This window comes from Carassius auratus, chromosome 3 (assembly GCF_003368295.1).
Source record: "Carassius auratus strain Wakin chromosome 3, ASM336829v1, whole genome shotgun sequence".
NCBI classification, from domain to species: Eukaryota; Metazoa; Chordata; class Actinopteri; order Cypriniformes; family Cyprinidae; genus Carassius; species Carassius auratus.
Genome location: NC_039245.1, coordinates 16,245,921 through 16,311,985, shown reverse-complemented (window position 1 = coordinate 16,311,985; position 66,065 = coordinate 16,245,921). Strand labels below are relative to the sequence as shown.

The following is a 66,065-nucleotide window of genomic DNA, read 5'->3' as shown; positions in this document are numbered from 1 at the left end:
AAAAAACATATTACAGTAACCATATTCCTTCCGTTCGAAAAAAAAAAGTTTCACTAACTGTTCGTTACAAGCAGCATTTGCCGTCAGGCAGGTAGCTAACATAAACATATTTTTGCTAGCCTACCTGCTGAAAAATTACACCATTTGTACAAGACTAACAAGTAGAGCTATTTTATCCAGTGTAATTTATCACTTACCACTATCTTGTTTTTTCTTATCCTGCTCTTCCTTTCTCTTTTTTCTCTTCTGGCTTCCTGAAGCATAATTCCGCTTCATGACTGCCGAGGAGGTTTTGTATTTGCCAGTAGCAGAGATCACGTGGTTGGCTGGCTGCAGTCAGCAACTACTGAGAGGAGCCCCCTTGAGGGGGATCCCGATAACAGTGTCATTACACTTTACTGCATTGACAATGAAAGGGGGCGCTCACACAGTGTCGTTGCATTTTATTCTTTACCAGTCATTGTCTTGGGGCCCCAAGCAATTGCTTGGTTTGCCTGCCTTGTCGCGACGGGCCCGGTGCTCACCTTTAGCCCACCATCTGTTCGTGGGTCTGCCAGTCTCCATTGTCAGCATGGCTGGAGAATGCCTTTTTTCCACCTTCAGCCTCAGAGTCCAGGACTCCACCTCGGCCCATCAGTCCACTGGGTCCACCGGGATCCCCGGTCCCTCCTGCTCTGCCTTGGTCTCTCGTTGACCATCCATCACCTCAGGACTCCACTCCAGTTGCACCTCGTCCATCTGTTCCTCCAGCTCTATCAGGCTCCTCCTTGCCTTCGGCTCCACCTTTGTCCTCTGTTGCTCAAGCTCCACAGTGGCTTCCAGATCCCTGCCTCCACATCAGTCACCTAAGCCAGCTGTTCTGCCCTGTTTGATCCATATTAAGATGTTGTAGAAATGCATTCCAGGTTTTGATAAACATGGACATATTCTTGTGAGTGAATGTAATTTTTTCTAATGTAATGTTATTTTTTTTGAAAGAAGATAAATCCAGTGTTTAATATATCTACAACTTTTACATTTTTTGTGTAGTAGAATTATATTCATGGCAATAGTTAGAGAAATGAGAAGTGGATTTATACTTGATTGGGAGGTTATTGACTTCAATGCTGTTTCTGATTAATCAGGAGATGGGGGGGGGATTCTAAAGCCCAAGATAGCAGGAAGTTTTTCAGTCACAGATATCCAAAATGAATAAACAGGCTGACGAGTCTGGGGGAGAAGATTAAAGGTCATTGCACGCAGAGTCCGAAAATTTCACCCGGAATTTTCACTCATTAAATAATAAATACGAGCTCACACTGTGTCAATTACATTTACACACTGCCTTCGAAATTTTCACCCGTCATAAAAAATTCATTAAAAATCAAGTTTGATTTTATGCATTTTTGACATCTGTGACAAGTATTTTCAGAGGTGTTTTGACAGTTCAGAGCCACAGTAGCAGCGATCCACCTGTCACTCAAGTCAAGTTCAAGTTGAGCTTTATTATCATTGCGCTACATGTGTGGACATAGAGTGGAACGAAATGACCACAGTGTTAGATCAACATAATATAAACATACAACACTAGACATAAGAATAAATTTTAGATCTACAGATCCTAACCCTATTGACACACCTGGAGATATGCATGCGTGGATGCTATTTAGCTTTTAACACCAACATTCCCTTCAAACTTAGAAGCAATAAACAAACAAATAAATAAAGGATCCAGGGCAAACTAGTTCGGCTGGATCCTGGAATCTGACATTTGCATTAGTAGCCACATGTCTTTTTAAGGTCCTAAATACGAGGTTCTCAACTCTGGACCACGAGATCCATTCTCCTGCAGAGTTTAGCTCCAACCTTGATCAAACTCCCCTGCCTGTAACTTTCCAGTGATCCTAAAGACCATGATGAACTTGTTCAGGTGTGTTTGATTAGGACTGGAGCTGAACGGGGAAATGGAGTGGAGTACCCATGTCCTTAATGATCCAATCATAAAATCCAGCACAAATCTATCATGTTCAAAGCTTCTGTATTTAGTTTGAGACTGAAAGACGGGGATCTTACCTGACTCAGCTCCCTCTTGTAGTCGACAATCCAAAAGGGTTTCATACACCTTTTAATAAATTATAATGCAATTTTATAAGTGCAAATAGATAAACTTGACTTCTGCACGACTTTCTTGCGTGTAACTGCATCCAGCATTAGTTAGAGGGCAGCAGAAACTAAAGTAGAAGTAAATTAGAGGAATTAACTGACTGAGACATTGAATCCTCTCAAACTTGGCTGTAAGCAGACCTAATGTGTCACAAAACTCAGTAACAACTAAACATCTTTCAGTTTGTTCTGTCAAGTGCACTGAAAAGTCAATGTACGACTTATACTTAGGTGTAAAAATGACTGACTGTTTAATTGCTCTTCAGAAGATGAGAATGAAAAGAGTCATTATTATAAATACTGTTACAAATCTGTAATGACGGGTCACAGGCCTCGGGGTTGGGATGTGTCTTCAACACACACACATCTGCCCAAACCCAAACATAATCCGTACATTCAGTACAGTTCATATTTCAGTATAAAGACCTGATAAATGATTGTGTGAGAAATATCTGGGCCATCTGGGTACGTTTTCTATTCTTTCAACAATCACACGAAACATTTCACTCTGTGTTATATTCAGTGATGATATTCACATTACAAGCAGTTCAGATTGGGATAAAAACCTCATCGCTCAGATGTTGCTCTTTTGTATCTAAGGAGATTTAATGGCGATCTCATATGTTTAATTTTCCTTTAAACACTAAATGTTATTACTTTGATACTGACTGATTGAGGTTCTTTTGTTTTAAATATTTGTATTACTTTCAGTTTTATCTGCAAGGATACGTTACAAACGTGTGCAAAATACATCAAAAGTGACAGTAAAGACATCTATAATGTTACAAAATAAATGCGCAATAAAAAATTTTTTTCTAACTTTCTTAAAATCTTAAAGAATCGTAAAAAAATAAAATAATCATACTTCCTCAAAAATGGGATAAGACTGATAATCATAATATGGTGTTTCTTGAGCCTCAAATCAGAATATTAGGCCTAAATTGATTTCTGAAGGTTCATGTGACACTGAAGACTGGAGTTATGATGATGACAATTTAGCTTTGCACCAAATGAATAAATTACATTTTAAAATATATTCACATAGAAACCAAAATGTTCACTGTTTTTAATGTATTTTTGATCAAATAAATGCAGTCTTGGAGAGCAGAAAATACTTTAAAAAACACTGCAGTTTCAAAGCAATGGTTGAGAACTACTGAAGCAACACAAATAGACAGAATTGACAATCACTCAGACCACAGCTCACTCTGCAGACAGGGGTCAAACTGACCCAGGGGCGTAGCCATCTTTTCAGAAGTGAGGGGGACAGAAATTACACACACACGGATATATATATATGTGTGTGTATATATTACAATATAACATTTCTGTAATCTATATAGCCTACTAGTCTTCTTTCATGTTTTGAAAGAAGTCTCTTCTGCTCACCAAGCCTGCATTTATTTAATCCAAAGTACAGCAAAAGCAGTAATATTGTGAAATATTTATACTATATAAAACAACTGGTTTTCTATTTAAATATATTTTAAATGTAATGTATTCCTGTAATAAAAGGTGCATTTTCAACATCATTCCTCCAGTCTTCAGTGTCACATTAATCAGAAATCATTCTTAATATGTTGATTTGCTGATTATCAATATTTAAAACAGATTAGTAAAAAAATTTCAGCATTCTTTGATGAATAGAAGGATCCACAGATCAGCATTTATGTGAAATAAAAAGCTTTTGCAACATTATACACTATACCATTCAGAAACTTAGTCAGTATATATATATATATATATATATATATATATATATATATATATATATATATATATATATAGAAAGATTATATATTGTTTTGAAACATTTTAATTCATAAAAATAAATCATGAGAACATGAACTTCATCACTGTATTTGCAGGTTTTTTTCATATTAACTCATGTAGTCCCGATCTGAATCAACCGAGTCGCGAACAGGCTCCGAAGTGCCGATCTGAATCAACCGAGTCGCGAACATGCTCCGAAGTGCCGATCTGAATCAACCGAGTCGCGAACAGGCTCCGAAGTGCCGATCTGAATCAACCGAGTCGCGAACAGGCTCCGAAGTGCCGATCTGAATCAACAGAGTCGCGAAAAGGCTCCGAAGTGCCGATCTGAATCAACCGAGTCGCGAACAGGCTCCAAAGTGCCAATCTGAATCAACCGAGTTGCGGACAAAAAAAATAAAAAAATAAAATATATATATATATATATATATATATATATATATATATATATAAGTAAACAACAATAGCCCAAGTTTAGTAAACATTTTTTATTGAGACTATAAAAAATAATTCTGCATCTATTTTTAGGTCTGCCAGCTGCCACTGTGAGTGGCACAGGCACACCCTGGCACACCCGTGGCTACGCCACTGAGTGAAATGATAGAAAAGACAGATGCATTATCTGTGTAAGTCAATTCGCCTCATTTGCGCGAACTGGACGTTTATGTTACTAGTCTTTATGCTCAACTAAAGTGAAATAAAGAGCATATTTCCACTTTGAGAAACTTGTGTTGCTCTAGCCTTCCACCAATCCTTCAATGCCTCTGCAAACAGGTTAGGCACTTCAGTCAAAATTAATAAATTTTTAAAAAAGTAACGGACAATGCACCATATGGTAAGGGTAACCGAGTTAATTTATTTTAAAAAGTAATGCATTACAATATTAGTTACTATCAAAACGCGTCAAAATAACGCGTTACTGCCTAACACTGGACAAACTGACTCAAATGATTCGGGAACCCGCTTTGAACTCCCGAACTGGCTCAAATGATTCGCGAACCCGCTACGAACTCCCGAACTGATTAAAATGATTCGCGATCCCGCTCCGAGCTCCCAAACTGACTCAAATGATTCGCGAACCCGCTTTGAACTCCAGAACTGACTCAAATGATTCGCGAACCCGCTTTGAACTCCAGAACTGACTCAAATGATTCGCAAACCCGTTTTGAACTCCCAAACTGATTCAAATGATTCACGCTCCCAACTCCCGAACTGACTCAAATGATTCGCGAACCCGTTTTTCACCCAAACACCTGCCGCTCTGTGTGAAACTCCCCAGAAATGAGCTCAATCTGACTAAACCTCCGTATCCGGGAGGTTTAGTCAAAGGTTTAGAAGGAACTAAACCTCCCTTCAGCTCCTCCAGATGAACTCGTGGTGTAGCTGAAGCTGCGTCCCAAATGATGCACTATACATATGCGCTCATACACTATGTACTTTTGTACTATGTACTCAACCATATAGTCTATGAAATATAAAAGTTTATTTTGTCTTTTATAATCTGAGTCTGATAGCCCCTCCCCCTTCGTTACACAACAAAAGCTGTAACAGTTGAGTGCATGAAGAGTCCAACATCTCACACTTCGGTTATTTAAGTGCATCACCCGGGTTTTTAAAGTGCACTTTTTCTTTTTGTAATTTTCAGTGTGAATGTACACACACTACATACTACAAAACCTCATCGAATAGTGCATAAGCAAGTGATTTGGGTTTCTCACTCTGTGATTATTTCAGTGTAAAGGGTTTTTATGACTGTCACGTAATCATACGCACACATTTACAAGCTTCACGCCCACCAGTCTAGTTAAAATATCATAAACACTGAAGAAACAGCTTCATCATGTTAACTCAATACATACTGTATGAACTTCTCAACAAATGAGCTCTATACTCTAAATGGAAGGCAATTATTGACCTATTTGAGCCTGTTTTTTCTTTCTCTAGTGGGGATTCAAAGGAGAAGCATCTGAGACAATATTAGTGCTATAATAAATCATTACAGAAAAGGCTGTTAAACTGTTGAAACGTCAGTATCTGAGCAATAAAACAGTTTTGTGGATGTGCAGCTGTTCATCGATGGTGCGAGCGACGCTGTTGCAGCTGTGTTGATGTAAGGTGGAGCATGTTCATTTGCTCTTAAAGTGCTCGTGTGTGTTTGTTCAAAATAACAAATGAGGACTTCTTGGTTGTGTTTCATGTCAACTTCATCTCCAACAATGAACAAACCAAAATTAGTCAATATAGTTGTCATCCATTAAGACAAACAACAGAACCCCACTGACTTTCATTGAAAACCGTATAAACCTTTACAAACATAATAATTTTGTGTTCCACAGAAGAAAGAAAGTCTTGGAATGAAGTAAAATCACTCTTGGATGAACCAATGTTGCTTCTTAGTGTCTCATTTAAAGACATGTAGATGTTTTACTATAAAACAAGGCAAAACCCAGGACCTTTGATGGCAGACTTTTCAGTTAAGATCTCTTCTGAAACTCCAGAGGAGATTAAAACAAGCCTGTTCTGTCCAGGAGAAACAAATGAGATGTTACAGAGCTCTCGCCTGTGGTCTTTCCTGTGGGTGAGCAGCAGACGGATGCAAGAGTGTGAGAAAAAAACAAGTAAACCGAAGGGGGAAGGTGTGACTGTGAGTAAAGAGGACAACATGAGTATGTGAGCGAGAGAGAGAGAGAGAGAGAGGGAGAGGGATAAAGTGCAGCGGGTGGGAGGATCTTTTTCATTCAGCAATAACTCTTCATCAGACTCTTAAAGAGACAGAAATAAAGACCTGGCAGCAGCAGCACACACAGCTCTCTCTCTCTCTCAAGTGTTACTCAGCGAGCGTCTGGATGGAGGAAAACGGAGGTGTGGAGCTCACACAGAGCCCCGAGACGCTCACCGAGGACGATGTGTGTGTGATCCAGGACACATGGAGACCCGTCTATGAGAACCGAGAGAACGCTGGAGTCGCTGTGCTCATCAGGTACTGTCCGTCTTACACACGTCAATCATTCACAGAAACTAGCACGCTATCACTTTCAACGTTTGAACAAGCACCACAGTTTCTGCTTAGGTTGTTCCAAGTTTTTTTGGGGGGGGATGTACCATAGTATCATAATAATAATATGGTGTTTGACATTTAATATAATAATTTTTTTAAACTGTACCATGGTAGTACCATTTTGTTAACTTGGTAAGACTGTGGTTGTTTGAGCAATTACCATAATTATGCAGTAATTTTTATATATGCACCTTGGGAATACGGCTATTTTAACATGTTCAAATGTTTTTTTGGACATTTACCATAGTAATGCAACCAGATTTTTGACATATAGAATTGTGGTCATTGGTAATTTGTGCTAACATATGTCAACATAAATCATAGTTACAGTATTTAATGGTTATTTGAGCATGTACCATGATAATGCTGTGTATGTGTGTGTGTGTTTTTATGGTATTCTTTGAATGGCAATCATTCAATAGTGTGCTACGGTACTACAGTATTCCCATAATAAGACATATATAAACATGGGTAGTATTAATCACAGTTGCACTAGTGTTTCTTGAGATCCAATTAAAAAAATCCTTGTTTCTATCATGGTGGAGAATTTCCATCGATCTCTATTATTTTCTCTCTCTAAACTCGCACACAAACATTTCAGCATTTGTACATAGGCAGTATTTACTTCATCAAGTTGTTTTCCTTGGTGACGTCCACAAGTGTTGTTCAGGGCTGGTCATCTGAAGGTTGCTGGTTCGATCCCATCAAGAAGCGAGTCATGAACCGTCATCATGTATGTGATAAAAACATACAATACGTCCAAATCCAGGAGGACCCACGCTCTATGGTGACATCATGTGAAATCTGATCCCACTGGCGCTGCTTATGTGGCCAAAGACTGATATCCTGTTGTTTGGAAAGAGAAGTTGTTGAATTGGGTGAAAAGGACTGTGGGTAGAGCTGAGGTGTGACTGCTGGGATTTGGGGAACATACTGACCTTGAGAGCATGTTGGTGCAAGAACAAGGAAGTGAAGAGCTTAGTGCCAAATCAGAAAGTGTACCACACTGAGATGAAAACAAAAGGCTTTATTTTCAGATCTTTTCTCCAGCTGCTCTTTATGTTTTCAGAGATGACAGCTTAAGTGCAGAAACGTCTCACGCTTCTTCTGTGCTTCATCTGTGCTGCAAAAAATACATGACATTTGCACTGGTATGCCCTGATTTAGATACCTAGATAGATCTGTGTGTATCTACATCTAAGTTAGTGTTGCTATTTAGAACTAAATCTTATTTCAATTAACTTTAAGCTTTAATTCTCTAACCCCTGGTGACACAAACAAGGCTTAAACCTAGCCCCAGACTAAAGTGTAATTACGAGCAATTTTAACTGAAAGAAACTTGCTCTGAATGATCTTAAAATATATCAGTGTATGTGTTTTGTCTCAAAATGCAGACCAGTAATGTTTTTTTTTTTTCTAAGGCATGTTAAGACATAAGAAATACTTAAATGTCCTAATTGAACTATTGCCTAGTCCTGGCTTAGTCTAAGCCCTATCTGTGAAACCGGTTGCTGTGAATTTGCCAAGTAAGGCACGTTCCTGAATCAACATTACTGTCCAAAAATATAGACTTCACCCAATGCCTACCCCTAAACCTAACCCTACCCATAATTTATTCCTAAAATCAGCGGGAAATGAAAGCTGATTAACAAGGGTGTAGAAGCACCTAACTCTGATTGTGAGCCTTAAACAGATATAAAAAAAAAAAAAATTCCCTCGATTCTGATTGGTTGATTGGAATGTTGTTCCAGGATCAAGGATGTTGATCAAGGGACATGTTGTCCTTGGTGAAATCACGCTCACCCTCTGAAACCAGGCCTTAATGGTTTCATGAATTAATAAAAGCTCAATAACTTAAAACATAAATATTCAATAGAAAACTTCAATAAAATTTGAATCTGAAATAAGATTAAGTACTAAAATTACCAAAAGTAAAAAAATTATAGAGCTGAATTGAAATATAAAATGACAAAAGCATATAACAAAATTACTCAAATTAAACAGAAACCTAAAAACATCAAATTAAAGCTAAAATAAATTCTAAAAGCTCAAAATATTAATAAACACCATACAGTCTGATTACCCTCTTAAACCATCTGAGTGACATGTTCACTCTTAAAAATGAAGGTGCTTCAAAAGTTTCTTCAAGCGATGCCATAGAAAAAACATTTCTGGTTCCACAAAGAACCATTCAGTCAAAGGTTCTTCAAATAACCATTTCTCTAACCTTTATAATCTGAAGAACCTTCTTTTGCCACAAAGAACCTTTTATAAAAAAATATTTCAGATTTTAAAGGTTCGTTATGAATCCATTTAGATAAAAAGGTTTTTCTATGGCATCATTAAACACCTTTGTTTTTAAGAGTGTAAAGTGACCAGCTGGTTTATTATTTATTGTCAAATTCACCTGTTATTATTAATATCAATTCAGAGAGTTCAGTGAAGGAGCATACATTTGTGAGGAAAATCGAGAGATGCAGAAGTCACAAAATAAGAGAATTCAGGCCAGATATCTGAAACTGAAGCTCTTGAGTCATGATATCTGTGATTCGTTTTGAAAACAGAAATCACAAACTGATTCGATTTACTTCACTGCCAACTGTATCTCTTTTCTAGATCTACTGGCATAACCATAAAAGATTATAAAGAGCGCATGATTATATATAAACCAGCTGGGAGAAGTTAATCAAGAACATTAAATGAAATAAAGTGAATTTGATTAAATTGAATCATTATAAAACCTATTAACTTATATGACATAATTAGATCTCCTCTTGTTAAAAAAAAAAAAAAAATCATTGATGCATTATGAAGTGTTTCCACCTGAAAGCCTCACACAAGCTCAAATTTCTTCATTCCTGACCTTGCACAGCGCTTGAGGACTGTGATGGATGTTAGCAGCAGTGATTTCTCTCTAAAGATAACAGCTCACATCTTCTCTGACGATCGCACCTGAAGGGCTGCAGGAAAGATTCATAATTAAACTCTTTCAACTGGTGAAATTAGATTTATTTCTCAGAGGGGACACACGGGACGTTCACAGGAGACTATATTTCTCTCTGTGATGCTTTAATTTAGCAGCTCAGTGGATTCAAACAGATGTTATCATCCATTTTTCTCAGTTTTAATCAAACCCAAGCACACACTGAAGCTCTACAAGACATCCTTTCATGGCTGTGACTAGTTGGCGATAAAATAAAAAGCAACCAAGAAGTAGTTGTAAATGGCTAAATCAGCTCAGTAGTGAAGTGTAGTGTAGAGAGCAGCAATGAACAACCGTTAATAAAACTGAGAGACAGTGGAAGCAAGTGAAGCGCGAGACTATTGAAGTCAAAAGCCATCAAAAGAAAAAACCTCAGGCTGCTCACACCAGCGGATAATAACATAACAATAAATGCAACTATATTAACTATATCAACATCCACACCAGTGGCCGATAACTAGTGTTCACATCAATGGACAATAACTATAACTTTAAATACAACTACATCAACAGACGATAACTATATTAGCATCCACACCAGTGGATTACAACTATACCAATACATTTTAGTGTCTACATCAACAGACAGCAACTATATCTATAACTATGATGCTAATTATATTAGTGGATATGAAACTATTGTCTTAAGTTACAATGATTGTTGAAACTTTGTTTTTATAGTTTATCGTTATAGATAGAAGTGATATTTTTAATGTGCAAATTTTTGGTGTGAGCAGGCTTTTACTCAAACAGTCTTGTTGTTGTTAAGGAAAACTGTTAAAAAAAAATTTTGTTCATTCAAAATAAAGCTGAAATAAAATATCATTATTAGATAAGAAACGTAAAAATGATAAATGCTGACTCGTGATTCTTTAGCTCCGCCCACAAGTCACGCCTCCAGCCGGTCGTGTTTTTCCGGGAAAAAAACGGTACAGACTATCTTTCTCTTATAAATATAATAAAACTAAATACTTTTTGGAGTTATGAAGGATGCAGTACTACTCTATATGTACTCAGGATTAACAGGATATTGAGTGAAACATGCATTTCACCCCCCCTTTAAGCACTCAAAGTGTCTGCTTAACAGCTCTGCTTCTCTGCGCTGTGTTTGTTCTCCCCGTGATGTTTTCACGTTACACATGAATCTGGAGTCAGAGGTGAAGAGCTCCAGCACTTAGACATGAGTTATGACACATAGAGAAGACAGTGTCTCTTTATCTCCTGTTTGATTTGGACATGTGAGCACACGTCTCTTCTCTGGGCATTTACTGGATTCAGTCTCTGTTTCATGGGACGGATCTTCCTGTTGAGGTCTGACTCACGGTTCAGTCGTGAGAGGTGAAACACTAGTGAAGGATCAACATCTGGAGCTGAACGCATGAGACACGGCTGTAGTAACACAAAACAGTGCAAAATTAATAATTACTAATCATAATATAACAGGATTTAATTTCTTACAATTTCAAGCAAATTACATGCAAAAGTCTTACTTCTGAAACCAATTCCAAACCACATCAGTCTAAATAACTACTATTCATTTGGTCTTTTAATCATTTATAAATGGTGTATAATTGTTTATGAAGGATGGAAGTGGAAAACACCTTATATTCTCATGTGCAGAATTCTTTCAAGAATTAATCTTCAGGAATATGGCAACAAGTTTTGGGAGCTCATTTTCAGTCCTGTTCTGTTCTGTTTTGTGGAGATGGACTAAAATGACCTTCCTAAATTTACTGGCACATTCCTGAAGATACACTCTTGAAAGAGTGATAGAAGAGGATGTGCTGGTCCTTCAGGAGTCACTCTCTGTCTGTAAAAGCGTATTACACAACACTTGTTATAACAGCATGTGATTGGGTTTCTCTCTGAGAACCTGACACCTCGTCTTCTGGAGACTCCAGGGGGGTTCGTTTTTAAAAACGGTGGAACTGGAGACTAAAGGGCTTCTGATGGTTTCACACTTAATTTTTAATCATTTTTTCTTTTCCACCAGTTTCTTCTGAGCGACTGACCCAATGAGCATTTCGCTCTCCAATGCTCGTGCCTTAACTTTGCAATTTCCAGTATTGCATTAGTATTACATCCTTCTCATGACCATTTAATATTTGTTTTTTTACAAAAACTTTACAAGTATTACAATTGAATTAAACGGGAACATTTGAAGTAGAAAAAATGTAATTGGATATTCTTACACTAAAACAAACTCCTATAATAATTTAATAGACTACTTAGAAAAATCATGTTTTACGTTGAATTTTGTTTCTTTAAAAGTTTGTTCAACCCATAATTAAAGTCAGTTTCTTCATCTAAGCACCCTTTGGTTTTGAAACATGAGCAGCTTCTCCCATGAAATAACTTAGCGTGAACTAGTCCGCTCTTGTTCTGCTGTAGACCAAGATTAACATGCTGTTCTCTTCCCATCAAACCTTTATCCAGCAGCATGATTTAACCCCAAAACCTTGAAGGATGTTCTGATGACAGTCAACCACTTTCATTGGGAACAGGGATTCAGCCGTGTGATTTGCCGCAAGCGTCACATGAAGTTATGAAACATTAAAACGCTTTAAAGGAAATTGAGGGGATGTGCAGACAAGATGAAACAGCAATATGTTTGTTTAAAAGGACGAGGTGTACCAGAACAAATAACAAAGACTCCCTGGTGGAACCTGCTCCCTCTGGACATTTCCAATCTCACAACTGCAGGATTTACGATCAGCCTGTTATCAGAGAAATTAGACATCATTGTTGGGGCCTGGAGACAAAAATAAATGATCAGAGAGAAAGTATCAACCCTGCAGTCTTCATCAGAGCAAACACATACAGAAGCGTTCGGAGCAGAGCTCAGTTACAGCAACCCTGAGAATAGCTGCTGAATTATGTCTTTAGTTCACATATAGGGTTATTTATTGCAGGAACTACATTATCTATGCAGCAGTTCATGTTTACCCTAGCAACCGCATCCCAACATACAAACAAACAATAGCAACACCCTGGCAACCACGCACAACAGTAGCCCCTTTCCCACAGTTTTACCATTTTAACCTTTGATGTTGTTTATATATTCTAAATACAAATATAAATAATTGTGTATACATAGAGTACACACACACACACACACACACAGGGATTAACTTTCTCAACATGTGTTTAACTGCTTCTATGTCATTTTTATCACAACCAGTGGTGTAGCCACGAGTGTGCCAGGGTGTGCCTGTGCCACCCACAGTGGCAGCTGGCACACCTAAAAATAGATGCAGAATTATTTTTTATAGGTAACATATAAAAAAATATAATAAAAAATGTTTACTAAACTTGGGCTATTGTTGTTTACTTAGAATATATATATATATATATATTTTTGTTCGCGACTCGGTTGATTCAGATCGGGACTTCGTAGCATGTTTGAGATTTTTTTAAATTCAGATCTGGACATCGAAGCAGGAAGTGTTTGTCCAACAGTTAATTGGTGATAAATGAATATTTGGACTTGAGGCTTTTTTTTTACCTGTCGATTCAGCATGTACATGGACCCACACACAAAGGTGGACACACTCTAGACGGGTGTGCCAGGTAGGGTGACCACCCGTCCCGTGTAGCGCGTGCGCGCACAGCGATTGAGCCCAATACATGCTTCCCACAAATCGAGACTGTGTCACGCATAATCAATGCTTGCTCAAAAAAAGTTGGTCGCTATTTCTGGATAATCTATAATAATTTTCTTCCAAATACGATAATTTTGAACTTTAGCTATTTCATTTTGTTTATATTTCATTACAATTTATTCACTTTAAATAAATTATAATATATAATTATAGGATTAAAATGAATTGTAGTTGCTCAATATAGATCTTTTTTCATGTTTTTGTAATGTCTGGGAAGCCAGAATGCGCATGCATCAACAGAAACATTTATTAGCTGAACCCTGTTTTTTTTTACATGCCATTTATAGCAAGACATATTACAGATAATATTACAGATGCTTTGTCAGATTTAAGTTGAAGCGCGTGCAGAACCGTGTGTGGTGAACCGAACTGTTTGGTTTTTTTATTTCAGCGAACCGTGCCATCCCTATTACCTCAATAATCAATCAATTACAGGCCTAAAACAATCATGCCCGAGCAGACAGATATTAGTACATCTCATCACACCGGGACCCGCGTCTAAATCAGTTGTATGGTCTGGTTTTCAGTCTAAAACAGTTGTGTCAAGTATAAATGTCTCGTCTGTTTCGCGAGGTGCGCGCGCAGTCAGCGGAGGCTCGCAACTTTTTTTCTCAGATTTTGAAAAATCTTCGCGATCGACTTAAAATGCTTCCAAGATCGACTTGTCGACCGCGATCGACGGGTTGGTGACTCCAGATATAGCGACCAACTTTTTTTGAGCAAGCATTGATTATGCGTGACACAGTCTCAATTTGTGGGAGGCATGTATTGGGCTCAAACTGCGCGCACGCGCTACGCGGGACGGGTGGTCACCCTACCTGGCACACCCGTCTAGAGTGTGTCCACCTTTGTGTGTGGGTCCATGTACATGCTGAATCGACAGGTAAAAAAAAAGCCTCAAGTCCAAATATTCATTTATCACCAATTAACTGTTTGACAAACACTTCCTGCTTCGATGTCCAGATCTGAATTTTAAAAAATCTCAAACATGCTACGAAGTCCCGATCTGAATCAACCGAGTCACGAACAGGCTCCGAAGTCCCGATCTGAATCAACCGAGTCGCGAACAGGCTCCGAAGTGCCGATCTGAATCAACCGAGTCGCTAACAGGCTCCGAAGTCCCGATCTGAATCAACCGAGTCGCGAACAGGCTCCGAAGTCCCGATCTGAATCAACCGAGTCGCGAACAGGCTCCGAAGTGCCGATCTGAATCAACCGAGTCGCGAACAGGCTCCGAAGTGCCAATCTGAATCAACCGAGTCGCGAACAAATATATATATATATATATATATTAGGGGTGTAACGATATCACAAATCGAACCGAAAGATCGCGATACACCACCCACGATACGAATCGCGGAACTCTCGTGGTGTACCGCGGTACTTTCACGCCTCCTGCTGCCCATTGTTGATGTTAATGTCACTTATCTCTTACTAACTAATCTATTAATTTATTCAATTTTATTTCCATACATTTGATTAAATTGCATTGGTAACAACTAATACGAGCTTTTTAAACGCTGTTCTAAATATTATATTCCAAAGTTACTGTTTTCCAAGTGCATGTCATGTCACGTGACTTGGGAGTGAGCGACACACTCGGTTCCCTATCATAGGTCACTTCGATGCTGCGGTGACGTCACCACGTATGGGAACACCTCTGGTGTGACGAATGTCTGAAGCCCTATACCATCCCGCCAATCCTATTGGCCAAATGGCGCATAGCACCACCCTGCGCATGCGCACGCATGATATACCTGGGTGCAGCGCGCCATTTCGCTCAGATTTCATTCCTTCAGGAATAGCGAATCATCTGTGCCCTATCATCTCGCGTTCTCCAGCGATTTTCTTCGAGCAGTGTTAACTCCTCTTTCGCGGACGCGATGAGTCAACGAAAGGTAAGAGCCGTATATGGGTTTATCACAGGGAGGCACTCATGAGAGATTCGTTTGCAGCCTCTCTCATGTTCTCTCTGTGATAGCCTACGGCTATGGTAAAATAAGAAAGTAATCCGCGCTCTGGAGTCTATTTCTTCAGTCGCCTCGCGTCTAACCCCCACCGTTCGCTTCTGCGGTCGCCGAGGCCCCGCACGAGGTGTTGGTTAGGGGCGATATGTGCGGCTTGACTATGAGTACAGTGATGCACTGGATTTTCCACTTGCTCGCTCTCCCCTACTCGAGCGCGTTAATCAGAGCAGTTTTGCTTTATACTATGTTGTCTAAACCGCAGCTTCTACTCAGAGTAGGCTCTGACCGGCATAAGCGGTTCTCTCCCTCCGAGCGGACAGGAGAAACGCGCTTCCCCTTTCTCAGTGTGCTAATATGTGGCTATCCACGCGGTGGATAAACTACCCTTCTCACGGACCTCCACCAAGAGGTTCGAGGTCCTGGAAGCAGCCTTATCAGCGCATATCACGAACGGCGCGGGTTTTTGCCACGATTTAGTGACATGCTATTATATAGCGATGCCGTTTGACTACCTCTTTAGCCAAACGGATCGCGCCTAACTCCGCCGCGACCTAGTCTCGTCTAGACGTATCGAGTCGTGTCTATTTCGGGAAAAATTTCATTCTCTTATTACGGTTCTTTACGAGAAGCCTCTCGTTCTCCCCCACGCTCTAACATTGACTGTCTCGCAGCACAAGCACTTCGAGCGTCACTGAACTGAGCTGTTATTTGAGCGCCCCTCAGACACTGCACAATTCGTCTTCAGAGTTTGAGGGACGGCACAAGAGACTGGCGAATTTGGCCAGTTTATGACGGCTCATACAGCTGCCGCGTTCTCGCTAGCGGCGTGGCCCTATGTTTATCTTGTTGGTTTAAATCCTGCCGTGGACACGCTTCAGGATTATACACAACGAAACACAGCGAGTTGACGCATGCATTTCCTTCTATGTTTGCCGGGGTCTGTGCCCTCCACTGAAGAGTGCTGTTGGACTGCTATGCACATCCAACCCTCTCACTGCAGTCCCCACGCTCTAACATTGACTGTCTCGCAGCACAAGCACTTCGAGCGTCACTGAACTGAGCTGTTATTGGAGCGCCCCCTCAGACACTCTGCACTATTCAGCCTTCAGAGTCTGAGGGACGCCACAAGAGGCTGGTAAATATGGCCAGTTTATGACGGCTCACACAGCTGCCGCGTTCTCGCTAGCGGCGTGGCCTAATGTTTTCTTGTTGTATTAAATCCTGCCGTGAACACGCTTCAGGATTATACACAATGAAACGCAGCGAGTTTGACGCATGCGCCTTACTTCATGTTTGACAGGGTCTGTGCCCTCCACTAGAGAGTGCTGTTGGACTGCTAATGCACATCCAACCCTTTCACTGCAGTCCTCACGCTCTAACATTGACTGTCTCGCAGCAAAGGCACCTCGAGCATCATTGGATTGAGCTATCATTTGAGCGCCCCTCAGACACTCTGCACTATTCAGCCTTCAGAGTCTGAGGGACGCCACGAGAGACTGGCGAATATGGCCAGTTATGATGGCTCCCACAGCTGCCACGTTCTCGCTAGCGGCGTGGCCTACTGTCATCTTGTTGGATTAAATCCTGCCGTGAACACGCTTCAGGATTATACACAACGAAACGCGGCGAGTTTGACGCTTGCGCTTTCCTTCTATGTTTGCCAGGGTCTGTGCCCTCCACTAGAGAGTGCTGTTGGACCGCTAATGCACATCCAACCCTCTCACTGCAGTCCCCATGCTCTAACATTGACTGTCTCGCAGCAAAGGCACCTCGAGCATCATTGGATTGAGTTATTATTTGAGCGCCCCCTCAGACACTCTGCACAATCCAGCCTTCAGAGTTTGAGGGGCGGTACAAAAGGCTGGCAAAGATGGCCAGTTTATGACTGCTCATACAGCCGCCACGTTCTCGCAATGGCGACGTGGCCCGATTTTTATCTTGGTGAATTGAATCCTGCCGTGGATACGCTTCAGGATTATACACAACGAAACGCAGCGAGTTTACGCATGCGCTTTACTTCATGTTCGCCAGGGACTGTGCCCTCCACTATAGAGTGCTGTTGGACCGCTAATGCGCATCTAACACACTCACTGCAGTCCCTACGCTCTGACATTGACTGTCTCGCAGCAAACAGCGCTTCGAGCAGCATTGGATCGGGCTGTGACGCCAGGCATAAATAATAACTAATAATCCCTCAGACACTGCGCAATCCAGCTTTCAGATTTTGAGGGGTGATTCTAGGGTCTTACACAGACGACCCATTTATGACGGCTCGCACAGCCGCCGTTTTAGTTAGCGGCAGAGCGTGATGTTCAATTCGTTGGTCTAATTCCTGCCGTGGACACGTTCAGGATTATACACAACGGGACGCAATAGCTCTTATGCATACACTTCCCCTGTGCACGAATGCCGCAGGCTTTTCCGTGCACGGACATTGTGTATGACAACGTTGCAGAAAGCGGAAATTTGAGAAACTGCTAGTATCGTTTTGGGTCGCGTGTAACGCTTGCCCGGCATTTCTCAATGGGTGTTACGCACAATTGTCACGGATACACCAATTCGCTTTTTAGAGGCCCGCCTCTTTCCGCTGAATTCTTTCCACGGTGGTAGACTGATGGTAATAGCAGTGTTGTGACAGGAGATGTCAACTCTGCTGAGCAAAGGGGCTATAGAAGTCGTAGACCCCGTACTTCTCAGTGCATGGATGTAGCTCTGGCCCCGTTGCGGCTCCAGGGCCTCCATCTGTTAACCACTTGGACGATTGACAGCGGCATTCCCCGTAATTTGTCTGGGGTTACTTCACATGCGCCCCTTTTCAGTGGAAAAGTGGGCGGAAAGACGAAATATTTCACCCCGTTGTCTTCCGCATCCGACGATTTCGGTGACACGGAGTTGTGTGATGTCGTTAAAACTATGGATGCCAACCGAGTTTCTCCTACCGGGGTTCGGCTGGAGATTGAGCTTTCCCAGAGACCGTCACGACGGATGCGTCTTTGACCGGTTGGGGAGCTGTTTGTCAAGGGCTATCAGCCCATGGAGTGTGGACAGCTGCACAACGCAGTTGGTATATAAACCGGTTGGAATTACTGGCAGTTTTCTGGCTCTCCAGTAATTCGCGAATCTGCTGATTGGCCGTCTTGTGCTGCTCAGATCAGACAACACAGCGTTTGTCTCATACCTGAATCATTAGGAAGGATTACGCTCTCGCCCCCTGTGCAGGCTGGCGAGACATGTTCTTCTCTGGTCTCAGAGAAAATTTCTGTCGATCCGAGTTGTTCATGTCCCCGGACGTTTGAACTTCGGAGCGGATATGCTATCCAGACAGGCTCTGGAACAGGGAGAATGGAGATTACACCTCCAGACGGTGAATCTTTTATGGTGGGTATTCGGCAAAGCGAAAGTGGATTTATTCGCGTCTAACATGACTACGCATTGCCCGCTATGGTTCTCCCTATGCCCCCCATCGCCCCTGGGCGTGGATGCATTAGCTCACAGCTGGCCCAGGACCAGTCTGTATGCTTTCCTCCGATTCATTTGATCCCAGCGGTATTATGCAGAATACGGCGGGACAGAGTGGAACAGCTGCTGCTGGTGGCTCCGCGATGGCACACGCAGCCGTGGTTTGCGGATCTATCAGTCTGCTAGCGGGCTCTCCGTGGAGATTCCCCTCAGGCAAGATTTATTATCACAAGCACAGGGGCTGATTTGGCACCCGAGGCCGGATCTGTGGAAACTGTGGGCGTGGCCACTGAGCGGAGTGCATTAGTATGTCCCGGTCTTTCTGTTGGAACCGCTGAGACTATATTGAATTCTAGAGCAGCTTCTACGAGACGCTTATATGCTTTCAAGTGGAGACTGATTACAGCCTGGTGTGGCAATCGTAATGTGGATCCAGTTTACTGCCCAGTGGCTTCAGTGCTGGAGTTCCTCCAGGATTGTTTTTCGGATGGCGTAACACCAGCCACTTTTAAGGTTTACGTGGCAGCCATTTCAGCTTACCACGAATACTTAGGCGGTGCCTCTATGGGGCGTCATCCATTAGTTTCTCGTTGCATACAGCGTGCGCGACGGCTGAGGCCTTTCCGCCCTGTTCGAGTTCCTTCATGGGGTTTATCCTTTGTGTTGCTAGGTTTATCAGGGCATCCGTTTGAGCCCTTGGAGCCCGTATCGTATAAATTCTTGACACTAAGACATTTCTTCTCATGGCTTTATCCTCCCTCAAGAGAGTTGGGGATTTACAGGCTCTTTCTGTTTCACCCTCATGCATGGAATTTGCACCGGGCTCTGTGAAGGTGCTGCTGCGGCCCAGGCCTAACTATGTTCCTAGGTCGCATCTAACCTCTTTCGCTTTCAGTAAGTGTTCCTGGAAGCTTTTTCACCTGCTGAGGCTGGATCAAGAGATCTAAGTCTTTGCCCTGTGAGAGCTTAAAGACTTATGTGGATCGTACAGCCCCTTGGCATGAATCTGACCAGCTGTTTGTCTGTTTTGGACATAAAAGTAAGGGCCATGCGGTTACAAAGCAGCGCATGTCCCATTGGCTGGTGGAGGCAATTTCTCTGGCCTATGAGGCGCGCGGACTCGCTTCGCCCTTAGGAATTGAGGCTCATTCCACTTGAGCTGTGGCTTCTTCTCAAGCTTTTCTCAGTGGATCTTCTATGGATGATATCTGTGCTGCGGCAGGATGGTCCTCACCGAGCATTTTTATCAAGTCCTACAGTCTGGATGTGAGGATGGCTCCTGGCTCCCGGGTTCTCTCCGCTTGAGCAGATGCTTCCTCTGATCTCAGTTATCAGGTACGTCAGGCGTTTTGGTATATCGTTCCCATACGTGGTGACGTCACCGCAGCATCGAAGTGACCTATGATAGGGAACATCTCGGTTACGTATGTAACCTTGGTTCCCTGAATAGGGAACGAGATGCTGCGGTTCTGGCCGTTCCGTACCTTGATAACTCTTCATCTTCAGTCATGAAATCTGAGCGAAATGGCGCGCTGCACCCAGGTATATCATGCGTGCGCATGCGCAGGGTGGTGCTATGCGCCATTTGGCCAATAGGATTGGCGGGATGGTATAGGGCTTCAGACATTCGTCACACCAGAGGTGTTCCCATACGTGGTGACGTCACCGCAGCATCTCGTTCCCTATTCAGGGAACCAAGGTTACATACGTAACCGAGATGTTACTACTGCATACGCAGGATGGCTGCTCCGCCTGAGATTGCAGATCCCACAGACACATTTAAGTCTTTTGTGTGGGAACATTTTGGTTTTCCAGTGGAGTACAGGAATGGAATTTGTGTCGTAGACAAAGCACACACAATCTGTCGTAACTGTTTCTCAAAACTTACTTATACGACAGGAAACACGTCTAATATGCAAGCGCATCGGAGACATCACCCCAACATTAATATTAGCGACACACGTAAGAAGCCTCAAAAACAGGAAACTTTTCCCACTGCCTTCAGAATGAAGCTACAAGCTAACTCGGACCGTGCTCAAACAATTACATAGGTAATAGGTGTTTTCATGGCACTAGATATGCAGCCGTTTTCCGCTGTTTAGAATGACGGATTTTATTCATAACTCATACAAAAATGAGCCGACACTCAGTGAAAACGTAACATGCCTCACAGACATAATAAATATATCTATAGAAAGCTGTAAATGACTACTTAACGAAATAAAACAAATCTAAAACAAAAACTCATTGTAATCATAATCTGTGAAGATCTCGGCGCATCTAATGAGGAAATCGCGAGACAGGCAACTTCATCCTTGCAACACAGACTTAGAAAACACTAGTTTATTAGTAAATAATTCAAATATCACATTTATGGTAATTACTTTTGCCGGTGCTTTGCGGCAAGCTTGAGCCTATTGCGTGTATTTGAACGCAGAACTGTTCAGCTGCGCTGCTGCTGCGGGACACTAAACTCCGTCGAGTCGCTCTTCACAGTCGCAGTAGCGCGGTCTCGCGTTGTTTCCACCAGCGCGGCAATTTTGTTTTGTCACTTATTAATGGATGTCTAAAATATAAAAGTAAGGAGAAGTATAAAACAGGCGGTAGGCCTGGCCCGCGTCTGAACTTTGACGTGAAAATTGGTCTCAGAGGAGCAGTTAGATGTGGCATCCAGCAGTGATGATCCTCCAGCAAAACAGGCACCAATCTCTGAACTGTTTGGAAAGTTAGTTCCAGTGGAGCCAGGCACTCCTGCACCTTGTAATGTTTGTCATATCAAATGTCTCCATATCAATGGTGAAAGATATACATTTTATTTATAATATATTTAATTTTAGTTTACTCGGATAAGCTGACTGCACTACAGAGATAAATGTTTTATTCTAACTAGTCTACATTGGAAGTATTTATTTAAATTTTGTTTACTCAGGTATGCTGACTGCACTAAAAATGTGAAGCCATTAAGCCAAAGTTCATAAAGAAAAAGACAAGTTATTTTGTTGCTATAATTAAGTTAAGTGAATCTATTGTCCTTTTACCAGCAATGCTAAAGAACATGAACCCTGCCACCACAGCAAACCGAACCGAACCGGACCGAACCGTGGCTCCAAAATCGTAAACCGAACCGAACCGTGCCATTGGTGTATCGTTACACCCCTAATATATATATATATATATATATATATATATATATATATATATATATATATATATATATATATATATATATATATATATATATATTCTAAGTAAACAACAATAGCCCAAGTTTAGTAAACATTTTTTATTGAAACTATAAAAAATAATCAGGCTCCGAAGTGCCGATCTGAATCAACCGAGTCGCGAACAGGCTCCGAAGTGCCGATCTGAATCAACCGAGTCGCGGACAGGCTCCGAAGTGCCGATCTGAATCAACCGAGTCGCGAACAGGCTCCGAAGTGCCGATCTGAATCAACCGAGCATTTTAAATCGATCGCGAAGATTTTTCAAAATCTGAGAAAAAAGGTGCGAGCCTCCGCTGACTGCGCGCGCACCTCCCGAAACAGACGAGACATTTATACTTGACACAACTGTTTTAGACTGAAAACCAGACCATACAACTGATTTAGACGCGGGTGCCGGTGTGATGAGATGTACTAATATCCGTCTGCTCGGGCATGATTGTTTTAGGCCTGTAATTGATTGATTATTGAGGTAATAGGGATGGCACGGTTCGCTGAAATAAAAAACCCAAACCGTTCGGTTCACCACACACGGTTCTGCACGCGCTTCAACTTAAATCTGACAAAGCATCTGTAATATTATCTGTAATATGTCTTGCTATAAATGGCACGTAAAAAAAAACAGGGTTCAGCTAATAAATGTTTCTGTTGATGCATGCGCATTCTGGCTTCCCAGACAAAAACATGAAAAAAGATCTATATTGAGCAACTACAATTCATTTTAATCCTATAATTATATATTATAATTTATTTAAAGTGAATAAATTGTAATGAAAAATAAACAAAATGAAATAGCTAAAGTTCAAAATTATCGTATTTGGAAGAAAATTATTACATTTAACAATTAACTACATTTTGACACGACCTGCCAATTAACACTAGGAGTATGGTTGGACGGAAGCAGTGTGACAAAAATACTATCCCATAATTTTGCACAGTAATCTGACAATAAATGTGGCACACCCAGATTTTCATATGCACACCCAGAGTCGCTTTTCTGGCTACACTACTGATCACAACGTTGCGTTTAAAAAGACTTTCCCTGCGTTGTATTGCTGTATATTTTTTGTGAATGGAGCAGAATTTCAACAATGCTGGGTCAATATTAGATTAGTGTTATCTCAGGAGCTGGGCTCAGATAGTCTTTCTCACACGCAACACTACTCACTTTCACATGTTCATCTTTAGGATTCTCGTGAAATAGTTATTCAGTGCTGTTCCTATTTAAAGAGGAAGTTTGCAGCCTCGATCTACCTACCACAATCTACCTACCACAATGGATTATTTTTGTAAACGATCATATATGAAGGGTATCTTTACTCTGATTATGTGATGAGGATCTTCTGTTCCAGTCCAATTCATAATGCATCTGTGTGCAGCTCACTTGTGCTTGTCTGTAAAAATCGATTTAACATCACAAAAACAATCACATTTCAATGTAACAGTTGAACATTTTTAAATAATTTTTCAGTTTTCAATGTCATTCCAAGCCTGTATGATTTTCTTTCTTCTGTGGAACATAAAGGTGACATCTGTACAAATATTGGGAACCAAGTACTTTTGGCACAAATGTCTCAAAATATCACCTCCTGTGTTTCACAGAAGAAAGAAAGTCATATGGCTTTAAAGAAATAGTCCACACAAAAATGAAAATTGCCTGAAAATCTACTAACTCTCTGGAGATGAGTTTGTTTCTTCATCAGATTTGGAGGAATGTAGCATTATATCACATACTCACCAATGGTTGCTCTGCAGTGAATGGGTGCCGTCAGAATGAGAGTCCAAACAGCTGATAAAAACATCACAATAACACACAAGTAACCCACACCACTCCAGACCATCAGTTAATGTCTGGAGAAGTGAAAAGCTGCGTGTTTGTATGCAACAAATCCATCATTAAGATGTTTTTAACATCAAAGCGGTTGCTTCTGGCTAAAAAAAATACCCATGATAAAGCTTCCTCCAGTGAGAAAGTTGTCTCATCTGAATCAGGAGAGAAATCTGCACAGATTAAACAAGCCAAAAACAGTCCAAAACAGCTCTAACAAATATGTGGCTGGATTTTGACGGGGAAATAAAACATAAAATGAATTTATGTTTTGAAAATAACTAAATGTCTGTTTCTCCAGGTTCTTCTCCAACTTCCCGTCGGCGAAGCAGTACTTCGATCAATTCCGTGACATGCAGGATCCTGAGGAGCTGAAGCAAAGCGTCCAGCTGAAGAAACACGCCATGCGGGTCATGACCGCCCTCAACACGATGGTGGAGAACCTGCGCGACGGAGACAAACTCAACACCATCTTCCAGCAGATGGGCAAATCACACGCACTCAAACACAAGGTGGACCCGCTTTACTTCAAAGTGAGTAAGAGCAACTAACCCAAGTCTCTTCTGCACCCAGCCTGCACTTGATTGAGAAATGGAAAAAAATTATATAATTTTACAATTGATGTTTTCTGTATGCATGTATTTTCAAATAAACATTACTCCAGTCTTCAGTGTGACACGATCCTTCAGAAATCATTCTGATGTTGAAAACAGTCGTGCGGCTTCAATTTTTGTGAAAACGGTGATATTCCATTTTTCTGGATTCTTTGATGAATAGAAAGTTCGAAAATAGAAATCTTTTGTAAGATTATAAATGTCTTTCCTGTCACTTGTGATGAGTTTAATGCACCCTCGCTGAATGAAAGCATCCATGTTTCACTGCAGATTCTGGCTGGAGTGATTCTGGAGGTGCTGGTGGAGGCTTTCCCACAATGCTTCAGTGCAGCGTCGGTGCAGAGCGCCTGGTCTAAACTCCTGGGCGTCCTGTACTGGCAGATGAACAAAGTCTACGCTGAAGTCGGCTGGGACTCCATCAAAAACACCTCAGAGTGAACAGAGAATTAATGCAGAATTATAAGAATTAAACCAAAGATTATGACAGTGATGTCAAGTATATTGCATTCATTTCTAAGTGAAAGAAAAATATGTAGCAGAAAATAATGATGTTGTTAAATTGAGAAGATGTTTTATAAATGTTAATGGACCCTACATGATATTGAATCTGGACTTCTCGATGTCAGATCCCTAGCAGCTGTTATTCAGCTCAGATCAGAAACACACTTATCAATCCGTGTAGACATCACAAGACCTCTGCAGTCCATCTCCCATTCAATATTTACACATTAAAAATGTGCAAAAATGAAAGATTTGTGTCTCTGCTGGAGCTTCAGTTAAATCTCCAGCTCCTCTGAAGCGGATGTCTGTGAAACAGATGAGTGCTTTCGTAGCAGTCTCTTCCCCTGCGTGCTGTGAGCCACTGTTCGGTGCTACTGAAGCAGATAAACTCAGCTCTTTTTGTACTTATTCAAATGTTTTGTACGTGTAAAATAATGACTGATTCAGAAATAAACACTCTGCAACATTAAGAGTCTTGCACTTTTCCATAGACATTAATACTATACATATATTCAGATTTTTTAGTTTTTTCATCTTCAGAGTCACATGATCTTCAGAAATCATTCTTATATAAAAACAGCTTTTTTGATTATTATCAATGTTAGTCACAGTTGTGCTGTAATGTCAATGTTAGTAATGCATTATGCTTTCACAGGAATAACATTACCTGTAGTAAACATGGTATTTAGACTGACACTATGGTTATCATGTTACAGTTATGGAAGCAAACACTGTTTACTGTGAGCTAGACGTGATTAAATCTCTATTAAATCAGTCGTTTTATCCGTGGGTTCACGTGGAGTCTGTCTGTGTGTGATAATCTATAGCGAGCCAGAGATATTCAGCCTCTGACCTGATCAAACTTTACAAAGGCACGGAGAAAACTTCATTATTGTGGGCTGCGTGACATAAGATGAGTGTTGAAGAGAAAGATAGAGCAAGAATGGAGTGTATGAATGGAACTCAGCAGGAGAAATGTGATTATTAAAGCTCTGCGTGTGTGTGTGTGTGTGTGTGTGTGTGTGTGTTTACACAGATGTTGAAGCGGCCTGCAGCATCAGACACATCTGACCACACATCGCTCACAGACTCGATCGGAAACAGACCTGCGCTTCAGACACGCCACATTCTCTCCACGTTTTACCACCACAGGGATTTTCAATAGAACACCAGCTCCTAGTTTTGTCATTTTGAACTAAAATTACAACGATCAAAATATATTTTTTGGTTTTGAAAAGAAGCTGAAACAGAAATGTTGCTTTGGCACCAAACTGAAATAAAATAAGCTGAAGTTGAAGAGGTAAAATGACTCAAATTAAAACTAAAATAATGTTTGCTCGAGTGTTTTGGAGTGCCAGGGGGTTGCTAGGGTTTTCTGGGTGTTGCTAGGACGATGCAATGATATTTTACTACAAATAGAAAAATGACTACGCTCCCCTAGCAATTAACTGGACCAATAGCAGTAATCAAATGTGACCCTGGAGCACAAAACCTTAAAGGGGGGGGTGAAATGCTATTTCATGCATACTGAGTTTTTTACACTGTTAAAGAGTTGGATTCCCATGCTAAACATGTTCAAAGTTTCAAAAATTAAGTTGTACGTTTGAAGGAGTATTTTTTTTTATCCCAAAAATACTCCTTCCAGTTTGTCACAAGTTTCTGAAAGTTTTTTTCGAGTATGGCTCTGTGTGACTTTAGATGGAGCGGAATTTCCTTATATGGGTCCTGAGGCACTTCTGCCGGAAGAGCGCGCGCTCCCCGCTCCCGTATAGCAGAGCACTGAGAGCACAACAGACTTCACTGATCAGAGCGAGAGCGTCGCGAAATGTCACAAAAGAAGTGTGTTTTTGGTTGCCAGGGCAAGACAACCCTGCACAGATTACCAAAAAAACAGCATTAAGGGACCAGTGGATGGAGTTTATTTTTACAGAGCATCAACGGAGTTGTGCAAGTGTTTGTGTTTGTTCCCTGCATTTCGAAGATGCTTGTTTTACAAACAAGGCCCAGTTTGACGCTGGATTTGCGTATCGTTTATTTCTTAAGGATAATGCAGTCCCAACGAAAAAGGGTCACGATCGTGTGTTGGAACCGCAGGCGGTGAGTAAAACTGCTTCAAATATCTCTGTGTTGTTAACTTAGCTATCAGCACGTAAGCACATCAAGTAAACAACATGCGATGTTGTCATCAAACTGCACTTTCCACATGTACAGCTTAAAAAAAAAAAAAAAAAACGACAAAGTGGAACTTAGTCATTTTCCAAAACCGCTAAGCAAATATATACAGTTTCAGTACATACCACATAGAGACGTTGTTGCTGATGCTGCTCTTGTTAAATTTCAGCCTCTGGATCTGATTCTGGATCATAAATATACGCTGAATCTGACTGTTAGCCATGGTTTGTTTTGGATGTTTTTATCCTCACGGTAATGCTCTAATCGCAAAATCCTACTGGCGCTCGTGATTCTTTAGCTCCGCCCACACATCACGCCTCCAGCCGGTCAAAAATCGGAAAAATCGGTACAGACTATCTTTCTCTTATAAATATAATAAAACTAAAGACTTTTTGGAGATATGGAGGATGCAGTACTACTCTATAGGTACTCAAGATTAACAGGAGATTGAGTGAAAATGAGCATTTCACCCCCCCCCTTTAAGTCTCTGGGGTATATTTGTAGCTATAGCCAAAAATAGATTGCATGGTTCAAAATTATAGATTTTTTTAATGCCAAAAATCATTAGAATCATGTTCCATGAAAATATTTTGTAAATTTCCTACTGTAAATATATTCAAACTTAAATTTTGATTAGTAATGTGCATTGATCATAACAAACCATACATCAATGGAAAGCAGTTTTCAGAAAAATTGACCCTTATGATGCACACATAGCAAATGTCTTCTGGCCCAGATCCGGGACACATAATGACTTTTCCCTCGGCCCAAGTACCGCAAAGAATGACGGCCCAGAAGTGGCCCAGAACTGTATTAAAGACTCGGGTCACACATGGGCCATAACCGGCCCGAATATCAGCCAGTTAATCAGCCTTAGCTGACCCTGATCTGGGCCAAAACAGGTTTTATTATTGGTGCCAATTCTCAGCCTTAAGTAAACCAGAATCCCCAGATCTGAACCACACCTGAGCCTTATAGCCTAGACCCAACCCAGACAGCAAGCAGTGTCAGCCCAGATCCGGTGTTCTGAAATATTCGGTTTCTGAGATTTTCGGTGACGCTGGGCGGCGCATACGTGAATATTCATGAGTTTCCTGTTTCGCGTTAAAGCGACTCATCATCACCGAAAATCTCCGAAAATTCACCGAAAATCTCAGAAACCGAATATTTCAGAACACCGGCCAGATATGGGCCAAATGTGGGCCGGATCTGGGCCAACACAATATTGCTGTGTGGGAATTTTAATATTTCATATTATTACCTTGCATATTACTATGATCGCAATTACTCATTTTGTGACATTCTTTAATGTAGACACAAACTACGCCAATAAAGTACATTAAACTGAATAGAAAATCAGACCCACATCATGTAACTGTGCAATAAAAAAAACGTATTGCATTGGTTTTTCTATTTATTTTTATAAAGAACAAATCAACCAATAAAGATTGAGTGTATAAAGTATAACGTTACCGTCTATAAGAGAAACGTAACAGATAGACACATGAAACTTAATTACAGAGGTGACAAAGAGCAGTACCACAGTGATCCAAATGACGATGCATTGCAGTTGCAGTCCATTCTGGCAGAATATAATGGTAGTGTGAGGTGCAGGGCATAATTTAAGTTGTTAATCGCTGAAAATACTATCCCGATCCACTCCGTCAAGGCGCGCGTTTCTCATTCAAAACACACATCACCGGAAACACGGCATGTCGCAATCTCTGACGAAACCGACGAGATCCAATGAGCGTTTGATATCGCTGCCGTAAAACTTGTTGTAAAACTTCTTAACGGCACATTTTTAAATAGTTACTACAATAGCTACAGAGAAAGGAGATACATCTCGCTGATGGATGCGATTTGAATTTGGAGCATCAATTGGATACAGGATTTAAATAAAATACTTTCATGATCATTTTATTTAATGCTTGTGCATGAGAACATACTAATAAAATGATATGCCCCCACTCTCTATTAGAAAAACTGACGTGACATTCAGCCAAGTATGGTGACCCATACTCAGAATTCAGCTTTGCATTTAACCCAACCAAAGTGCACACACACACACACACACACACACTGTGTGTCCCATAGTAAACCAAATAAATATTACATGTTAACAGTTAAATACTCTCTCTCTCTTTCTTTTCATGTAATGATTCTAAGATTATTTGTACCAAGAATAACAATATAAAATGTAATAAAATTATAATTAAGTGCAGTTTAATGCTCTTGACTGATTTGCTTAATTTTTTAAATGATATGTTTCATTCTGTTTTGACTTACCATTTCAAAGACTACATTTTAACAATAAAATGTACGAGATCATTTAACAATTATCATGCAATATTGTATTTATCTTGCTTATCATGGGTCACATAATATGTTGCAACACCTCCCACCAACAGTCGGCCCTCATGTTGTTTGCCGGATCCCCGCCGTGCTGTCATTGCCACACGTGGCCCAGCTCTGGCTGAAAGGGTACATGCCATTACCGACAGGAGGCCAGCAGTGCCAGCTTGAGGCCACATGTGGGCCAAGTCCGTTTGTATGTGAGTGGTTTAGTGGTCACAAATCATTTGATGATAAATGTTTGATGTTCATATTGAGATCTCTGAGTTTGGATTGGTTGACAAATCTGATCGCAGTCTGAGACATTGCTGAGACATCTTCTAAAACCCTATGAGACAAAAACACCTGACAAGTGGCAATGTTCAGCAAAAGTCTCCAGCTACACAAGAGAAGCAGTTGAGATATCACAGAGATCTTGTTTGTGATTTTCTCTCTTGCAGGGTCTGAAGGGTCTCTGGTTTAAAGGTTAGTCAAAGTTCAGATGAAGGTTTGCAGCACAGCAGATAAATGACTGACACAGACACACGTTCCTTATCAGTTTCAGCTGTGATCATGTGATGCTTCACGAGAGTCACAGTGACTCATCATAATCACATCGCAGTGACTTTCCACTGGGTTTGATGGATGTGCAGTTCACTTTAACACACTCATCATCCCTGTTCCCATGATATCAATCAGTCATGTAACACAATAAACATCAGCTGAATATTTGAGAACAACAGAGTGATTCAATCCTAATTCCCACAATGCTAGGCTGTTGTGATTTGTTGCTTGTGGTTGCTACACATCTGCCAAGACATTCAGTAGTGTCTGCATAGCTAAAGAAATATATATCAATTCTAGCAGCCAAGGAAAACCCCCAACCATCCTAAAACACCATATCAACCAATTAGCAACCCAAAACATCCTAGCTACCTCCTAGCGACATTCTTCAGAACAAATCCTCAAAGCTCCCAGGACACAGGGTATGTTTTCTGGCCCGTGTCGAGTATTTTGGGCTCAGTTCTGATCTGGTGGACTGCTGTGTCAGCAGGTGTTGACAGCTCAGACCCTTCACACGACTCACGCTGACTGAGATTAGCACTAATCCAGACACATAATCTGACTCACATGCAGCTGAAAGAGGCTTGTGTTTGCTCGCAGAGTTTCACTGTACTACAGCAGTCATGTGCACCACAATCATGGTCCTGAGCACCATTGCTCTCCTGCTGAGACGGATGTTCATCAATCGAGTCAAACCGTGAGTCCACAGCATTCTCTGTCAAATCTGAGCACAATATGACATAGATTGTGATGTTAAACTGGAAAAATGTGTTGTTGTTGTTGTTGTTGTTGTGTAACAGAAGCCATTTCTAACTGAACTGATTCTAGTGTCATACCTAATGTGTCAAATTACATATTATTCTTGACATAGTCTTCAATTAAACAGTTAATTTCATGCAACAATGTTTTAATATAAGTGAAAAAAATATGATTCAAACTTTCAGTCAAAAATGTGGGCTTTAAAAAGAGATAATTAAAACAGAAAGAACAGATTTATAAATATTACAATTTATTTTAATATATGATTATATAATTTTCATACTTATATGGTAATAAATAAGCAATATTAATATTCAAATATTTATTTTAATTATTTATATATTAAAATAACTTATTAACAATGTAACATTTGGTAACACTTTAGAATAAGGTTCCATTAGTTAATGTTAGTTAATGTATTAATTAACATGAACAAACAATGAATAATACATTTATTACTGTATTTATTCATCTTCGTTAATGTTAGTTAATGAAAATACAGTTATTCATTGTTAGTTCATGGTAATTCACAGTGCATTAACTAATGTTACCAAGCACAACTTTTGATTTAAATAATGCATTAGTAAATGTTGAAATTAACATGAACTAAGACTTATAAATGCTGTAGAAGGATTGTTCTTGCTTAGTTCATGTTAACGAAAGTAGTTAACTAACATTAACTAATGGAACCTTATTCTAAAGTGTTACCTAACATTTTTTTTTATATAATCATTCATAATTTTTATTTTATCATATATAAAAATATTAATAATATAATTATGCTAGCTATGTTTTTAAAGATATTTCAACATTTAAATAAAAATAATATAATACAATAATATTATAATTTCTACACAAGCAGCAACTCAAGATTTGATTTACAAATAAATTCAACTAAACCTATGTTACTAAGAATACAAATAAACAGCACCATCCTGAATAACTTTTTTAATTTTTTTGCATCAAGCTCAGTGCTTTCTGGGATTGCCGTCACTATGAAGAACACATGTGAAGCTGCTTTAGGGTTTGGCTACAGGAACAGATCTTATAAAGCAATGTAACGTGTCTGCAATCGTTTAAGAGCAGTTTCTCCTGATCCTATGATTGAAGCGTGTGCTGTATTTTTGAGAGTTATTGCAGGTTTATTTTTCTTTCCATATCCCCAGACAACCAGATGTGAATGGGACAAAGGAAAAGCCGCATGAGAACGATGCAACATCTTCAAAAGACGACTGATAAGAGACATCACTCATCCATCTGAGATTGTGAGGATAAAAAGAAACTCAGTTCATCCTGTGAGGATCTTCCAGGGGACATTTCACAAAGTAAATGGTCATCCTGAAATATTGAAGAGCACTGTCAGATTGAATACAAGACGACACGAGCAAAAGGGTCTCATGCGAATCCACTGGATGCCTCCATTCCCAACACAGCGAGGATGGTTTGAACTGGACACAGGAGAAAAATAACATATTTATTAGAGGACAGTGAAAAGAAAAGTGCTTTCAAGAGCTATGAACTAGCCTGCTCCATTTTAGACTGAAAGTGCTGTGAGCGGATGAACACAGATGCAGTGTCCTATAAATCATTCATACACAACAACCAGCCATCAGCTGCATGCAGGACTGGACCAGCAGAGCCCTTCATCATCATCATCATCATCATCATCATCCGGACGTGTTATTAACTGACACAGGAGAAGGAAAGAGTGTGCTGCTGAAAGAGATTTAAATGAGTAACAGAGGCTCGTCTGATGAGCGTCTCACTGGAGGAGGCAGTTTAGAGCATGAAACATTGATGTCTTCACATGTCAGCTCTTTCTGTGGATGTGTGTGTGTGTTTCCCACGCTTCACTGATCTCACACACACACCTGCTCCACAGCACTCAGTTCTTCAGCTCAGCACACTCTAGACTGTTGTAATGGCCAATCAAAATTAATTATTGATCAATTTCAACAGAGATCTCTTTAATATCTCAATAGTCTCTCTCAGTAATGACATTAAATGAAGATCAAACTTCATTTCTCCTTATTATTCTCCTGAGGCCCTCAGTAAGCCCATCTTCACCACACTAAAAATAAATGCTTTGGTAAATCATAATTATGAGATAAAATGTCGAAATTATGAGATACAAAGCCATAATAATGAGACCAGAAGTCAAAATTATGAGATTAAAAACTGAATTATGAAAAATCGAAATGATGAGATAAGTAGCAATTATGAGACAAAAATTCATGAGATAGAAAGCCAAAATTGAAATAAAAACCTCAAACTATGACAGTCAAAATTATGAGACAAAAACCTGAATTTATGACAGTCACAATTATGAGATTAAAAGTTAAATGAAATACTAAGCCATACTAATTAGGGATGTCCAGATCCGATCACGTGGTTTCAGACTCGATCGGAATCAGACGTTACCTCCCGATCAGGACTCGGATATATATAATAAAGGTGTGAATAAATATAGATTTAAACTCAAAGAGACAGGATAGTGTGCGCAAGATCTGATGTTTTATTCGGACCCTGAATACAGCGAGATGAACATCACAGAGTTAAACACTCCTGCAGTGTGTGTTTCATTCATACTCGACGCCAGAGGGCGCTCTCACGCAGAACTTCATATCAGGAAACTCCTAATATGGACAAAAGCGTCCCGCTATGGCTGTATGAAAACAGTTGTTTTCACAGAAAAACAGAAACTTTTGGAAACACGAAGACATGAATATACGATTTCGGCAATATATGGTTTTTCAAGTCATCTCCAACAGGTGATAAATAAAGTATATGAACAATGCAGTGCTGATTGACATAGCATTTATCACAGTATATTAACTATTCTGCCTTATTATGTGATAAACAGTGTTTGTAGTATATAAACAAATCATTATTATTTGTTATTGTCCAGCAGTTATAGATTTCTAAGCCAATTAAAAGCTAGAAATTAGAGAAAAATTTAAGTTGCCTGTACTACCATCAAAGTTTTTGAACAGCAAAACAGTAAAATTTTGAAATATTTTTACTAGCCTAGTTACAATTATCACAGTCAAAATTCTCACATTTTTGGTTATAATGACTTCAGTGATGTTCTCAATTTTGTTTTACCAAAACTTTTTTTTTCCTTATATGGTGCACCTAGTCTTCAAACTGCTCAGATGTGCCACAAATACCATTGTCTGCAATCAAAATTAAAAAATCTCAACAAGAAATATTTCTTATCAAATTATCTGAGCTGCACCACATTGATTATACAGTTTACTAGATAATTCGGTCCATTTTATTTACCTAAGTTGATACTTGAACTAAACATAAGTGAGAATACAGCTAAAGAACTTCTTTAAGTCTTTTCAGATGTTCTTCATTATATTTGCTCATGTAACATGGACTGTGGAAACCCAAAGCACAGTGTACAAGTAATGAGCTTCCAGAAGACACACAGCTGGTCTTTGAACATGAGGTTAATGTCTCAGAATTCATGATTATTTGTCACTGAAGATCTGACCAGAGAGAGGATCAGAAAACACAGCTGCACTTGCGAGGGAAACTCGAACCTCACCGTCCCGCTCCAAACGTCTGCTCTATGTACAGTCATGCATTCAACCCCAGGTGTCCAACAAGAGAAACGAGAAAGCCCAGATTACACAGACGTATACACAGACTCACACGAGACGCAGATAAAGTTTCAAGTCGGCAGTTTAAGATCTCAAACCCGGAAACATCTTCTATATTTGATAAACACACCGATGGAGGTCCTACAGGAGATGACTGTGGCCTGGATGAAAACGGACACCTTTCTCCAAACGAGCCCCATTCTCAAAAACAATAAAGGCACAAAGAATGATTTTAAAAGCACTATTAGAAATTTGATCAACTATTATTTATAGTAATGGTAAAACTAATCATGCATGAAAAGTACCTTCTGTAAATAATCAAGCTCAGCCATTCAGACCTGTTACAAACAAGCATGTAGGACAAAATGATTAAACTAATATTGTTCTCTAAGAAGATAAACCTAAAATTGAACTGCAAAACAACATTTGGTCCCAAACTTGAATTTTGCATATGTATTCTGTCATGTTTTAAGATCTTGTTCTCTTTTGGTGGATTGTGGAAACTAATTATCTTCCCACTGAAACCAAACGAACGTTTTGCTTTTAGAAAAATAAAATGAGTCATGATCTAGAAAATATGAGATTAATATGTTTCTCAAGAGTGATTTTAATACTGTATTACACTGAATCGATATAAATGAGAAATGGTCACAACAGACTAAAAAAAAAACCTTGAATAAACTAGTAATGTACAACATGATAGTTTGCTTTAATGGAAAAGCCTTAATTCCAATGTTAATAATAGTAAATACATGAATATTTCTTGAGTGATAGATAATTAATGTCATTATTGTTTCCTGGAGCAAATCTCATAACACTTCAATAATCCCAGATGTTAATCTTGATGACCCTTGTGTTTTTCCGTCTCAAAATTTTAAATGCTCTTTAAATAAAATGCCTGATTCATTTTCTGGATAATGTAAAGTCATTGTGTCTGGGGATATGTGTGTGTGTGTGCGTGTGTCTCTCATATATTTCAGCATGTTGTGTGTGTGTTTGTGTGAAAGCAGCTGCTGGGGTCCTGTGGGATGTTGAGGGTCTTTACAGCACAAACCTCTCTCTTAAATCCCTTTTGAAGCAAGTGGTTTGTCTTTGTAAAGTGACACTGGGTCTCGTTTTTTAAATCTGTGCATGTCCCACTAAATCACACAGCCTTCCTGGAACTGAACAGATTTGACATGTTTTCACATCAGTTTAGTATCTAATGTGATAAAGTCTATCAAACACAGCTAATTTTCTAAAAAAAAAATAACTCTCTCTCTCTCGGTGCAATAAAAACTGAATCTGAAAAACAAAAAGTTGGTTTATTGTCTGTAATAATCATTTTGAAATGTCATGCAATAATTAATGTGCTGTATTATGAGTTTCAGTAAAATAAGCAAAAGGCAAATGCACTGCAAGTTTGGTCAATGAAAATCTCTAAATGTTTAAGTCCTGCTGATAACTGAACACACAAATCCATCCATTCATAAGAATAACCATATTCTTGGCTGAAAACAATTTAAACAACAAAGGAATAACACACACTTTACCTTCTCAATAAACACTTTCAGCTCCTTATAGAGTCAACACACTTAGATAAAGCCCAGGATGCGCGTTAAAACTTTATTTTAAACTAAATATTCATGCAAGTTGATGCTTGGGAAAAACTGCTTTTCAAATAGAAGTCAAGAAGAGGAAGAGAGCAACAGTCTCCATCTGCTGGATGGTCAGTCAGATAGTTATATTCCAGATTACTACTTTTCCTTTTTCAACTATTGACAAAAATATTCCACAGATGTGTAGAAATCATAGCGCATAATATACTTAAATAATTTAATAATATGGTTTTATGAGTAGTAATAATTAATAATAATTTGTAAAAAAAAATAAACCACTCAACCTATATCAAGGTTCTATCTGCATTCTGAGTAGTTTTGAAATATTGAGCTTCAAAGTTTTTGCATTCCATTCGACTGTGTAGAACCTTTTTTTTTTTAAGTAAAAAGTCCCAAAATGTACACAGCATTACAAATCTATTGCATAAGTAAATAAGTCACTTAATAAGAATATGTGAATAACAACATTTTGAAAAATATGTTCCCAAAGGGAACAATATGTATTTAAAACGAGTAGAATGTTTAAAAAATATCAATTATGCTTAACAAAAATGGACCTAAATAACTGTAGTCAGTCCTGAGCCCTGACTCTGTAAATGATCAACTCAAACTTACCTGAGTATCATCTGACTCACAGTTAGCCTATGTACACTACATTTCCCATAATTCTCTTGAAATAATACAGTTATAAAATGTAGTGTTTTTTTGTTTCAAAGAAAGGCATAGCTTGAAAATTTGTAACTTATTCACGTCACAGTTTTTCTCATAGGCATCTTGCATCCAGGTAAATATAGTTTTTTACTGCAGATAAATTGTAATATGAACCTTAATAAATAATAATAATAAAATGATCATAATTGATAATAAACAGATTAATTGCTTGTTTGTGTCAGATAAATGATCCTGATGCTCTTTTGTGGATAAGATTATGCTGCCAACAAGAGGAGTGAGATAGAAATTTATCATCTGCCCCAAAATGAGAAAATGACATTATACTCGCACTATTGTCGATCACTGACTTGATGGTGTTCAAATGAAGGAATAATTAATGCATTCTAATGAATTTTCATTTTAACAGTATAATCTTTGCTCTAAAAACCCGTTTAATCCAAAAGAAAATTCAGACATGAAAATATCCAAATGATGTGTCACTAGTAACCCTTTGAAATAAACAATAATTCTTTTTTTAAATGTTTTTGGAAAAATGTGTGAAAAATTGTGTTTTATGTTCGGTCACAATTGTGACCAGTGGGATAATGTGTGTACTGATTTTTTATTTCTGCAGTTATACAAATGGTTAGATATCTTAGCAGAGCTATTTAAAACTGTTTGATCACATATTAGGGTTACTACTGTGTGTAAAAAAAAACTAAACAGAATTTCCAAAATGTTACTTTTTTGTCAAATAAAACTTTTTGTAATAAATTAATTTTTAATTTAGTACAATATTTTGTCATTGCAACATTTTATTGTCATTTTCACAAGCAACTGCAACTGGATTTATACCTAAGTTCAGTGTTATCCCAGCGGTCACTGTTGTGACCATCAGCATGTTTACTCATTCAGTGACCACATTCAACAAAACTAAATATATGTGAATGCATATATTAATACTAGACACCCTAAAGATCACATGTACCAAACATCTTTGTCATATCTTTATGTTAAAACACTTTACTAGCCTTTAGTTTTGAAGCTTTGATGCATCGAGCCATCATCTTCTCAAGGTGAAAACAGGAAGTAATCTGCTGTGGTCATGTGACTATTAGCACTATCATGTAAAACTGCACATATTTAATTGAGACCCTTTATTTTGTCCATATTTGTGGGAAGTGCACTAAAACATCAGTAAGGTTTTTAGAGCTTTATAAATGTAAACCATTTTTATGGTCACTGTTGTGACCGGTGGGATTAAACAGGTAACCCCTTAACACGAATTTAGGGAGTGTTGTGGGCTGCTGCTTGGGCACTCTCCCATTGAGAATTGGCAACAAATTTCTATAAGGATACTTCAGATCGGCTGTGGGCCCTGTGTCTCACCTGGTTGCCCATTGATGGTAAATCTGACTAATTTTAAAATTGTTTGTCATAAACTTCTCAAGAAAACTTTCTGTGGAATTAAATCAGAATATTCTGTTACAACAGGGCATCCATTTTAGCAATGTGTTACGTAGAGGCCAATACAGCATGTTAAGCAGGGAAAGAAACTGTATATCAATATTCCTATAGAATCTTATGAAAATCTTGCCATGTTGTTTCTCTCATTATTATCTCTTTTTTTATTATTACATGTTGCCCAAGAACCTATTAATATGCAAATCAAATGTATAGATAAAATTTATAGAGAAGGAATATAAACATCTGGCCACGCTGATACACATATTTTATAAAGTAAAATATTAGTATATCAAGTCGTTTTGTAATATATTTCATAACATAGTTTGTATAAAGTTTTGCTCGAAACAAAATATCCTGGGACCTAAAAAAATATAGATGAAAGAATAACAAACAAACAAACAAACAAAAACCATTGTTTTTGCCTGTAGTTTCTTATCATTTCCTTAATACTTCAGTCCTGATGTTTTCTACAGAGAATTTACACAATACAAGATAAAAGATTTTATGTTAAGATAATTATGTTTTCCACAACAATACCAAATTATTCTGTAAAAGTTTCCATACTGCCTACCACCGTGGCTGGACTTCAGGATATTTCAATACAGAACATATGTATGCCCCAGTAAACACGATGAACAGAATTATGATCGCAGGAATTTGACATCCATTATACGTACAAGTTTCACCTGCAGCAGAAATATAAAATTTATTAGACTTAGTATTTAAACTGACAATGAATTCAGCATTCAGCAATTGAATGCATATTTTATTTATGCAAATATATTATTTATTGTGTGTGTTTGTGTAATTATTATGTTTTGAACATTCATAGTGCAGTAAATGAGCTAAAGATTTTATTAAATTGTCATCATTTACTCACTTTCATGTTGTTCCAAACATGTATGCTATGATTTCCTTTACAAAACACAAAAGGAGAATTTAGAAGAAGTTAAGTAAGTTTATACCAGTATTGTGTGTGAACATAACTGTACTAAGGACTGAGATACAGGACTGACAACTGTATTCTGCTGCTGTGTAACATGGTCAATGCCATTAAACCTAAAATATTTTTTAAACAAAATGCTGGCCTTCCAGAGGAACAGTTTAAATTTCAGTCTGTTCATGACATAATCATCATATTACTTAAAGTGAAAGGAGAAAGTAACATTCAGCCAAGTATGGTGACCCATACTCAGAATCTGTGCTCTGCATTTAACCCATCCGAAGTGCACACACGCGCACACGTGCACGCACGCACATTGGGCAGCCATTCATGCTGTGGCGCCCGGGGAGCAGTTGGGGTTCAGTGCCTTGCTCAAGGACACCTCAGTCGTGGTATTGCCAGCCCGAGACTAGGGTTAGGAGTCAAACTCTCTAACCACTAGGCCACAACTTCCCCATGACTTTAGAAACTTAATACAGTGCAGGAGTCACATGGACCACTGTTACAGAGTTTTAAAGGGATAGTTCACCTAAAAATGAAAATCTGAGGTTTATCTGCTTCCCCCATGGCATCCAAGATGTAGGTGACTTTGTTTCTTCAGTAGAACACAAATTATGATTTTTAGCTTCAGTCGTTGCAGTCTATCAGTCGTTTAATGCATAGAAAATGGTAACAGAAGTAAAAAAAAAAATATTAAAAAAAATCATGCACAGAAAAATCCAAATTAAACCCTGCGGCTCGTGTTGATACATTGATGTGTAAAGACTCAAAACAAAGTCACATCTTGGATGCCCTGGGGGAAGCAGATAAACCTCAGATTTTCATTTTAGGGTAAACTATCCTTTTAATGGTGTTTGACAAACTATGAAATTCTCCTTCTGTGTTTTGTATAAGAAAGTGCAAGCATAGAATCGGAAGTGTTTGGAACAATGTTCTCTCATTATGGACTGTTTATTTCATAACAATGTTTTTGTATTAAAAACAGCACCAGTTACTCACCAGGTTTAAATTTTTGTAAAATCAGCAGAATCAAAGCGAAGAGGCTTTCAGATGGAAAGAAAACAGTTCTCAGATCTCCCAGTACACGTTCACCATTCACTGAGAAATACAAATAACATTATAGCAGAGACCGTATTTAATATTCAATTATTATGACTGATGATAGGCTTTTTTAATAACAGGATTGAACTCACATATCTTGAGTATAAGTTCTGTCATCAGTGCTGATGAACTCAGTAAAACAACAACAACTGATCCAAACAGGTACACAAAAACACTGTGATGACAAACTGTAATAAAAGTTAAAAAGGAAATCATTTAAGAGACAAAAACTATTACTGTTCACTAAACATGTTGTTTGCACCATTAACATTTTAATAATAAAAGAAACATTATTTTTCATGATAACAATAATATCAACAAAATAATATATATATATTAATGCTCTAACGTTTCATATGGCTCTTTTTATGAAAAAATCTACTTCTGTTTGATATTTTGTGAGGGGTTCTTTGTACTTTGAAAATATACTTTAAGTTTTTCCCCAGCAACTAAGTGATTTGATAGTAAAGCTACATAGATCACATTACAACATTATGGTTGCATTTTCACACATGCACACAGCCTCATGCATTTAGTGAGGGATCTGTGTGGTTTAGAGGTTAAAGATCTGGACTGGGCACTGAAGGTAGGTTTAACTGAAGGGTTAACTCAAATTCACGCTTACGTCTGAATCAAACCCTTAAAAATAAGTGATAAGTGAAGTAAATCTAAATGTGGGAGCAGAAAGACATCATAAAGAATATTATCATTACTGTACCTGAGTTATTAAACATCCATGTTAACTGCATACGTGTCCACTGTATCTGCAGAAAAGTAATCACACAGAACCATCCAAAATAATCTGTCAATGGAGAGATGTGGTTAATTAGGATAGTACTCAACGCCCCATCTTATTAAAATAAATTATTAATCATTATTAATAACAAATGAAAGAATGTTTTAAAATGAAAAAATTTTCAAATATCATACCTTCACGATTTTTCAGTACCATGATGTAAAAACAGTTCATAAAAGCATTAAATGCCAGGAAATTACAGAGAAATAATCCCCTCTCTGCCAAACTTGAATCTGAGAAAAATATGAGGACATTTTCATTCTGTGTTTGGTGACTCCTTGGTGATTAAAAGTTTATGTGGGTTATCAAACTTCCTACTCTGGAAGTATTCGATTTTGAGATTAAGCACTGGTGTTGAGCTACAGGAACACAGGTTTTGATCATAGTCCAGTTACTTTCCATTTTTGCTTCAGAATGGTCTCAATATTTATGCCTTAAAAGCATGTTTAGGCAGATCATTGTCATAAAGGCTGTGAAAATAAATCTGCACTGTTAACCCTATTGAACTTTTATTTTAAAAATGTACATAAATCTAACCTTTCATTAAAGAATAATAATTTAAAATGTGGGGAAATATAATGAAATAAATGTTTTTCTCTAATACACGTTGGCCGCAATTAACGCCCCCCTTTTATTCAGTACTTTTTGAAACCTCCATTTGCCAGTTTAACAGGTCTTAGGCCCCATTTACACTGCATGGTTCAAGTGACCCAAAATATGAATCGGATACGTGCATTTGCGTGTGCCATGTAAGCAGACAAATCGGATATTCCCCAGTAAATGCAAGTCGTACGTCATTAAAAAAGTGACGTCAACTCAGGTGGACACCGCCAACTGAGATCACATGACTTATTATAGGCACGATGGAGGACGAAGTATATACACAGTGGAGCAATGCGGAGGTTTCATGTCTTAAGTATTTGGGGCGAAGAGACAGTGCATGCAAAAATGCAGGGTTGTTACAGAAATAAAGGGCTCTCCCTTTTTTCTCCGTCATACGAGACAAATGTTTTGCTGATTTTTTTTTTTTTTTGTTGACTTTTCAAAATATTGTGAAAGCAAAACACTGTATAATTTTATTTGCATCTGCATACATTGTATTTCGTGCTGTTTTACTTCCTTTTCTGGGTCAGAACGTCTACATTTGCTAGTTTCAGCAGTGTATAGTGTAAATGCAAAAATCGGATACGGGTCACTTTAGAAAGATGATGTAAGCGGGTCGTCAAAAAAATCGGATATAGTCAGAAAATCGGATTTGGGCATCAAGACCTGCAGTGTAAATGCAGCCTAAATGTTCTCCTATAATGCCTGATGAGGTTAGAGAACACTTGACAAGAGATCAGAGACCATTCCTTCATCCAGAATCATTCCAGACCCTTTAGATTCCCAGCTTCTCCTCTTCAGTTCACTCCTCTCATGTGCTGTAGGGTTCAGGTCAGAGGACATGGCAGAATATTTGTTTTGTGCTCAGAGACCCATTTTTGTTTTGATATTTGTTTTTGGATCGTTGTCCTGTTGTAAGATCAGACCATGGCCCATTATACGATTTGTAGCATCAGACAATCATTTTTTCTTTTTTTCTTATCTGTTATTTGATAGAATCCATGATGCCATGTACGTAACTAAACAAGATGTCCAGGACATGTCTTACTCCTGTGTACACCAAACCCATCTTGAGTGATTGCCGCTAAAAAGCTCATGGGTTTTTTTTTTAGAATCATAAAAACCAGTCTTGTTTGTTAGTTTCAGTGGCAAATTACTATGCTGGAGTTTGATTTTGAATGAGAGCATTTTTTTCTTCTTCTTGAAACCCCCACAAACAACATGTAGTGATGTAGGTTCTTTTTGACATTTTCTTTAGGGTTTCTGACTCTGAGACTCAACTATTTTCTGCAATTCTCCAGCTGTGGTCCTTGAAGAGTCTTAACCACTCAAACTCTCCTTCTCACCACACATTAGGACGATATACACACACGTCGTCTTCCAGGAAGATTTCTAATATGTTTAGTTGATTTGGGACCTCTTAATTCTTGCCTGATGGTGGAAATGTTGATTTTCAATGCTTTAGCTCTTTTCGTAAAGCCACCTTTTATTTTGTGAAGCTCAACAATCTTGTTCTGCACATCAGAAATATATTCCTGTTTTTTTTTTTTTTGGGGGGGGGGGGGGTGTCATTGTGATTAAGGGAATTTGGCCTTTTTTATATTTCTGTGAAACAGGAAGCAATGGGTGGATAATTTGATGTTCATAATCACCCTGGTGTGCTAAAAATTATACATATGAATGGGAGTATACTTCAGAGATATTTTACTTATAAGAATTTCTAATTGTGACCAATGTGTATTAGAGAAAAAAAACATTTACTTCATAATGAGACCCCCCCCCCCCATTTTAAATTCTTATTCTTCAATGAAAGGATAGATTTTTGTACATTTTTTAAATAAAAGATCAAAAGGATTAACAATGTTGATTCATTTTCACAGCCTTTTTTTGATAATATTTACCAAGAGTACCAACAATTCTGACGACGATTGTATTTTACCAGTATATGTTTTGTAATATAAACTACTGTAACACTTACCATTTCGTCTTTGTGTGTCATAAGTGTTGTTGGAGATTCCAACATCTAGCACACTTGCTAACAGCGGTAAAACTCCAGTGGCCATATGTACTAAATATGGAGAAATGAGTACAGTTCACTTTGACTTGAAATCAAGCATTGATTTTATATTTAAAAAGTACCATATATAGTGAACATAGAAATCAAATAGAACTTTAAACATGTGAAGACATTTAACTGGGTGCACTCAATTAACTTCAACAAACTTATCTTAATTTTATGAGCATAAATGTGTCTGCACTAATATTCAACTGATATAGTTTATTTTAGATTTATTAGTTTTTAAACTTATTTTATTATTTTATTATTCCACTTAATATAATGATAATAGGAAAAATAAAAGGTTACCTTGTAAGCCAAAAATATCAGTCCGTATAAATAAAATGCTAAGATTAAACATAAAGTGTCACAAGCTGCCCTCACTAAGGTTAACAAAGGCTTCTCATCATTTCTCCAGTAAGATGGGCCAGGATCAATAACTGTATCAGAAAATAAAGAAGGATGAGCACATAAACACCAAACATACACACCAACAACAACTATCAAAACCCTGTCTAGTCACAGTTGGATAATGTGATGTTATGTATAGCCAAGTATGGTAGCTCATACTCTGAATTTGAGCTCTGCACTTCAACCAACCAAGTGCACACATACCGTAGTGAGTAATGAACACACACACATAAACAGCAGTTGTGTGCAGTGTTGGGCAGTAACGCGTTACTTAGTAACTAAATAACAAAAAAAAAAATTATATTCTGGCATTTATGACCATTGACTTCTGCCTTTTTCTAATTTTTATCACTACCCATGCCTCATCCAGGAGTATGCAATGTTGGAGAGCAAGCATTTGGGAGTTTCTAGAAGCTGAATAAACAATAAAGCTGTAGTGAGCCCCTTTATTAAAATACCTGGAGCTGAGGAATAATACAAAAATTGTCATATTCACTCAGTATTACTTGATCTAATTTACAAATATCTCAATTAAAATTACAGTATAAATTAATTGTACTCAGTTGTGTTTTAGGCACTAAAACAGTCCATTGCATTCCTAAACTCAACAAAAACGCCTAAAATAAAATACGGCGAAACATGAGCAGATCTTAATTTAATGCCGCATTCGACACTGTCTATTCATATTCACTTTGTTAGCAACAGAAGCAATAGATTATATTTGTTTGTGCAGGGGCATTTTTTGTCCAATTAAGTGGCATTTTTGCCCCAAGTCCCCATATGTGGCCACCCTTACACACGCTTCGCTTATGACTGAGATGTCTTTAAGAGATTATAAATGCAGCGCTCTGCTGACATTCTGCCAAACCATGCATGCTGCAGCCTAAAAATAACAGTGTTCTGTGAATGTTGATGCTTTAATAACAAATTTTTATCAGGAGCATGTATGCTGGGATTTCATAGATTTCATAGAGAAGTAAAAGTAATCTAACTAGTAATGTAACGAATTACTTTTGAAATAAAGTAATAAGAACAGTAACATGATTACTTTTTAAAGGAGTAATCAGAAATCAGTAATTTGATTACATTTTCAGAGTAACTTGCCCAACACTGATTGTGCATAAACTGCATGAGAAGTTGGGTTTGGTGCATCCGCCAAAAAAGCAACCTGCAGCAGTGTTCGTTGCGCGAATTGCCAAGCTTTACTTTTGTAGGTCGCATTGCAGTAAATAATAAGATTACATGATCATGCAGTCAATACAAATATTTAATAAAAACATTAAAAACAAGCAGGGCTGTAACATAACCCAATAATAAACACACGCCAGGTCTACACCGGACACAAGTGGAGTGAAACAACAAAAGACAGCAGAACCCAGTGATGGATACACTGGACACGATCCCCATCAGTGAACTGATGCTCGTTCTGTTTATGATGAAATGTACTGATACTGCGTTCAGATGATTTGACACTGTAGTGTGATGTCATCAAGTTTAGACACACTTTTAGCGCAGCACAACTCTCGTGTCCAGTGTAGACACAGACAGTGACTGCTCTATTTACAAATAAATTATATATATATATATATATATATATATATATAAACTAAACCAGTGGCATAACGATATGGAAATATAGACTAGAAATATATTTCCACTTGCTCTGTCCTGCGTCCATGACACTGACTCACTGCGGAGCTGCAGTTTGAATCTGAACAGCTCTTAACGCTGAGTGCACTTGGATGGTTAGATGCAAGATGGGCTAGTATATATATATATATATATATATATATATATATATATATATAAACTTAAGATCTTTCCAGCATTAACGTAATACTGCCTTTTTTCTTTTCTTTTCTCATCTTGTCTCAGTTATGAATTTGAATGGTAAATGATTAGGAATGATATTAAAACTTGTTTTGAACAATTTCTTTGTCATCTGAATATTGATTTTAAGAAGGGGTTTAAATCATAAATCTGATTTTTTGTGAAAAAATCTGGGATTTTTTTTAGGCCACCCTATCACCCAGCCCTCCTCAACTGTTGTTTAATCATATTACTAGAGGTTGAATTTTTAAGCCATTTCAATTACAACCATTCTAAAATTGCTTTTATTACTCATTGTTGCATTTGGTCTGATGAGCCATGCCAGGCTTAACTCCTAATTTTGCTGCTGGAGTGCTTGGCCCCGTAATTGCTGCTCGCAGCTATATTTATTATTACTATTAGTATTATTATCATTATTATTAATAATAGTATATCTGTATTATTACTTAATGGAAGTTTCAGGATGAAGATTTTAAAGTGACTATCAATGAATGAATGAATGAATGATTGGACGGATGGCTTTTTGGTCCCACTTTATATTAAGTGTCCCTAATACCTGTGTACTTACATAGTAACTAAATGTTTATGTAGTATGTAACCACAGTTTAAGTACGTAGTATCCACAGCTGTAATATTTCTGTAACTACACACATGTAACAACCCCCTGAAGGGTTTGTGTAAGTACAAATATGTAACAGGACATATATAACTACATTTTTTAACAACAATATGTATAAGAGTTATGGAAACAATTTGATCTAGGGGGTGGAGATGGGTAGGTTTAGGGATATGTAAAGTGGGAGGAGTTAGATCTCGGGCTGGAGTTAGTGCACTACTGTAATACTAGTGAACTTACATGGTAACTCCTAAGGAACTGTCCACTTAATATAAAGTGTAACATTCTGGACAGCAACCACATTTCTATGTAAAGCCTAACTTACTGGCTGCTGCTGTGTAACATCAGAGTAATTACATGATAAATCGAATGTAAAGTGTAACACTTTCTTTACCAAAAAGTGCTATTAGTCCTGTTACACATTTGTACTTACACATACCATTCAGTGGGTTGTTACTTATGTGTAGTTACACAAACATTAGAGCTGTAGAGACTGTGCACCAATGTGTAGCTCACACTGTGGTTACATACTATGTACACATCTACCTAATAGGGATACAATATAAAGTGGGACCAGCTTTTTGGAATTCATTTATTTGAGAAATAGGTAACACTTTAGAATAAGGTTCCATTAGTTAATGTTAGTTAATGTATTAATTAACATGAACAAACAATGAATAATACATTTATTACTGTATTTATTCATCTTTCTTAATGTTAGTTAATGAAAATACAGTTATTCATTGTTAGTTCATGGTAATTCACAGTGCATTAACTAATGTTAACAAGCACAACTTTTGATTTAAATAATGCATTAGTAAATGTTGAAATTAACATGAACTAAGACTTATAAATGCTGTAGAAGGATTGTTCTTGCTTAGTTCATGTTAATTAATACATTAACTAACATTAACTAATGGAACCTTATTCTAAAGTGTTACCGAGAAATATAATATGCTGATGTTTCATTAATGAAAATTCACTTTATTATCAGACCCATTTTTGTCAATAGAACATTACTTGTAAAATGAAATATAAATGGCACTCACATTGCATTAACAGTCCCAACAGAAGCATCATTCCAAAGGTACCTCCCAATAAGCTCAGAAGGTGAACTGCAGAATCCCAACTTCGATCATAAGCATATTTCAAAAGAACTGTGTGTGGGAGGAGGTGAAATCAAATAAAAATACTGAATTTAAATTAATAAACATTTACAGATTAAATAACAATGATGAACAATGAACTGACGTTAAACAACCAGAACTTTGTTCAGAACCTCTCTATAATTCTAATGATCTGTTTAAATAATAAATAACATTTATTATTTAATAATAAATGTTACATTTTTAATATAATTTAATATGATTACATTTTTTATGTAAAAATGTATGTATAAATTATATAATGTAACAATGTTTGCTTATTTTAATGCAAGTAAAATGGATTCCTATTTACAGTGTTCAGTGAATATGTACAGAGGTTCTTTCTAAACTAGTTTTGACAGTCATTTTATGATTATTATATGATCAAACCCAAAGTATATTATATAATTATATATAAGTCCCTTTCAAGGAAAGTTTGTTTTCTCTGAGATCATATTTTCAAGACCAAAAAGTCCTATCTATTTGAATAGGGGAATAATAAAATCTCAGAAACTGCTTGATAAACTCAAAATTAAGTAATTTGAATGTTTTTAAATCCGCAATAAAATCTGACATGAACTGCTTCATAAATACTGTTTCATACACTCAGATGTTAAAAAAATCGTATATGTGCACATCTCATGTTTCTATGAGAAACAGAGCTTCTCATGGCAGCTAAAGTGACACAATGATGTCACCAACTACTGACTGGCTCTTTTATTTAGAAAGAGGGATGCATTTCCTCCCATTTATAGTAATATGAGTTAACCATCTTTGTACTGTATATCTAGGGTCAAGTCTTTGGTTTGAACCTTTATTAATTAAATAACAGCCAATTGTACAAGTTACTTTGGACATAAAAAATGTAAATAATTGTATTAGTATCGACTGTGGAGGTCTCATGTAAGATCATTTGTATATAATCAATCATATTTGCATACTCAGCAGTCTAATCACATAGACTTTCCTTGTTTCCTCTGACTTTTAACCAAATCTTACAGCTCATTTTATGTAACTCAAGACTAAACTCAACTGTCAAAAAACAAATGTAATTTAAATAATTTGAAATTCTGCTAACATTATGATTGACTACATGATATGTGTATTGTGAAATGTGCTAATTCATGATTAGCTTCATGCACAATGCTTGATATTAAAGTGTTTTTAAAGTGCTCAATCCTACAAACACAGATATTCGTCACAGGACACATTCAGCATCCGTCTCACTATCATGAGTCATCATATAGAGGAGTTGTGACAGTAAAGAAGCACTTGAAGAAGCACTGGAGGAATATATTAATGTGCTTACCTGGAAAAACAACAGCAGTGAAAACAATGTATTCAATAAAACTCCATAATCCATAATTCATCCATCCATTAAAGACTGTAAAAGTAAAAAATAAATAAATAAAATAAAATTATTTGATTAACTTTGATGTCTTTTTTTTTATGTTAACCACCTCAAAAATAAAAATAGGTGGCATGAATACTTTTAAAATAATTATAAATGCGTAAATAATGTTATAAGATTAATGTTTCAAATATAACATTTTGAACACATAAATATGAAATGCTGGAAAAAAATATAAAATAATAATATATATAATAATAATAATAATAATATATATACATATATACACACACATACATACATACATACATACATACATATATATATATATATTATCATTATTATTATTTTTCAATACGTATTTAAAAATAAAAACATTCCCCACCCCTGTTGTCAGGTTTTTCAGAAGCAGATGTCATCGTTGAGTAATCTTCTATAGCAGTCAATGGGAGACTACCTTAAATATATATTTTTTGGGGTTCCCATTTGCTCAAGCAAAAGAAAAACTATACAATAGTGTTTCCAGGACATATTGAGCTATATCTAAATATCGAGAGATTGATTACTGCAGTCAGAAAAGAGAACCAGGGTAATATAGTTTTTTATAATTTGATGCAAAAGTTATATTATACAGTGTATAAAAGCGCTATAAATGTACAACTAAAAATGAAAAAAGAAATATTTACAATGTTAATGGCCACTGAAACACATCATCATAATCTGTGAAAAGGGTAATAAAACATACCTTGAGAACCATACGGTCCGGCTCTTAAAAGCATGTTTGGTCTCAGTAAATACAGAGCTGTGCAAGCAATAGTCTCATGAAGAAATCCTGGAACAAAATTAGATTTTAATGCTACAGCAAGTGACTGGATGAGTATGAATTTCAGTGCTGTAAGAAACACACACTCAGATCAATACAAATACTGACAAAAAACTTTGGTTTAACAATTAGTGTACAACTAATTTAACTGGTTCATGTGTAGATTTGTCTATTGTATGTGTGTGAAACCTTTATGAAACGTCTTTCATAAAAACAAATTTACAAATCTCTTGTGTGTGTAAACAGCACTGGCAATAAATATCATACTGATTGTCACTTAAGTTACTGGGTCAAATTTAAAACCAAACCAAACAGAAGTATAAAAATAAACCAAAATAAGAGCATGGCTGAAATACTTACCCTCAGAAACACCCCAGAGAATGACAGCAATGAACATAATAATGTTTGGAAGGAAGATGAGACACATTTGAAGGCATGCAACTAGAGAGAAAAAAAAAAGGAAAAAAAATAACATCATTGCACTCGTAACTACAGAATTGCATTATTAGAATTGTAACTGAAATGCATACATAACAAATTCATTAAAACAAATATAATAACTTAATCATTACCTATCGAATCATTTTGTGATCTGCAGTAGATGAGATACCAGAGCAGCAGTGCAGATCCAGATGCAATTATACAAAGAACAATGATTGTTATGTGTAAAGTAGAGAAACCTGTAAAACACAGACATCAGTTACTGAACACAATAGTGAAAATGTGATGACGATCTATGACAATGATGCAAGTTCTTCTAAAACAGGAAGAATACAGGCTCTTCTTTTTTATTCTTCTATGACTGATTTTAAACTATAACGTTAGCATGCAAAACATTCATGCAGAAAAAGAAAACAAGTTGGGTTAACATTTAATACATTTGTACCACTCATTACACAGATTTTCATCAAATAAAAACAGTGCCAAAAACAGTGACTTAAGTGAAAACTGTTTAAACTGTTTAGTTCTGGCAACAAGAATGACACTACAACAATATTACACTACTATTATATAAGCCACTTTAATGCAAACCTCCAAAGTAAAAAAAAAATAAAAAAATAAATAAATAATAAAAAATAAAAACCCTTAATGCAGTGGTGTACAGCCATCTTTGTGTCCACCTTTGAAATGCCTCTCGGGCAATTATTTCAGGCATGCAAGTGCAGCTCCTATCTCTTTGAATGGGAAAACATCAAATTCTTTAAAACTGTTCACCAAGCATACAATTCAATGTAATATTTGAAATCAACAATGAAATCTAATAACAGCTGTCTCATAAAAGTAATTTCTTATTTTCAAATAGTGTTAAAAAAGCATATTTTTTAGGCAAGACCAGGCAATCCGCATGTGGTGTCCTAAACATGCGATGACTTTACCAATTAGCAATCAGCTCTTACTTTAACTCAGAAAGTGGGACTATTCTGCTATATTGCATGTTGCACTTTCTCCCATTCATAAGTAATATGAGTGGACCATCTTTGGATATCTAAAGTCTTTACGATTTAGACCGTATCATAGTACTGAGACTGTTCTCCTTAGAGTTACAAATGATCTGCTCTTATCATCTGATCGTGGTTGTATCTCTCTTTTAGTCTTATTGGATCTTAGTGCTGCGTTTGACACAATTGACCACAACATTCTTTTGCATAGACTTGAACACTTTGTTGGCATTAATGGAAGTACATTAGCATGGTTTAAATCATACTTATATGAACGCCATCAGTTCGTAGCAGTGAATGAAGATGTATCATATCGATCACAAGTGCAGTATGGAGTACCTCAAGGCTCAGTACTAGGGCCGCTACTCTTCAGGCTTTATATGTTACCCTTGGGAGATATCATCAGGAAACATGGTGTTAGCTTTCACTGTTATGCTGATACTCAGCTCTATATTTCTTCATGGCCCGGTGAAACACACCAATTTGAAAAACTAATGGAATGCATAGTCAATATAAAAAACTGGATGACGAGTAATTTCTTACTGCTAAATTCAGAAAAAACAGAGGTGTTAATCATAGGACCTAAAAACTCCGCTTGTAATAACCTATAACACTGTCTAAGACTTGATGGTTGCTCTGTCAATTCTTCTTCATCAGTTAGGAACCTAGGTGTGCTATTTGATCGCAATCTTTCCTTAGAAAGCCACGTTTCTAGCATTTGTAAAACTGCATTTTTCCATCTCAAAAATATATCTAAATTATGGCCTATGCTCTCAATGTCAAATGCAGAAATGTTAATCCATGCATTTATGACTTCAAGGTTAGACTATTGTAATGCTTTATTGGGTGGTTGTTCTACACGCTTAGTAAACAAACTACAGCTAGTCCAAAATGCAGCAGCAAGAGTTCTTACTAGAACCAGGAAGTATGACCATATAAGCCCAGTCCTGTCCACACTGCACTGGCTCCCTATCAAACATCGTATAGATTGTAAAATCTTGCTTATTACTTATAAAGCCCTGAATGGTTTAGCACCTCAGTATTTGAATGAGCTCCTTTTACATTATACTCCTCTACGTCCGCTACGTTCTCAAAACTCAGGCAATTTGATAATACCTAGAATATCAAAATCAACTGCGGGCGGCAGATCCTTTTCCTATTTGGCACCTAAACTCTGGAATAACCTACCTAACATTGTTCGGGAGGCAGACACACTCTTGCAGTTTAAATCTAGATTAAAGACCCATCTCTTTAACCTGGCATACACATAACATACTAATATGCTTTTAATATCCAAATCCGTTAAAGGATTTTTAGGCTGCATTAATTAGGTAAACCGGAACCGGAAACACTTCACATAACACCCGATGTACTTGCTACGTCATTAGAAGGATGGCATCTACGCTAATATTAGTCTGTTTCTCTCTCATTCTGAGGTCACCTTAGCCACCAGATCCAGTCTGTATCCAGATCAGAGGGTCACTGCAGTCACCCGGATCCAGTACGTATCCAGACCAGATGGTGGATCAGCACCTAGAAAGGACCTCTACTGCCCTGAAAGACAGCGGAGACCAGGACAACTAGAGCCCCAGATACAGATCCCCTGTAAAGACCTTGTCTCAGAGGACCACCAGGACAAGACCACAGGAAACAGATGATTCTTCTGCACAATCTGACTTTGCTGCAGCCTGGAATTGAACTACTGGTTTCGTCTGGTCAGAGGAGAACTGGCCCCCAACTGAGCCTGGTTTCTCCCAAGGTTTTTTTTCTCCATTCTGTCACCGATGGAGTTTCGGTTCCTTGCCGCTGTCGCCTCTGGCTTGCTTAGTTGGGGTCACTTCATCTACAGCGATATCATTGACTTGATTGCAAATAAATGCTATTTAAATTGAACAGAGATGACATAACTGAATTCAATGATGAACTGCCTTTAACTATCATTTTGCATTATTGAGACACTGTTTTCCAAATGAATGTTGTTCAGTTGCTTTGACGCAATGTATTTTGTTAAAAGCGCTATATAAATAAAGGTGACTTGACATGAACTGGGATGCAGCTGTAGAATACAGTTTCTGGGTCCAATCCTCTACTTGTTTCAATTGAGAACACCATCTTTATAATCATTTATGAGCACAGTTTGTTTCTATTACACATTTAAGCTAAGCTTTTAAAAATTCATGGTGTACCGTACAGTCTCTGTGCTCATGGTATCTCAGACACAGAAAGATCAATCACTGTTTGCTCATCTGTGTTTCGGTATGAATATACAGCATTAGATCATGATTTTTTTGGTAGTATTACAGCACACCATGTGCTTACATTAGGATTGTTTGTTGATTACATTCTGCATCTAATAGAGTGTTTGATATGAGATTTCCAGAGGAGCGTCTGTTATCCACCTTATTTTTCACGTTAGAATGGCCGTGGCCATTTGAAAATTTTATGCGTCTGGCTTCAGTTGTCATTTTCTTCCAGCTATACATTATTCTTCTTGGAACTGCAAATTAATTTTTTACTGTATTATTTAATGTATTGTCTTAATTAAAAGCACACTGGTTTGTAGCGCATACAGTTTTACCATTTAATACACATTGATATTCTTCTCGTTATTTCCCTATAGTGGAAAAATAAACTAGCAGTCTCCCATGTTCACAGAAATCAGACTACTTCTGTGTTGAAAAATAAGTTGGATACAGCATTACTATTGACAGTGGTAACTATTAGGAAATATGGAATTGGAATGTCATGACTGACCAATCAGAATCTAGTATTTCAGAGAGCCATGTAGTAATCAGCTGTAAGAAACATTTTAATGGATTTAACAATAGATGTTTTTCGTTTGACTCACTCAGTCGTTCTATGGTCACAGTTGTGTTTGCGGACACACGTCCATTCCTAACATAACACATGTAAACTCCTTTATCCTCAGTTCTGACACTCTTCAGTCTGAGAGAGAAGTTTCCTTTGGGGATTTCAGCAGTGAAGAACTCAGCGCTGTCTCTGTACCGCTCATCTGATGATAGAGGTTTAGCCTTTTGAAAAACAAGGACTAGAATATCTCCATCTTTATCTTTTTTTCTCCATGAAATCTCCTCAGGCGGGATGTAATTTTCCACAGAGCAGTTCAGTGTAACATTTTCACCAACAGACGCAGATGATATAGAGTGATCTGGTCCTGATATTATTAAATGCTCTGAAAGAAGAAAGAATTACAATATCACAGCATTAAATACATTTTGAATAGAAATGATAATTTATAATAGCCTCCAGTATACCGTAATTGCCACTGTTTAAGACAAAGTGATGGCTATGACAGTATAGGAAAATGTTGTTTTCTTTTTTTTTGTTTTGGTGTGGCACTTAAGTAATTTGACATTCTTATGATTTAATTAATATAGGTGCATTCACGCCATGTCTTGCTGGAGAAAGAAAGATGGCACAAATATGGAAAGCCAATGGAAAAATTTGGCTTCCCTCGTCTCATCTCTCTGTCTTGAGGAGGCTCCATCAGTGTGTTTTCCCGATCACTCACCCACTCGTTCAATGACCACAGTTGTGTTTGCAGACAGACGTCCATTCTTCACGTGACACATGTAAACTCCTTTATCCTCAGTTCTGACACTCTTCAGTCTGAGAGAGAAGTTTCCTTTGGAGATTTCAGCAGTGAAGAGCTCAGCTCTGTATCTGTACCGCTCATTTAATGAATCTGGTTTCATGTTATTTCTTGGTAAGAGAAGAACTGGAATTTCATCATCTTCATCAATTTTCCTCCATGAAATCTTTTCAGGTGTGATGTGAGAGTCCACAGAGCAGGTTAGAGTGACGTCCTCACCCACATACGCAGAAATTGGATGGTTTGGTCCTGATACTATATTCAAATGCTCTGAAAGAACAAACAGTTATAAAACCACAATCAATTTTCAAAGCAAGCATATTAATAATACCCTTCAGTGATCAATGCTCACCAACATCTTTTATGTGAACCACAGTTTCTCCAACATCTTTCTGACTGTAAACTTTACATCTGTAAAACCCAACATCTTCAGCTCTCAGGTTGTCCAGACGGAGGGAGAAGATTCCATCTTTAACATAGTCATCAAAGAAGTGAGCTCTGTCATAATAATCCTGATGCTGTTCTTCTGGTCGACTCTCGCCGTATATGAACAGATGAACCAGATTATTTGACTCTGTTCTTGTCCATTCCACCCTCAGTCTTTTCATTGGTAAGGGTTGATCAACATAACAGGGCAAAAGCACTGAACCTCCCAGACGAATAAAAAGAGGACCTGTTGGAACCTGTACAAAAAACCCTAACATGTTTGATGAAAAATAATTGTTAGAAGAAACAAATAAACTGTAAATAGTTAATTAATCTAAAAATGTAACCCCATCAACATTCCCTCATCTGAAGCCTTGTTTAAATGATTAGAAAAAACACTAAAGAATTAAACAGCATGTACATACCATCAGATACCATCAGAAAAACACAACCAAAAACGAGCAAAACGAGCTTCATTTTCAGGTAAAATTATGATCAGCTTCTTCAAGAATTATCAAAGACAAGTGACCTGCTTTACAATCATGTAACTAAGAATGTGTGGCACTAAAACTAATCCAGATAAACCAGTTTTGACAAAGGACAGCATAAGCGAAAGAAGATTTTATATATAGATAAAAATACTTTCGTTTCATGGGAATTTACTGATGACATAAAAACTCAGCAGTAATAACTCAATCCCACAGGGACTCACAGACTGTATGCAAATATGAGAAGCATTATCAAATATATGTTGTGACAGATTGGATGGCTCCCCCCTAATTATCATCATCAGCCTATCTCTTAATCGTTGCCCTTCACCAGGCTCCTGACATGAGTGGGTGTGTGAGAGAGGAGGGGTGCAGAAACAGCCAGGTCTGGTGCTATGAGCGATTATTCATGCCCTTTTCTAAAAATTTGCAGGAGCACTAATAACCGTAACACTATTATCATAAAACATAATAATAAATGTTTAAATAATGTGATATGTCATAATTGTTAGATAAATAGACAAAATTATGACAGTTTTAAACTGTCACGCTACAGACTTCCTGGAATTTAACAGATTTTGACATGTATTCACGTAAGTCCATCATGCATAGCAAATTTTCTTGAAAAATATATTTTCATTTTCTCTCTGTTGAATACAAATCTGAATCTTAAAAACAAAGACTGGTTTATTATCTGAAATAGAGTCATCTTATAATGTTATGCAATAATCAATGAGATATATTATGGGTTTTGATGTAAAATGAGTTACTCTAAATGTTTACGTCCTGCTGATAACTGAATGCACAAATCCATCCATTCATAAGAATAACTTAAAAAATATTTAGCCCATTTAAGTTGCCACTTGGGTAAAACTGCTTTTAAAAGTAAAAGTCGAGAACAGAAAGAGTTCCTTTTTCACATATTTACAAAAATATTGCAAAGGTGTATAGAAATTGTATGTATCAAGAATATTAACATAATATAGTTTAATCATTTAATAATAAGATGTTATGAGTAATAATAATAGTAATAATTTGTATAAAAAAATATATAATTTTTTTCCTCAAATAAAACGCAATGTATTTAGCTAAAACAAGAATATTTAAAAAATATCAATTATGCTTAACAAAAACTTGTTAAAGGGGTCATATGATGCGATTTCAAGTTTTTCTTTCTCTTTGGAGTGCTACAAGCTTTTGATGCATAAAGAAGATCTGAAGTTTCAAGTCTCAAATCCAAAGAGATATAGTTGATCAAAGGATCAACCACACCCTCCTAAAACAGCTCATTCAAACACGCCCCCACATGTCTAGTCAGAGTCAGAAAGGCTTTATTATCATTTCAGCTCTGTACAGCTTGTACACAGTGAAATGAAACAGCGTTTCTCCAGAACCATGGTGCTACAAAAGACAACATTAACTATACAACTCACAATGTACCGTGCAAAGGACTATACATAATTAAATTATCTTAAATAATCTAACATAATACCAAAACTGGAGAAAAGAAGAAGAAAGTAAAACTTGAACATAAAACAAAGTACAGACTACTTAAAGTGCATGTGTGTGCCTCAATGAAACCTGGAACATCTCTCTCTCTCTCTCTCTATCTATCTACGTCACTGTGTGTGAAGATTTGCATAACACCGCCCAAATGTTCACACAAAGAAAGAAGGCGTAACTTTTATTCTCGCTGTTGCTGCCGATGCCATGTTGTGGAGAAGTAAAGATGTGCGTTTTGTTAAAGTGAAACTTTGTTTGGACTTCCAAAAGAGGACAAGACTAGAAATCAGTGGTTAAGTTGTATGTATAACAACTGTTCCAGAACAGTTCAACCTAAATATTCAGATGTGTGCAGCACATTTAATGGAGGATGAGGACTGTTTCCTGAACCAGTAGCCTACAATGCATCTGTGCCACACAGACTGTTTCTATAAAAGGTGGGCAGTTCAAACTTTGCAAGGACAGTCTGGTGCTTCTGACTCACAGCCTGTAAGCAATTTTTATATTCAAATTATTTTTCCAATTATGTTTTTGTCCCCACTGGATGCAACAAATGCCTCGTCTGTAATCAGTTTTTTTTTATCTAGTTATGTCTGGATCGTGAAAGAATCTTTCTATTTAACTTAAAATTCAACATGTTTCAGAAAGGCGGGGCCTAGAGAAGAAACAATAATATACAGTACACAGCAAAATTGCAATTGGTAATTCAACTCTAGCAGAGTTAAAATCAACTATAAAAAAATGTGCATATTGTCCCAATCTTTTCAGAGTGACTTTCTTCAAAGAGTTACATGTTTAATACTAGGGGTGTGCCGGTTTCAGAATTGGTGATGACGGTTATGACGTGAGTCAAATGTGACGGTTCATAACATAACCGTCGGGGGGGGGGGGGGGGGTTGTCTGGTCCAAGTCAATTAGTTGTTCTTGGAGATAGCGGGTTAACTCCGTGTCAGCGCGCGCTCTGATCGGTAAAGGGGCAGAGATTTCAGACCTCCGTTTATTAAGGAGATCTGTCACAAAACTCATCATTCGCGCCAACGTTTTTTGAGCTAATTTCAAAGCCGCACCCGCCCGCCATCCACTGATTGTTTTGGGGTCTATGGCGATGCAATGCTTTGCTGATACGAGCCGCAAAAAAAAAGCCATTGCCATTTGCCCATTAGCTCCGCCCACTACCGGAGAAACTGGTATGTCTTCTGCTTGTTCGAAAATGAATATGAATATTTCTACATTTAATCCATTATTTTGACAGGAGAAGACAACAAAGAATAGTTTACATATAAGGTGTTGTTTAAGCGTGGTAAGACTCTCTGCTCTCTCTCTCTTTGCATGTGTGAGAAACAGCGCTATCAGTAAAGTGACGGTGAGTCGTGTGCCTTCACAAAGAGTTTACAGAGTGTCAAATACAGGTGCGCTGTGTGTCCACTGAGATGAGCTGAAAAGTTCAGATCGCTTGAAGGAGAGAGAACTCTGAAGCTCAGATGCTGAAATTAATGCAAGCGTCATGCGCGTCAGTTTATGTAGTAAACAAACCCATTCATTAATTCACACAGAGACGCGCAGAACACGGATTTATATTTTAAACAACTTTTGCGGCTTAACATTTACAAATACTGGTCCATATGGAGATTTGATTTGATTATTTTATGCTAACTTTGGCAAATTCCATGACTATCCATATTAAAATGCAAGTTTCATTTTCATGACTGGATTTCGAGATTCCGTCCTCGTTTTTTGCTTCATGGAAATCATAGAGCAAATTTCAAAGCCGCACCCGCCCGCCATCCACTGCTTGTTTTGCGGTCTATGGCGATGCAATGCTTTGCTGATACGAGCCGCAAAAAAAAGCCATTGTCTGTTCTAGAAAGGATGCAGCAAAGATATTTAATGCTAAAGTATGAGGCATAGGCCTACGCTGAGTTTCATTTACAATGAGATGTGCTCTAGTTCACAGTGCAGTGCAAGTGAACGCGGCGCGCTGGTGCTTCCATGTCACGGTTATCATTGTCTGCTTTACTTGCTTTTTATTTATTAAAATACATGCAATTGGTTGATGAAACATTTATTAAAATTAAGATAAAAATTGTACAAAACGAAATTCGTTTTTAAGAAAGGTTTTCTACAAAGCAAAATTTTATGAAGTGGTAAATATCATGTCTCGACGATTTACAAAACTTCATTAAGTGGTAAAAACCATGTCTCCCGATATATTGCGCATCTTATGATCTTATCTAAAAAATGAAAATAATTTTTGATAAATGTTTGTAAAAAATATTTTAGTGACACGGTTTTGGCGGTTATAGAGTTCTAATGACGGTGTTCAACTATAACCGTCGGTCTCACGGTTATATACTAACCGTCACACCCCTATTTAATACTATGACTGAGTTATATGTACACGGTATAGAGTTAAAAAACAACTCTGGTCCACACCACAGAGTGTTGATTTTTCCTTAACACCAGTGTAAAGAGTTACAATTTAACACTTTTAAGACAGATTTGAACTCTTGAGATTTTAACTCAAGTGTATTGAGTTAGCATTACAAAAACTCTCCTGCACAGCAAAAAAGTCAAATTTAACACTCCTGGAATGTATATATTATGACAATAATAAATTAATCCACAAATCAAAACATGTTTAAATTAATTTATTTAAATTGGAACATTGTAACTTTGTCTGAGGAAAGTGTAGGAGCGCACAACATGTCGCTATAAATCAATATGATGTTATAAAATACATATTTTAAATGAGGTAAAATCCTTACTTCTGGTCTCCCTTCTCTAAGTAACCCGCGTCTGCGCTGCACAGCAGTTCAAATTTGTGAGGAACGGTTGGGCTCATTTAGGCGCACAAAGCATTTAAATATCATCATAAGTAAAATCATCTTGTAAAATGCATGTAAACGAGGTAAGACAATTATTTATGGTGTTTTCCTTTGATAAAACCAAATTCACCGTCTTCTCATCATAAGTGAAAGAAATTTCTCTTTTGGGAAGATTTTGGAAAGAATTGCACATAAATATCGCTACAAATCAATATAATGTTATTAAACACATATTTTAAAAGAGATAAAAACACTTAATGTAACTTACTTTCAGAATCCCAAAAATAATTGACTTCATCGTCAGTTTCATCAAAGAAAATGTTGTTGTGAAAAGTTTACACTTTAATTCGCGGTTTTCCATCCTCATATGCGCATAGACAGTAAAATAAATGGCGTCTGTAAAAACAAATATTTCAGATGGGTCCGCAGGCGCGCCGAGCAAATGTCCAGGATGTGACTATTAACACTCAACAGTGTTAATAAAGGTAACGCTATGTGTTTACACCGCCAGAGGGGGCTGTTTACAATAGCTAGTGTTAATCCTCTAAAATTCAACACCACAACTTTAACACTTTACTCTAAAAGTACCCACCACTAGGATTTCAACACTTAAAATTTTGCTGTGTGTAAATAATCAAGCTCAGCCATTCAGACCTGTTACAAACAAGCATGTAGGACAAAATGATTAAACTAATATTGTTCTCTAAGAAGATAAACCTAAAATTGATCTGCAAAACAACATTTGGTCCCAAACTTGAATTTTGCATATGCATTCTGTCATGTTTTAAAAGCTTGTTCTCTTTCGGTGGATTGTGGAAACTAATTATCTTCCCACTGAAACCAACCGAACGTTTTGCTTTTAGAAAAATAAAATGAGTCATGATCTAGAAAATATGAGATTAATATGTTTCTCAAGAGTGATTTTAATACTGTATTACACTGAATCGATATAAATGAGAAATGGTCACAACAGACTAAAAAAAAAACCTTGAATAAACTAGTAATGTACAACATGATAGTTTGCTTTAATGGAAAAGCCTTAATTCCAATGTTAATAATAGTAAATACATGAATATTTCATGATTGACAGATAATTCATGTCATTAATGTCTCATAATAATAATCCTAGATGTTAATCTTAATGACCGCTGTGTTTTTCAGTCTCTAAGTTTTAAACTCTTTAAATAAAATGCCTGATTCATATTCTGGATAATGTAAAGTCATTGTGTCTGGGGATGTGTGTGTGTGTGTGTGCGTGTGTGTAAGCAGCTGCTGCTGCTGAGCAACTGGAAAATGCACTGCAAGTTTTGTCAATGAAAATATCTAAATGTTGATAACCGATAACTGAATTCACAAATCCATCCATTCATAAGAATAACCATATTCTTGACTGAAAACAATTTAAACAACAAAGTAACAACACACATTTTACCTTCTCAATAAACACTTTCAGCTCCTTATAGAGTCAACACAAAAATGCCCAGGATGTGCATTAAAACATTCTTTTACACTAAGTATTCATGCAAGTTGATGCTTGGGAAAAACTGCTTTTCAAGTAAAAGTCAAGAAGAGAAAGAGAGCGACAGTCTCCATCTGCTGGCAGTCAACTAGTTATATTTCAGATTACTACTTTATAAAAATATTAAAAAATATTCCACAGACGTTTAAAAATTACACAATCATAGTACTCTCAACAATAATAACAAAATATAGTTTAATAATTAAATGATATGAGTTTACTGAGCCCCTAAAAGGTCATTTTTGAGTAGCAATAAATAATAATAAAAAAAAAACTTTAAAATGAATGGAATGTTTAAAAACATATCAGTAATATTTAACAAAAAAATAAACCTTTTTTTCAAAGGCAACTTTGAAATATTTTGTTTAGTTTAAGTACTGAAACAACAAAAACTAAAGTTTTAGAATAAAAAAAGAGAGATATTTAAAAAAAAAAATAGTACAAATAATAATAAAAAAAAACCTAATATTTTGAATTAAAAAAACAAATCTAATTCAAAATATTAACAAAAACTATAATATCAGTGATGTGAAATATCATTGCATCTTACTAAGACGAACTGTACTCAGCGAGTAAAATCAGCAGAGAGCGAGCGATGAGGGATTCAGATGAAACAAGAGAACCTTTCTCAGATCCTCCATTCCCTGAGGAATTAAAATATTATAGCAGACAATATTTATGTAAACCATTATGAATAAGAAGTTATCCAAATTCATATATGCAAATATCTCTCTTAATCACAAAATGAAAGTTATTTTCAGTGTCGGTTGTGCAAAATCAACAACAAACCAAAGAAATACACAATGATGCTGTGAGGACAAACTGCAATGTAGAAGTTAATACATTACATTTATTTGGGTGACAAAACACTGTTGAATCAACAAGGTTGTGCACCATTATGTAACAAATTTAATACAATTTATTGTATAGAAATCTACAGATAATCTCATAAACAGAGGAGCTCCCTTTGATTTGATCAAAACAGTCAGTCACAACTTCTGCTCCAGTGTAAAAAACAACAACAACAAAACACACTCTTAAAGGGTTAGTTCACCCAGATAGTAAAATTATGTAATTAATAACTTATCCTCATAAGTTATAAACCCGTAAAACTTATCCTCCTTGTTTTAAACCCGTAAAACCTCCGTTAATCTTTGGAACACAGTTTAAGATATTTTAGATTTAGTCCGAGAGCTCTCAGTTTCTCCATTGAAGCTGTGTGTATGGTATACTGTCCATGTCCAGAAAGATAAGAAAAACATCATCAAAGTAGTCCATGTGACATCAGAGGGTCCGTTAGAATATTTTGAAGCATCAAAAATACATTTTGGTCCAGAAATAGCAAAAACAACGACTTTATTCAGCATTGTCTTCTCTTCCGTGTCTGTTGTGAGAAATAGTTCAAATCAAAGCATTCTGGATCCGGTTCGCGAATGAATCATTCAGTTCACCAAATCGAACTGAATCATTTTAAACGGTTCGCATCTCTAACACGCATTAATCCACAAATGACTTAAGCTGTTAACTTGTTTAATGTGGCTGACACTCCCTCTGAGTTCAAACAAACCAATATCCCGGAGTAATGCATGCACTTAAACAGTACACTGACTGAACTGCTGTGAAGAGAGAACTGAAGATGAACACAGAGCCGAGCCAGATAATGAACGAAACATTGACTCATGACTGTAATCCCCATCCCTGTTTTTCTTTTCTTACAATGTAAAATTGTATGAAAACTGTAATTCTTTTTTAGCATTTTAAAAGCTTTATTTCTAGATATAATTGCTTTATCACATTAATTTGTCCACCATGGTACAATCTTCTTTTTTATACCCCCTTTCTTCGGTATAGTCTGACTAATAATATCGCATTACAAATAGAATTATTAACATTAACAACACTTTCTTCAATATCAATTTTTTTTAATTTCTTGCTCACTAATATACCTAAAAGACTCCCAATCAGCATTTTCAAAAAACCATTTGTCCACTCCTCCTGTATTACCTTCTTCTATACGTAAATTAACTTCCACTACTAGAGGATAATGATCACTTCCTATAGTCATTTCTCTATTTACATCCCATAAGCATACCCCCGCAAGTGAATTTGATACAAGTGTAAGATCAATAGCTGATTCTGTGGCCGTTCTGACATTAATCCTTGTACCCCTTCCATCATTTAAACATACTAGGTCTTTAATATGAAGTTATTTTTGATTCAAAACAACTGAACACCTGTGGCAGTGTGATTTGTAGTTGTAGAGAAAAGCCACACATGTGTATCAGTAAATTTGAAGTCACAGAGAGAAATGTTTTAAGAGTTGCAAACCTGTAGCCTTTTTTTCTCTCCCACAAACACAACACAACAGTTACACCTTCTCAAATTCTTCATTGCAGGTGCACAAATCCTATTCTACAAATCAAAAGTGCCTTTTCTATATTAAGCACATATTATTTTATAGCAATGGTCTAACATTATGGATAAACTATTTGACATGAAAAACAATGTGAATATGACACCATGAGTCTATGCTCAGCAACGAGCCAAAGTAGCTCTTCTGATTGGCTGAAATTCTGTAATCTCTAAACAGTCCCGCCCACTACCTCTACAGATGCACAAATAACTTTTGAACCAAATATCTCGGTGCAAAAGGGAGAGCGCGAAACTTGTCGCTTGAAAGCGAAAAAACAGTGTTTGAGCTTCATCGCAGCAGATTCAAGAAGCTGTAGTTATGTACTTTGTGTTTGTGTTAGAAAAATATACAAGACATTCTGAGAAAATATTCTACAAGTGTGCAACTCTCATTTGATGAATTCACGTACTGATTTGCGGATGTTCAACATTTCTCCACGACTTCACATTTCTTGATGCGGGTGTGTAAATGCGTTTTGCACCACATTCACTGCAGCAATTGTTTCAAAAATGTGAGCGTACGAGTTTCTAAATGTGTGATTTGTAGAATAGGATTTGTGCACCTGCAATGAAGAATTTGAGAAGGTGTAACTGTTGTGTTGTGTTTGTGGGAGAGAAAAAAAGGCTACAGGTTTGCAACTCTTAAAACATTTCACTCTGTGACTTCAAATTTACTGATACACATGTGTGGCTTTTCTTTACAACTACAAATCGCACTGCCACAGGTGTTCAGTTGTTTTGAATCAAAAATAACTTCATACTTTAATCTCCATTAACTCTTCAATCACTGTTCCATTCCCATCATTGCAATTATCCCATAAAGTGCTATGGGCATTTAAATCTCCACAGCATATAATTTTTCCTTCTAAATGTACAGTAAGTTCATCCATTAACTCTAGTGATAATCTTTTACATTGATTATAAAAATTTATAATTGTAACATTTCCTTCTTTACTCAAAACTTCTAATAAATTCCAACTCATTACCTTTCTCAATAACCCTATATTGTATTCCATTTTTAACAAATATTATACACCCTCCCCCAATATCCTCCTCTCTATCTCTGCGTATACCATCATACCCTTTAATACTAAAATCTAATACTGGCTTAAGCCATGTTTCCTGGATACATATGATTTCTGGTTTCTTTCTAAGCCCTTTTATAAATCCTTTAAACTCCTGACCTCTAGCTAACAGACTTTTTGCATTCCATTGTACAATATTCAAGTCGACTTATCACCTGCGCCTCCTGTCTTTCCACCATCTTCCAGTCTTTTTTTTAATAGTTTCCCAAGATATATTATCTATACCCAAAAACCTTTCAGCTCCTTTCACAATTATTTAAATTTTCTCCATTTTTTGTTTAACTTGATCTGTACAATTAATTACATAAACAATGAACAAAATGGAATGGGGGAGGAATATATGGCCTCACTACGAAACTCATACAGTATTGTTCAAAATAATAGCAGTACAATGTGACTAACCAGAATAATCAAGGTTTTTCGTATATTTTTTTATTGCTACGTGGCAAACAAGTTACCAGTAGGTTCAGTAGATTCTCAGAAAACAAACAAGACCCAGCATTCATGATATGCACGCTCTTAAGGCTGTGCAATTGGGCAATTAGTTGAAAGGGGTGTGTTCAAAAAAATAGCAGTGTGGCATTCAATCACTGAGGTCATCAATTTTGTGAAGAAACAGGTGTGAATCAGGTGGCCCCTATTTAAGGATGAAGCCAACACTTGTTGAACATGCATTTGAAAGCTGAGGAAAGTGGGTCGTTCAAGACATTGTTCAG

General features: G+C 37.3%; 2 protein-coding genes across 2 annotated transcripts; one reads left to right on the top strand and one right to left on the bottom strand.

Moving 5' to 3' along the window:
* Positions 1 to 6,628: 6,628 nt before the first annotated feature.
* On the top strand, positions 6,629 to 25,678 carry LOC113055581 (cytoglobin-1). Its single transcript, XM_026221985.1, has 3 exons — positions 6,629 to 6,895; positions 24,395 to 24,626; positions 24,978 to 25,678. Exons 1-3 carry the CDS (start codon positions 6,762 to 6,764, stop codon positions 25,143 to 25,145), a joined length of 534 nt encoding a protein of 177 aa, XP_026077770.1. The 5' UTR covers positions 6,629 to 6,761; the 3' UTR covers positions 25,146 to 25,678.
* A 24,922-nt stretch (positions 25,679 to 50,600) lies between these two features.
* LOC113054255 (cell surface A33 antigen-like) lies at positions 50,601 to 55,795 on the bottom strand. Its single transcript, XM_026219674.1, has 4 exons — positions 55,444 to 55,795; positions 55,256 to 55,361; positions 54,327 to 54,574; positions 50,601 to 50,719 (listed from the first exon to the last, which is right to left on the bottom strand). Exons 1-4 carry the CDS (start codon positions 55,793 to 55,795, stop codon positions 50,601 to 50,603), a joined length of 825 nt encoding a protein of 274 aa, XP_026075459.1.
* Positions 55,796 to 66,065: the final 10,270 nt, after the last annotated feature.

Bases quoted from the DNA above. Each gene is read 5' to 3' on its own strand.
- LOC113054255 (XM_026219674.1), bottom strand. From the start codon at position 55,795: ATGTTAGGGTTTTTTGTACAGGTTCCAACAGGTCCTCTTTTTATTCGT. The intron at 54,575-55,255 runs TTCATGGAGGAA...TTACATCCCGCC, and splicing joins CACATCACACCTGAAAAGAT to TGAGGAGATTTCATGGAGAA. The intron at 50,720-54,326 runs GTGAGTCAAACG...TGTGTTTTACAG, and splicing joins TGTGACCATAGAACGACTGA to GTTTCTCTACTTTACACATA.
- LOC113055581 (XM_026221985.1), top strand. From the start codon at position 6,762: ATGGAGGAAAACGGAGGTGTGGAGCTCACACAGAGCCCCGAGACGCTC. The intron at 6,896-24,394 runs GTACTGTCCGTC...CTGTTTCTCCAG, and splicing joins GGAGTCGCTGTGCTCATCAG to GTTCTTCTCCAACTTCCCGT. The intron at 24,627-24,977 runs GTGAGTAAGAGC...GTTTCACTGCAG, and splicing joins TGGACCCGCTTTACTTCAAA to ATTCTGGCTGGAGTGATTCT.